The following is a 72,089-nucleotide window of genomic DNA, read 5'->3' on the forward strand; positions in this document are numbered from 1 at the left end:
ACCCAACCAGGATTACAACATCAGGCTTGCATTGCAGGACTATGGATTTCATTATACTTTTCCTACTACGTAAGATTGCTACTATTATAGGCAATACTTCTGGGTGTGGGGTTTTCTTTTTTCTTTTTTGGGCCACCACTCCAAATCAAGTCACCCTTTAACAGCAAAGGTGATGGCTTTAAGCCTAGCCCCACCCTGGTACAAATACCAAGCCTTTTGAGCTGAAGGACTGGATGGAAACAGCCCCAAGCAAGAATGGCACAGACTTTCACAGTTCTTACTTGAAATTCAGCAATGTTTTGTTTTTTCTTTCTTTCTTTTTCTTTTTTTAGTAATACATACTTTTCAATTTCTTGTTTGTCTCTGTTTGATTTCCATAGCCCTGAGAAAATAATTTTTTTTTTTAATATGTCAAGTTTTATACTTACTTTTAGAGGGACAGGATTTGCCAATCTTTTCACTTTGCCAGAATTGGAAAGCCTTGCTTAGGCCACCTGGCATCTCAGATACCTATCTGTTTTCATTTATTCAGTTTTTCCTTATATTTATTGCTAAATGTCCACACCCATACCAACAGAGTAATTTTTCACCAGAAAGAAATCTTTCTCTGTTTTATTTTTGGAGTCTTAACCTCCTGAGAACTTCTATTCTGCTTTTATCTAAAGTATAAATTAATTGCACCACTGTCTTAGGACATCATTTCCTAATTATCCTAGGAATTCTCTTCACCTAGGATCTCTTGATTTAGATTATCTGTCTTCTGAATCTCAAAACTGTCTCTTTTTTGTTTTTTTCCCTTATTTTGGTGGAGCACAGTCTGCAACAGAGTTTTTTTTTACTTTTTTCTTTTTTTTCATGTTAAAGATAGCACTCTTTCAGAGAGAATATCATGGCGGTCCTCCACATGCCTTCTTCTGTGGTCATACTGCTCTGATCTGTTTCCCTCAAAGTGTATGGCTGGGTGGAATTTATTTGTTTTTGAGATAGACAATGCAATTTGAAGTAAATAACATAACTGCTAGAGAAAATAGTTGAGGAAAGAGAAGTGCAATACCCAGAAATAGTCTTCTTTGTCAGTGATTTTAAAATTAGAGTTGCATTCTTTTGGATAGGACAAGTGGCTGTTTCTGGCCTCAGTATGGTTTCAAAACCAAAGCAAAGGGTACCCAAGGAAACACATCACATTCTCATTATAGAAACATGAGGATTACAAGTCTATGCAAAAGTTAACAACTGTCCATCCTAACACCCATCAGTACAGACCTTTGTCTAAAGAGGAGGTTCAATGTGCAAAGACTAAAATTTTAACAAAACTTGGATTGGTTCTAACACACAACCCTTGTCAGACGCATCCTCCACATTTGCTTATCTCAAATCCAATCAAGAGCAAAGAACATTGTCACAGCTGTGGAGACCATGGTAGAGCCCTGCACCCTGGTAATGATGGGACTGGTTGTATCTTGGAGAAGAGGAAAAAAATGAGGCAGTGCCTTTGGTAAATGATTTTATCCACTCCAGAATTGCCAACTTAATGTTTTGAAAAAGGATATGGATAAATTGACCATTATTCTCTTTATATTCAAGATGCAATTTTGTCCTGACATCTCTCTTCAGCCAGCTCCTGGTTTTTATCCAGTATATCCACACTGATGTCACCCAGGAAAATTTCCTAGTTTATGAACACTTCTTACAAACTCTAAAGTCTACCAGGACCTTTGAAATGGTAAAAAAATAAAAATAAAAAATAAAAAATTATTTGCTGAGCAAAACTAATTTAGCAAAATATCTGAGTACCTAAGTTACAGATGGACTGCCTGCAGTGAATAGCCACACATTTATTTTGGCTTCAATGGTGAAGATGGAAGCTGTATCCATAGTACTGAGGCTCATTATGTTCTCCCACTACCACCAAGGAGTTGTCCTACATCCTACATGAAGATTGTCCTCTGCAGCAAAACTTATATTATCAATGCCAGGGATAAATGTATTACCTTCCTAAGAAGTTTTATCAAGAACTGAAGGTATAATATTAAGTTCTTAATTATACTGAAGTTCATTCAATTTCAAAAAATCTTAAAATTCTTTTTTGAAGGCTAGAAAATTTCATTATTGTTGATGATAGAGTATGCATTTGCCTATGTTTACTTTAAAGCAAAGAACATTCTCAGAACCACTTAAAAGAGAGACTTATTTTGGCATGGCTCACTTGGAAGATGATTTGGGTCTGTATAAATGAAGTATATCATTCCCTTTAAGACAATAGTCAAGACTGTGCAACCATGAAGTCTTAGCTAACCTACCAAGTCAACCGGGCCCATAACTCCCAAATATTTACAAAGGACTGGGCCAAGCAACAAATGGACGATGAAGGGCCAAAGCCTGTCTGGCCTCCATGTTTAAGTCAACTTTTCACCTCTTATTCAACCTTACAATACTATGTACCTCTTCTTCATAATACTTTCTATGATTGTAACTGTATATTGTTAATAGTCTTTTTACTGTGTCAGCTGGCTACAATCCCCATTATTCATTCAAACACTAACCTAGGTGTTGCTATAAAGGTATTTTGTAGATATGAGTCACGTCCATAATCAGTTGAATTTAAATAAGGGAAATTATCCTAGATAATTTGGGTTGCACCTGATTCATTTAGCCGAAATGTGTTAGAAGCCAAGCTGACGTTTCTCTAAAGAAGAAATTTTTGTGTGTGGACATCAGCTTTATCCCATTCCTGAGAGATTCTAGCCTGCCCCTTCTGATAGCCTGCCCTACAAATTTCAGACTTGCCTAGCTAGCCAACGTAATTGAGTAAGCCAACTCCTGGCAGTAAGTTTCTTAATATGTATCTTCTACTGGTTCTACTTCTCTGGCTGAACCCTGACTTTTATAACACTGCTGTGTGATTTTTGGGTAAATACTAGTATGTTTTACTCTCACATAAACTTCACAAAGGCAGAGACTGTACCACTTTTATGTATGTATTTATTTAGATACATGGTATCTAGAGACATTATTTAAATACACCATGGTATCCTATAGTGTATCTAGTGCCTGGCTTACAAAACTCACTCAAAATATGCTTGCTGAATGAGTAATTAAAGATCTATAGATTTCTGTATTTCTAACTAAAACATAACACCTGAATAGAACTGTCTTGGCAAGTATGGAAGCATGGAAAAAGAAGTCAAAAAGGCTCCTTTCCACCTTGACAGTGGGTATACGTTTCATTATTCTTATACACAGGAATAGATTCTGGTCAAGTAAGGACAATAATTAGTATTTACCGAGAACTTGTTCTGTGCCAGACACCATGCTAAATGCTATACCCACATCATCTTTAATTCTTAAAACAACCTTGGGTGGTAAGGATTATTATTCCCACTTATAACCAGAAAATCGAGAGACATAGGAATTAGGAAATTTGTTCAAGATCACAAAGATGGTAAGTGATAAACTAGGATGTGAACCAGATGTGTACTGCAAAGCCAATGTTTGGCTACATCACCTCCTTCTTAAAACCCTTCTGCTGTGATGGTCGGATATATCCAAATGAATATATCCGAAGTTTTTATACATAGAAAAAAATGTCACTTATATACAAAGCAGCTATAATTGTTATTATTAAATGCATAAAATAGTCAAAATGTCAAGTTTTTTGTGTGTGTGGATTTCTGATACATTTTGGAAAAAAACAAACTTGAAATCAATTAACGCAGCAAAAGAGTTAAGTTTGGAAAGCCAGGGTCTTTGAGAGCCCATTAATAAAAACTTGGACGGCGTTCATTTGTTATATTCCCCATTAATCCATTAAATATATGTCTCCAGTATACACCTGTTTTCTGCTGAAAGTGTTAATGGCATTTCTTTTCACTACCAGAAGTGTTCTGATTTGGATGTTAAATGGTACGGTCCCATTACATATAGAAGACTGTGTTGTGTGTGTACGCAGGAACTGAGGCAAGCCTTGTCTCTGCCGTGATTCCATAAGGCCCAAGACAGCCGCAGTAGGAAACCAGCCTCTTCTCTGCTCTTCTCCACCCTTGTTAGATCGAGTCTGCACAACCATATCTCCAGGGCACTTACACATTCATATGCATGTGTAAAGGTGGAAAATGGAATTTTCCAAACACAATTCCAATAACTAGAATATGGGGCCTTGACCTCTGACCTCACTGAATTCCATTACGTAAACATCATCATCCTGAATGAATGATTCCTCCAGATCCGACTTCCTGTGAAGACCTAATCCTGACTGTCCTAGATGCATTTCAGATCAATTTGTCCAGGCCAAGCAGGAAAAGCATACGTTTTCTCTCCCACAAAACCAGCAGATGCCTGGAAAAGGGGCGGCCCCTCAAAATGACCAAGATTATCTAATGTTTTGGGGGTGTGAGGTGAAGTATGTTTACTTTACACTGATTTTCACAAGCCGGTACATGGTGTTCTAAGATTATTAAAATTAACTCAGAGAAGAAAAAGGACATGGAAATAAAAGAAAATTTGGAAAACATTCAGTAGTTGCACAGAAAAACTATTGGGGGGGAAGTTACCATATAAAAATAATGATGTTTTAATTGATTATTTGTAGGTTAGCTATTTATTCTTAAAGCATATGTAAATTAAAGGCCCTCTTCTTAGGAACGCATCAAGCGAAACCTAAGACTGAAAAGATGGAAACACAGATCACCTACTTTTAAATCTTGGTTATTGTATATCTTTCTCTGTAGATGAACAATGGCTTAAGAAAAATATTTATCACATATAGCAAATTTTTCACAACTTTCAATATGTTCTGAGTAGCCTTAATTAAATTCAGATCTTCAAATATAGTCCTGTTCTTTTGATAGCAATCAAAGAAGCAATCTGGAGGATATATAACAGTAATGTTTTTCGGTCTTTCCTACCAGGAAAACCACATTTTTTCTGGTCTTAAAATAAGCTTATGACTGGTTTTCTTATAAGGGTCAAAAAAAAATGTCCGCAAAAATATCAGCCTAAACAGAAAACACATTTCTCTCCCTGACATAGCCTGGAGCAATAAAACAGGGTCAGCGTGTGTGTGTGTGTGTGTGTGTGTGTGTGAGAGAGAGAGAGAGATATGTGTTATGCTGCTGCTTTTGCTAGATTTTTTTTGTTCTTCTCTAGCTACACTGTTTTAATTCTCTAAATATTAATAAAATTGGGGAACTAATCCTGAACATGTACCTTTAAGCATAAGGAATAGCTCATAATGATATTAAGTTGCAATCTAACAAGCAATTAGAGACTAAAGAATAACACAATGGTCAAGTCACAAAATAGATGTTGTAATAAAAAAATCTTAAACTTACCACTATGGCATATTACCTTTGTTCTTGTTGCTATTTATGTACTCATCTTGGGTTGGAATAAATACCAACATTTCTTTAGGAATATGGTCTTAATGAAAAATTAAGGATCATGATTATACTCTTGCCAAGTGGGGACTCCAGGGTTTACTTTTATGTCTTGGTATCCATAAGAGAAGAAAAACTATATATGAAGTTATTTGAAATCTTCCATTCTTATTAATAGCTTCTTTCTGAAGTATGTAAATATTTCTTTTTATTAATACTAGGATAATTTTTCATAGCTTTTCCTAAATCTTACCTCAAAATGCTTTGGAACATAAGGCAGAAGGGAATATAAAGCGACTTTAACAAACCACTGAAGAGTAAGCACTGATTGTAAACCTCCATAACAGCATTGCACCAAGAAGCCAGCATAGAACATGGGCCCTGCCATCGAGGGCCAGGGTGGAAAAATGACTGCCCATGGACCAAATGTAGCCTGCCGGGGGTCTGTTGTTATACAGCTCTCCACTTAAATGTGTTTTACACTTTTAAAGAGTAAACAAGGCAAAAGAGAATATGCAACAGAGACAGTTTGTGGCCTGCAAAGCCTAATATATTTACCATGTGGCCTTTTACAGAATTTTGCCAACCTCTGGTCTAGAAGGTCACAACATTGTCAGGAAAAGGTCGATGTGTGTATGACCAATGTTAATTAATGAGAGACACAGGACTATATAATCAAGGTCTAGCGTATATTGAATGGACTGAAGGTCAGGTAGGGTTTCAGAGAAAAGAGGCACTAATCATTGTGAGCCAAAATTATTAGGGGAAGTCCCTGTAGAGGATTGCCTCTGGAATGTTCCTGGGCTCACGAACGACCTGGGGATCTTGTAACCGTGCAGATTCCGATTCAGCACATCTAGGACAGGCTTCAGGTTCCGCATTTCTGACAAGCGCCCAGGCGATACCCAGGTTGTTCTTCCACACACAACATTTTGAGTAGCAAGGACTTAAAGGACAGGGAGGATTTCAAACTGTGACGAGTAGTAAAGGGGCTGCCCATTGATGCACTTAGAAGCCATGGTAACAGGCTTAGGAAAATAATTCAACAGCAGAATAAAGATACCTGTGTTTTTCATATATTTCTTGCCAATGAGATGACAACCCCCAGGGCCCAGTTTTCCCTAACACTGTTACCCAGATTATTGATACTAGACCAAAGCCAAAAGAGTTCTTTACCTTCAAATGAAATACACCAATCATTTTTTCCAATAGTCTGAAAGACAGGAAAAGCCCTGTTGAAAGGAAAATTTTCTTATGCAGGGAACTAAATTAATATGAGCAGAGTTAGTTTTATAATATAGATTTTATAATTTCTCCTATTCATTTTTTACATTCAAATTGATCAAAAATGTTATTTAAAACTTTAATATGTTTTAAATGCTGTAATTTCATCCCTAAACAATCAAAAGCCATTTTCAGCTCTGGCCAGAGTATTCTGTATAAATAACCACTCACCAAAAGAACCATTTGTCATCTAGGACAATGCAAGCGTCCTTCAGCATGCATTTGGCTAAGCTAACCTAAATACAATTAACAGCTGTAAAAATGTTAAGACTATTTTTACTGCAACATAAAGAAATTTGCGACAGCCTCAGATACAGTGGAGCAGTGTTTTAAGTTAAAATTGTGGTGACTAAGTAAATGATACGGATACTGCTGCTTGAAGAAGAATCAAGGGCAATCTTTAAAACCAGGCCGTCTTCCTGGTACTCAAAAAAGCAAAAACACATAGAGGATGACTAGATTCCATTACAGCCAGGAAAAACAAAGTTATTAACCCTGAATCAGACATTTTGGGGGTTGCTCAGAGTCTCCCCCCAAAGTTTCACTTAAAGTAGTAGAGAAAAATGTCTTTGCAAATTACTTCCATGACCCCCACAGCCATTATTCCTGACTAGATACTGGCCTGATGGGGGTTGATACATGAAATGATCAGAGGGGTTGAATTCAATTAGTGGTACTGCTGAGTGGTACCTGCAGAAAGCACAGTGTGCCAAAAAACACGCTCCACTTCAGAACTGAGTTAACCTGCTTTTCTCCCTTCTTACTACCAACATCTGCTCAAGTCATTTACAAGTAAGTGTGATTTTGACAAAATTTACAATAATCATCTTGTCCTTAAGAATGGCTTTGGCATCATGCATTGCAAACAGCATTTAAAATAAAAGCATTTTGCAGCTGACATTTCTCTGTTCCCAATTTGTGCCTTCCAATAAACACTAAGAAACAATTAGACGAAAACCATATATGGTGATGGAAGGAGAACTGATTTGGATGGTGAGCACACAACGTGATATATGGATGATGTATTACAGAAATGCACACTTGAAAACTATGTAATTTTACTAAAACCATTGTCACCCCAATACATTTAATTAAAAAGATATATAATCCTTGATCCCAAGCTTTGTTTTAGTTCAGCTTTTGTGGATATAAGGAATACAGACTAACCGGCATTAGCTAGCTCAAGGAAAGGAAGTTTACTGCAAAGGGTCTGTATTGAAAGAGAAAAGGAAATGACTGAAATTACAGTAGAATCTGGCCTTAGGGGCATGGAGCTGAATGGTTGCTCAGTTTCCAGGTGTGTGGAATCTATAGATGTTCATTCCAATGGCCCTGGCAATGTAACACTGCTGCTTCTTTCTATTCCACTATTAGCAGGCTTTCTTGTAATTTCTGGCCCCCCATGGTTTTGCACATAGCCCTCTAGCAAATTTTTCAGGTCTCCAAGAGGAAATATGATTGTCTGCATGTCTCTTTTTGTGAGTCAGCAGTAGAGAGCCAGCCTATAGAGTGGTTCCCAAAGTCAGCTGTTCACCTCTAGTCCATTCAGATTCATCTGCTTGGGGTCACCTGGTAGGACCAAAATCAGTCAGGCGGCAGAGGCTTTTGATAAAGTTCCCTTAGAAGAGGGATAGGCATGGTAGGTAATTTTAATTACAATTGCTAGTAGGTCAGGACAGAGGAAAAATGGGCCCAGTACTTAACTGAGTACATTTTGGGGTATATTTTAGAAACATAGTAACAAGATTGGAAAAAAGTGATCTACTCATTTTGTTGCCTGTTCAGGTACTACGAATTGTATCCTGATAGACTTGGAGCTGGGGCAGGGCTCTATACACATACTGTGGTGCATAATAACACATTATGATTTTTTTTTCATGAAACAAAAACTTCTCACAATTAGTCCAGCAAATAGTATCATTGTAATGTAAGTGACAAGGCAATAACCCCACAAAAAAGCTACTGAACAACAAACTCTCAATTTTTTGCTTAATAAACACTGTCAAGTTTATGGATAATTTCTGCAACTAAAAAAGTAAGAGTTTAGAGGAGATCCAAGATGGCAGAGTAGATAAACACTGTGCTTGCTTCATCCCATGAACACATCAAAATTACAACTAAATTATAAACCAATCAGCCTGAAGAACCATCTGAAGTCTAGCTGAACAGAAGCATTATAACTATGAAGAAGACACCTAAAGACTAGTAGCAGGGGCCGGGATGTGAAACGGGGCTGATCCCACACCTACATTTGGCGGTTCAAAATTGGAAGTGATATCCCACAGAGGTTCCCCACGAAGGAGTGAGGGACCCCAGACTGCCACACCATGCTCCCCAGCACAGATTACTGACAAAGGGAAGGGGAGCCCCCACAACAACTGGCTGTGAAAAACAGTGGGGATTCTGACCATCCGGATGGGATGAAAGGCAGTGGGAAACCCAGACACCCTCTTACCAGGCCCACGCAGGCACTCACCCTGGACTCTGGCAGAGGCACGGTGACTCTGGGGGCGTCGGAGACATGGAGAGAGAGACTGAGTTGTGTAACTTTGGGGCAAGGACTGGAAGGACAGTCCCCATTTTCCCTGAGTGGGGCCCTCCTCTCATACAATCGGCAGGCAGAAGCCATCTTTCCTGTGTTGAGCCCGCCCCCACAGGCCAAATCTGAATCTGATTGACCTGATGAGCTCTGCTGCTCCCTGCTGCTAACTCACTGAGATCCTGCCTCTCCAAATTTGCATACATCAATGAGGCCTTATCAGTGATTGAAACTTACTGGAGCCTGAAGGGGGCAGCAGGCCTCGGAGTGTCCTGGCTTTTTGCACAGCTACCCCAGGCCTGGTACTGGTGGCAGCCGTCCTCGATTCGCAGCATGGCCTCTCCCACATACCTCCAGGTACAGCACAGGCAGCAAACAACAGACAATTGCTTTGTAGCTCCTACCAGGTAGTCACAGGCACTGGATGACCTGGGCCTTCCCTGGAGCCCCTCCCAAGAGGCCCCAGAAACAACATACTTGGAGGTTGGCTTCAACCACAGCAGAGCACCACCCAATTAGCCCCACAAGCAGCACATTAAAAGGGTGGTACCAACAGATGGCAGAGGCTGGTAGGACGATTATCACTCAGTGCGGTAAGCCCCCTGGTACAGCAGCCTGTAAACTGTGGACATGGCCAAACCCCATAGCCAGTCAGCCCGAAGGTCAATACCAAGCACTGGCATGCCAACAGCAACCAAGGCTCAACTATACTGTGTTTCCCCGAAAATAAGACCTAGCTGGATCATCAGTTCTAATGTGTCTTTTGGAGCAAAAATTAATATAAGACCCAGTCTTATTTTACTGTAATATTAAGACTGGGTCTTATATAATTTATCATATAATACAATATAATGTAATATAATATAATACCTGGTCTTATTTTACTATAAGACTTATATCATATAAGACTGGGTCTTATATTACTTTTTGCTCCGAAAGATGCATTAGAGCTGATGGTCTGGCAAGGTCTTATTTTCGGGGAAACACAGTAACAGGAAGGCACACACAACCCACACAAGGGACATTTCTGGAGCACCTGGTGCAGGTGAACAGGGAGACTGTGCCACTGGGCCCCAAAGGACACCTACTACATAAGGCCACCAGGCCAAGACTGGGACACACAGCAGATCTACCTAATACATAGAAACAAAGAGAGAGGCAGCCAAAATGAGGAAACAAAGAAATACATCCCAAATGAAAGAATGGGAGAAAACGTCAGAAAAAGAACTAAAGAAAATGGAGGTAAGCAACCTACCAGAGACAGAGTTCAAACCACTGGTTATGAGGATGCTCAAGGAGCTTAGTGAGAACTTCAACAAAGAGATAGCACACATTAAAAAGGACATAGAAACCATAAAAAAGAACCAGTCAGAAGTGAAAAATACAATAACTGAAATGAAGAATGCACTAGAAGGAATCACCAGCATCCATATGTTCATTGCAGCATTATTTACAATGGCCAAGATATGGAGGCAGCCTGGGTATCCATCAATGGAAGAATGGATAAAGAGGAGGTGGTACATATATGCAATGGAATATTGCTTGGTCATGGAAGAGAATGGGTTCTGGCCATCTATGGAGGCATGGATGGACCTGGAGGGTATTGTGCTGAGTGAAATGACAGAGAAAGACAAATGCAATGTGATTTTGCTTATATGTGGAATCTGAAGAATAAAATTAACAAATGAAACAGAAATAGACTCAGACACAGAAAACATTTTGATGGTTGCCAGACTGGGGGGTGGGGGCAGTTGACAGGGTGGGTGAAAAAAGGGAAGGGATTAAGAAGCACAAATTGGTTGTTACAAAGTAGTCATGGAGATGTAGGGTATAGCATAAGGATTATAGTCAATATTGTAATAACTATGTATGGTGCCAGGTGGGTACTTAGACTAGTCACAAGGAATCACTTCTTAAATTATATAAATGTCTAACCATATACTGTACACCTGAAACTAATATAAAATATTTCAGTCAACTGTAACTGAAAAATTTAAAAAGGGGGCAGAAGTGATGGGCAATAAGTTGTCTAAATTCCCGGGTATAAAACTAGTAAGTCATGGGGCTGTAATGTACAGCATGGGAAATACAGTCAATAATATTGTGATAGCGTAGTACGGTGTCAGATGGTTGCTGGACTTACAATGGTGATCACTTCTTTAGGTATATAAATGTTGAATAACTATTATGTACACCTGAAACTAATATAATATTATATGCTAACTATAGTTTTAATAAAAATCTTTTTAAAAAGAAGAGTTTAACTTTGGTTTATTAAAAATAGTTCATTGTATTAAACCTTACTTAAGCGTATATATACATATTATTCAAATGCTAAGTTTTGGCATTTTTAATCATATTGCATTTAAATGTCTATAAGGCTTATCTTTTGTTTATTAAGAACATTTTATCAATGAGTTTTTTGTACTGTACTTATTCAGGAGTTATGTTCAGGAAGTACATTTAATTTGAATTACATTAGAACTGTAACAGATTGTTTGAATTAAGCAACATTTAAGCTAAAACTTATGACAGTTTCCTATCACATAATGATTAGAATTATAGCCATCCTGGATAGGCACTGGGTAAAAACACACGTCTGTTCTTTGGGCTCGAGTTATTCCTTTTTACAATGGTTACTTGGGTACTACAGATTATGTACAATTATGGGAAATTGTTCACTGTTATTTCACTTGCAGTATTAATATGATTTAAAGGATAACCACGTGGTTATTACTCCTATAGGAATTAGGAAATTCTTCAAACTTCAACTATTTTCTAAGTGAGAGTTGGGAATTTTTCAGAGTAAGTTACGTCTTTGAGACAACCATGATGCCATCTATTTAATAAAATGTTGTAGTGGACATTCGAGATTTTTTTTTTTCTGCCTCTGGTATTCTTGGTCAGTTGAGAGGTAGAAGAAATCCCCAAGAGAAATAACAGTATACCTATCAATTTATATTAATTAGGCAACTAGAAGTTCAAGTAGTTAGTTTGAATTTTAAGAGATGTAATTTCCCAAGCAGTCATATCTAGTTATAAATATATAAAACCAGAATAATGATTTAAAAATATGTAAAAGTAATCATGGCAAGGAAAATAGTAGAAAGTCAAGGACTGAGGAAAAAGGATGACATTATTTGGTCACGATGGTTGGCATAATTGTTAGAACTGAAACTCAAGTTTAGTTCTAGGATTCCTGGTAGCCAAACTGAAGAATAAAAACAGGAAATTACAAACAAGAAATATATGTCAGTTCCTCATGGAAATAAAGATTTTGCCTTACATTAAAATTTTAAAACATTTTTATTGATAAATATAACATATATACAGAAAAGTACACAAAACATGTTCAGCTCAATGAATTATCACAAAATCCAAAACTAAAACAAGACAATGAACAAAACCCACACATCCCCCCCTCTCCTTTTAATGATGGTCCATTCTCCCCTCCACAAAGTAATCATTATCCTGACTTTTATGGTAACCACTTCCTGGATAGTTCTTTATAATTTTATCACTTGAGCTTACATTCTTATACAATATAGTTTAATTTTGCCTGTTGAAATTTATATAAATGGAATTATATAGTATTCTGGGGGAGGAAGTGGTGGAGTCTGGCCTCTTTTGCTCAACTTTATGAGAGTTTTCCACATTGTTGTAAAGAGTTGTAGTTTTGCATTTTCATTACTATGTAGCATTTTGTTGAGCAAACATAGCTCAATATATTTACCCACTATACTGTTGAAGAGCCTTTGGTTTGCTTCCAGTTTGGGGTAATTTTGAATTTTACTGCTAAAAGCATTTTTATAAACTGTATCTTGATACATACGTACCTAGATTTTTCCATTGTTTATATTCCTAGGAGTGGGATTGCTAGATCCAAACAGTTTTCCAAAGTGGCTGTACCAAGTTATACTCTCACCAGCAGTATGTTACAGTTCCCATGGTTGGGTCCTCTGGTTATCCATCTCCCACAGGCTTCAGTCAAGGCTGGGCCTGTGCTCTCATGTCTGGTTTATTTCCTTGATACCGGTATTGTATCTTGTCAATTTTAGCCATTCTGCTGTGTGCAGAGGAATATCACATTGTGGTTTTAATTTTCATTCTTTTCATTACAAATGTGGTTGAGCACCTTTCTACAAGTTTGTTGATTATTCAGATTTTCTTTTGGAGAGCCTGCTACAGTATCTGACCCATTCTTCTTATTGGTGGTCAATCATTTTCTTAATAACTTATATCAATTCTTCATATATTTTACATATAGGACCTTAATTTTATCTCTTATAGATATCTTCTCCCAGTTTGTACTTCACTTTTCATTTATTTTCTTTAATGTTGTCTTTGGATAGACAGAAGATCTCAAATTATCAATTTAATGTAGTCAAATTTATAATTATTTTCTTTATAGTTGGTGACCTTTTTGGTCAATTTAAAATTCATTCTGTCATAAAGACAATTTACATCAACTTCTAGAATGTTAATTATTTTATCATTTACAATTAAATATATAATCAATTGGCACTTGATTTTGGGATACAGTATGAGGTATTGGTTAAGCTTCTTTCTGTGTGAATATAAAATTGACCATGCCCTATTTATTATCAAAAAGTCCTTTCCCATGGCTCAGGAAGGTTGTCTTTATCTTAAATCAAGTGTCCATTTACTTAAAGGTCCATTTCTAACCTTTTTGTTGTTTCTTTCATCTATTTGTCTATCCTTTCATCATTGTTACACTCTTAATTCTTTATAAGTCTTGATAACTGGTAGATATCCAACTTCATTATCCTTCAAAAGTTTCCTGGATATTTTTAGCCTTTTGCATTTCCATATACTTTTAAAATAAACTTGTCATAACACACACACACACACACACACACAGTCCTACTGCAATTTTGCATGGATTTCCACCGAATCTATAGATCAATTTGAGAATTGACATTGTAACAATACGGAGTCTTGCAACCTATGAATATTATTATCCTTTATTTATCTAGGTGTTCAATTTCTTTCAAAAATAGTTCATAATTCTCTCTGTAGGGGTACTGCAATTTTTGGTTAAATTTATACCTAGTTATTTGATATCTTGTATGCTACTATAAATTGTATTTCTTTAAGAAGTCAACATTGTTACAAATCAATTGAAACACAATTGATCTTTGAATATTAACTTTGTATCAGCTACTGTTAATTGATGAATTTAATAAGTTTTCCTACATTTTGTGGATTTTTCTATGCACATATCATCTATGAAAAAATATTTTGCTTTCTTCCTTATACTTTTATTTCCTTTTCTTTAAAATACTAAAACACACAGTAATCTGAACGAATAATGTGTAATTCTAGTTGTAAATGCAATAAAAAGATGCCAATGGATTCAATCTTCTTTTCACCTCTCCTGCTGTCACTCTCAGTTACTATGGACACACCTGTAATCCTTAAACTCCTTTCCAATGCTGATCAATCTGAGCAGAGCCCAGCAAGGTCGGAAGCAGGCTGCGGAAGCACGCTCCCCAAGCACGCTGACCGCTCCGCCCCCGGCCCGGACGCAGCCAATCAGCGGCCGCCTCTTACCAGCGCGCCATCGGCAAAAATGGCGGCGGCCGTTAACGCAGGGTCTCGTTTTTAACTCCATTGCTTTACTTCTCCCGTGCAAAATGTGAAAGGAGAAACGGCTGGTGGAGGGGGTCCTAGGCAATGAGTCGGCGAAGAAAACATGGGGACAGCCTTGGCCTGATGAACACGCCGCGCAAAGCGGCGGCGGCTGACGAATGCACCTCGATGGTGGAGCCAGGGAAGAGGCGGCTTAGGTCGGCCCGCAGATCGGGGCTCCGCGGGGTCGGAGACGGGTCTCCCCGGCCCATGCCGCAGCAAGAGCAGCCTCCAGCAGCCGCTTCGTGCAGTAGAAGTAACCCCGAGGGTGAGACGTGGGCAGCGCGGCCCTTCTGGGCTTCGGCGCTGCAGCCCCACAGCCGAACTTGCAGCTGGGAAATTTGGGGTGGGAGTGAGGGTGGAGTCTGAAGGATGTTTTCTTTCTCTGGGTTTCTCCCCTCGCGAGTCCAAAAGTAACCTGACACACTTCCCACGGCTTTAGTCCCCGAATTTGAGCACTGCCCTGTTAGGTTTGACCACTCACTTGCCGCCCCTGCCACAAGAATGGGCCGTGTGGGGTTTACCTGTTTTAAGGGAGGGCGGCTAATTGCTAGGCTGCTCTTCCAGTTAGCAGCAGAGGCAGAGCGAGGAGAAATGTGATAGACCTGTTGCCTTCAGCGTATTCTTAGGGGGATTATTCCCCTTAACCTTTTCGCCCTGACTTGCTTCAGCGAAGCGACCCTATGAAAAGCTATAGCTATTTATCCTCGAAGCCTCCGTGATGTCTCACTTCTTTATGAATAAACCGGAAGTTCCTATGTGTAGGGTCCCTCAAAGTAGGAAACTAAGGGCTCCGGAATATTTCATTCTGATCAATTTTTGGTGTTCCATTTGTAAAAGATTTCTAATAAATTCCAGTAGGAACTGAAACTCATTCTAAAGTTCTTTACTACAGCGTGTTCTTAAAATACGGCTTTTGTGACCTTAACTTGGCTTCACTTCACTTTCCCAAAGCAACACCGGAATAAACAAAAACAAATCTCTGGAAATGTAAAAATGATACTAGACAAAACTTTCTAAGAAATGGATAACTTAAGTTTTTTGACGTAATTGGTGTCAGATAAAGTTGGTAAAAGCGGACTGAACAGACTTTTACTGAAGTTTCTGTTGAGTGTATAAATTACAGGTGGTTTCCAAAGCCTCCAAGTTCCAGTGATAATGAATGGAGTGACTAGGGTGTATATATAGTATTATACATTCATAGAGCTACTAGAGTATCTTAAAATACTTGCTATTTACCATGTTAAATTTGTGAAGTATTACAGGGATTGTTATGTGAAACATTTCAGTTGTGGAAGTAATATCTCTGGGAGAAAAGTTTATAGTTGAACTATGAAAAGTAATTGTGTCTAAGCTATTATTTAATATTGAGGTATTATGAAGTGATACTTTAAAATGCAACAATTGTTATTTTAATCTTATGTAGAAAGGTATGAAACACCAAAGAGAGTGCTGAAAATGGATTTATTGTCATCTACCTTCAGTTCTCCTAATGATCCAGATGGACAGACTGATATCTTTTGGGATCAAAATTCTCCGATGACAAAACAGTTAGGTAAATTGTTACTTACATTTTTATCTGGATAACGGTTTCATAAATGATTAGGATTTAACTACAGAATTTCAGTCGGGTAACATCAGAATTTTTTACAATGGATGCTTTTTGAGAATCTTATGTGATTGTATTGCTGTGATAGGCATGTGATGTCAGAGAGCATAGTGCTCTTAGCCATGCTAATTGTTTTCTAAGAAGTGACCACTATTATTAAGAATCAAGTTTTTTATTTACAATTTATAGAAATGTCTTTGTTTCTTTAGGTAAAGGAAGAAGAAAACAGATTTATACCACAGATAGTGATGAGATCTCACATATTGTTAATCGAATTGCTCCTCAGGTAACTACCACTAGTTTTATAATTGATTTTAAAACTGAAAAATATGCCATTAAGTCCTTGTATAGTTCATTTATATGAAAAATGTTTTGTCTTGCAATTCTCTTTTCTGAAAATAGAGCAGCAAGGATTACCTTTACCTTTCCTACTACTGAGATTTATGTTTTGAAAAAAGAAACGATGTAAAATTGGTGATATATGTTTCCCTAAGCCTAATATTTTTACTTAATTTTTTAGAGTGATGATTTTTTATTAGAGCTTTGTGTTTGTTTTGTTTTTAACATTGTTTAACAATATATGGCATCATTTTTCAAGTTACTAAAATAATAGAATCAGATAATAAAAATTTAAACTTTTAAGTTTTTATAATTGGCATTGTTTACTTTTTATAGCATACCTTTTCCCCATCGAAACTGCTATGAATACTATTGACTTACAAGATCATCAAGAAAAATTATAAAAGCTGTACTAGGTGACCCTAAACAAGTCACTTAAGCTTTCGGAACTTCAGTTCATTCGGCCATAAACTAGAATTACTTGTCTTGCTCTCTTTATTGGATTATTATGAGGATTAAATTAGATAAAAATTCTTTGTAAACTATAGAGCACTATAAATGTAAGGTTATGTTAAAGTTAATTATGATAGTTAAATTATTTGCTGTAATAGAACCATCTGCAAAAGTTTTTCTTTATTTCATTTCTTGTACTGCTTAAGTAAAATCGAAATAATAAATTCAAGTCAACCTTTGTTCTGAACCTCTTTCCTCTCTATTTTCCATATTTAACAAGGTTTAAAGTCAGAAAACATCCAATTTTTGCTTAGTGTCTTTTCTATAGGAAGTAGAGTATTTTTCCTTGGCATGCCCATGGACAGTGACTATATCTATATATTGATGGTAAACAATAGATGGCACTGTCCCAAACTGTGGTTACAAGGAATCACCATAATCCAGGTGGAGGAGACAAGAAATAAGGTTTTTCTTAGTAGCTATAAAATATCCGAAATTACAACTAGCACAGTCAAAACAGCTCTGTTGCTACTAGCTCTACATTCCATGTTTCGCATGTCATAGAAATTCATTTTATATATGGTTCATTAGTTAAATAGCATTTATACCATAATACTGCTTACTTCATGAGTTAACAATAGACTTCATTAATTGTGGGTTTCACATGAAAGAAGCACAATAAAATATGTTTGGGCTGGCCAGCCTAAATAGTGATAAAAAGATAGTTGAGTAAATTATTGGACTCTTTACCTAAGTGGGCTGGAAATAATAGCTCACATGAAGAATTGTCAACAGTATGCAAGTGGTAACTTGTGTATAAGAAAAAAATACAGTGAAATTAGTTCCTTTTAAATGATACCCTTTTTAGCTGAGCACTTTTAAAACATAAATCTTCGATAGTAATCGGGGGTCTTTTTAAAAGCTTTTAAAAAGTGTTCTCAGAATGACATATTCATGTTTATTTTTAGGTATGTTATCAAATAATTATTTAAGTCACCTTGATATTTTCAGACATGGCATTTAAAAAAATATGCACTTTCATTTTAATTGGATAGTCATTTTACTTTCTTCAAGGATACTTTTTATATAATGTTGTTTATTTGAAGATGGTGTACGAGGTGTGACAATTAAGTTCGTGAACTCATCCTAGAAAAAGTGCTACATAGCTCATTGCTGAATATCACTAAGGTCACCTTCGAAGTACTCCCATTGAGAAGCGATGCACCAACGCCAGTGCCTAGTCCACCCCTCAAAGCAGTTTTGGAGCTCTTTTTCTAGAATGGCCATCAGAGCTGTGGTCATATTACCCTTGATGTTCTGAATATCATCAAAATGTCTTCCTTTCAATATTTCCTTTATCTTTGGGTAAAGAAAGAAGTCATTGGGGGCCAGATCAGGTGAGTAGAGACTGTGTTCCAATACAGTTATTTGTTTACTGGCTAAAAACTCCCTCACAGACAGTGCCTTTTGAGCAGGTGCACTGTCATGATGTAAGAGCCATGAATTGTTGGTGAAAAGTTCAGGTTGTCTAACCTTTTCATGCAGCCTTTTCAGCACTTCCAAATAGTAAACTTGGTTAACTGTTTGTCCAGTTGGCACAAATTTAAAATGATTAATCCCTCTGATAAACAAAAAAGGTTAGCAACATCATTGCAACAAGTTCGCGAACTTAATTGTCAGACCTCGTATATTTTTTCCATCATTTTTATAAAACTACACAGTATACTCGTAGGATTAAATGAAGTAATATATTTAGGTACCTTATAAAGCATCTGGATTGCATTGTGTTATTATCAATGAAGAAATTTTTAAAATATAACACAAATAGTATAAAAAACATACAAAAAACCCATGTCTATATAAAATTGGATATATAAAGTTGTCATATTTTTATTCTCTAAAAATCGAATACATTTAAAATTACTTGGTAAATGGACAAAATAATCCATAATTAAATCATCTTTAAGAGTGTCATTTTCCCCAACTTCAAGGTTGTTGAAATAAAAAGGGAAAAAATATAATGAAAGTGAAATTATTATTATTTTTTTTTAGTATTTTGCAAAGCTAAAATCTAAGTTCAGCTGGACATCTAAGGAAACTGCTTGTTGATCAATTAAGGACTCTAGTAAATAAACATGGACTGACATCTTTTTTTCATCATTTTGCTAGATGCTGAACTATCATAAGAATAGTCCTGGCCTTCAAGTAATTTTTAATCTAGTGATAAGATTATTTTTACCTTGTGTGATAATTATGTTCATTCTAGGTACTATAAAAATATACTAGAAAATGGTTAACCTATTTGATTTGTTGGTTTGCTTTGTAACTAATGCATAAATTCATTCTTCAATATTTTGTGTGATGAAGTGACTGAAAGGCATAACAAAAATATATAGGACTAAAACAGCTTTTCCCCTACCTTATTCTTAGCATCAGTTCTAACCTGGTACTCATCTCTAACTCAGTCCTTACTGTAATTCTATGTAAACGTTCTTAATTCAGGTGAGTATCGATTGTCCAACTTTTGGAGATTAAGATTATAATGGGGATAGGGAAAATTTGAAGACAGGTGATATAGAAAGAATTCCATATGTATCTCTCTTTATTATTAATTCTGTTGTTTTCTGCTATACGGTTTCTAATACTAATATTTATTTTTATGGATATCTTATAAGTTGATCGGTTTTCTTTTGATAAAAACATGCTTTTATTAAATATGCATTTGTTAAATAATCAAATTACTAAAACTACATTTTTTTGAAAATAAGGAATTCCCAATTCTGAATGTTTTCATTTCCTGAAACATAAATGTATCATTTCTTGCAACTTGTTATTACCATCTTCCAGCTTCTTATTGTTTTGGAGATTGATTAGTAACTATCACCTTACCAGAATTGATTACTTTAAGAAAGTAATTCAGTGTAGTTCAAAGTTTTTTTTCTTTTTCTTTTTTTCTTTTTCTTATTTTTGTACTTTACTTTTGCACCTCTTTTTTCCACCTTCTGCCAAGGTTGAAAAATCAACAACAGACTCCATGCTGGGTGTATGGATTGGTGCAACTGCTATTCCTTGTACTCCTAATGTAGCAAAGGGAAAATCAAGAGCAAAAAGCTACACAAAGTAAGTTCAAGCTTTATAGCTTTTCAAATATCCAGTGAAGCAAATATTTTTAGTAATATGCTGCTTTGGTGTTGTGAATATATCAAAAGAAAATTTTTTTTCCTTAGTTTTGACAAGTAAAATTTTGAACTTAAAATCATTATAACGTAGGTTTTAAATTTTTCAAGTTTTATCATATGTTAAATAACAATTGAATGTTATGATGACTCTTAGACTTTTTCTTAGTTACAATTTTTTAAATATTTGTTTAATAGGTTTAAAACACAAAATCGAGAGGAAGAACTTATGAAATTGGCTAAGCAATTTGATAAAAATATGGAAGAGCTAGATGTGACTCAAGAGCAAAACAAGAGAAATCATGATTTTATCTACATGATTTCAGAAGCAGAGACTTTAAATAATTATAAAGATAATGTGCAGGTGCAGTTATTACTTGACGTAGTTCCTGAAATAGATAATGCTAGAATTAAGAAGTCAATGAAAGAAAACACCACGGTATCTGTGGTAAACGATCAAAATAGCAGTCAGAAGTCATTTGACCAAAATATTGAAGTAGCCCTTAATGCCATTTTTGATGGTTCTACTCAGAAATGTAGTGGACAGTTAAGCCAAGATCTGTCAGATGCTTTTTGTAACACGATTAATACTACCTTTGGAAAGAGAAGCGCTTTAAAAGAGGAGAAAATCATTACTAATGAAACTCTGGTCACTGAAAAACTGCCAAATAAACCTCCAGCATCACTTTCTCGTCAAGGTGATAACTCTGGAATGACAAAATCATATGTGACTTCCTGTACTAAGGAGCCAGAAGCTTTTAGTAAGCACATAGATGCATTTACTACTGGTGATTTTGAGGATGATTGGGAAAACTTACTAAGTAATGAACCTTTTGTTATGCAAAATGTAGAAATGTCTGAACCTCTCCCTGTTCCTAAAACAGCCCAGATGACTGATCAAAAGGGAATTTGTACCTTTAACAGTAAAAACGATAAAAGTAACTCAAGAACAAATATAAGTCTAGATGTTAGGTTAAGAGATTCAAGAATTTTACAAGATCTTTCTTCAAAGACACATAACAGTGAATTAATAGATGCTGGAAAATACAGATTTTCACCAAATTCAAATGGTAAACCAAACAAATTACCATCTGTTGGAAATAAAATGAAATTTGAGAACTCTTTCAGTAAATTCATTCAAGACAAAACTCAAGATTGTGCCGTTGCATCTAATCTGACAAAAGTAAAGGAAGACATTCATACTGAATTTATTTTTAATATAAATGCTTCTGAAAAAAAGTCTACTTTGAACACAGGATATTCTAATGAACAAAAAAATAAATCTATTTTTAATCAGCCTTTTAAAACGTCTGCTAATACAGTTTCTTTTGGCTCTGCTGCTTTGGACAATGCAAATCAGACTAATGCATCAAAGTTAGATTCTTTCTCTGATGATTGGAATGACCCATCATTTGCCAGTGAAATTGTTAAAGCGTGTCATCAATTAGAGAATACCTGGGAAGCGGATGATGTAGATGATGATTTATTATACCAAGCATGTGATGATGTTGAAAGACTAACTCAGCATCAAGACATTAGAAAGGACAGCAAGACATCAGAAAGTATACTTGAGATTAATAATAATTCCAAACATGGAGCCAAAAACAAGTTTACTAAATCTGAACAAAGAAATCAGTTGGTGCAATCAACACATTTGAATCTGAGCAATATTTCAGCACAAACATCTTCGTTGACAAATAGCTCACAAATAAATGAACCAGTGAAGATGCAGAAAGGGGAAATTTATGGAAATTCTCCAAGTTTTTTAGGTGCTACAACAAATTTGACTATATACTCTAAGAACTCGAATCGTCTGATCAATAATATGCCTTTCCCTTGGAATAACACTCATGTTCCAATACAAGTGAACAGTTCCAAATCAATTCTTACAAGAAGTTCAAGTTTGGATTCAGATTATATGAGTACAGAAATTGCTACTTATAAGAAGAAATTGACTGCTCAGCCTCTGTCCCATACGACCATAAAAGATGAAGCTCAGAGTAACCTTAACAGAACAGTTAGATTTTCTAAGTATACGTTTACAAAGATGAGAAATTCTCAGATTCTTTCCCAGTTCAATCAAAATTGTGTAACAGGAAGTATCTCTGATACCAAAATTACACAGGGTTTGGAGAAAAACAAAACTCATGTCAACTCATGTGGAAAGACTGTTGAACAGCAATCTTTGGTGAAACTTTCTGAATCTTTGAAACAGCTTTCAAAAGGTATGTATGAAATTGTTTTCTTTGAAAGGTAGCATCTTGGAAAGTAGCCAAACTAGCTTTTTTTTTGCATTGAATTTGCATACCATGTAAGGTAAAAACTATGAAATTTAACTAGAAGTTATAAAGTGATTTTTATAAATAATTATGTTGTAATATACAAAGAGTGGGTGATTTGTTTTTAGAGACTGCATTGAATGCTTTCCCAACATGTAATACAGTGACTAGCATATAGTAGGCACTCATTACATTTCTTTTGAATATTTTCTGAATTATTTTCCAGAAAATCGTACCTTAGATATATATATATGACTATGTGAGATTGTGTATGTTTAGTAAATAACTCATGGTTTTAAAACTTGAATAATCTTACTCCAGTTTAGGAGACACTGAGGTGAATAATATTTGAAAATTTAGAGCATTCTAATTAAACATGTTTGCTGGTATAATATCTGATGTAAAACTCGTTGTGATAGTTAGAATTATAATTTACTTACTTAGTACAACCTGTCATCTTTCATTCTTCCAATTCTTCTTTACCAAAATTCTTTCCATCAACAAATTACATTGTTTCTACCTGAAAAATCTCAAAACTGTCCATTTTCCTCACTGTCTATTGCTATCACCATTTTCCAAGCAACATTTATTGACTGGACTACTGTAGTTCTTCTACCTGTCTGTCCCCTTTCAAGTATGATCTCCAAACAGAATACTCTTTTACAAACAAATCGGCAAACACGGCATTCCTATGCTTAATCTCAGCCTTCAGTGGCTGCCCAGCTATTTCAAATAAAGTCCAAACTACACTGTGATCTACAAGGCCTTGGATTCTCTCTCCTTAACCTGCCCGTCCTCTTCTCCCTTACCTGCTAAGCTTCACTTGTACCAGCTGTCTTTCAGTTCCTCAAATGAAATAGGTTCTTTCCCAGTTCAGAAGCTTTGACTATGCTATTCCCAACGAAAACTCCTTCCCAACATCGACATCCCCTACTCCCACCCTTTGCTTCGTACTTTTTTATCCTTAGGTCTCAGTTGAGTGTCACTCTCTCACAGAGGCCTTCCTTGAACACTGTATAAGTAAGCCTTTTCCTTGTTAATTTTCCATCATCGCTTATTTCCTTCACTTTTATCACAATTTGTAATTAAATAATTGATTACCGTCTGTCTTATCAGTGAGCACCTAGGCCTACCACAGCATCTGCCACTTAGAAGATGTTTAATATTTGAATGAACATCATGCAGTATAATGTTAAAAAATCTGTTATTCACTGATAACGTAATATTTTTTCAAAGGGAGTATGTCTGTCATGACTACTAGTGCTTCTTAATAACCAGTACTTTCTCACAGACTCATGTCTTTGCAGATGCCATTTCCCTCACATGCAGATACCAGATCTGCCAGCCTGTTTTCCATTTGTCCTGTGAAACACAATGTGTCTCTGACCACCCAGAGTGATTTACATTCACTTTCTCTGGGTTTCTCCAATACTCAGTGCCAACTACTGTTACGGCATTTACTATACGAGCTTGTAATTACAGATTTTCTTAATTAGTCTCCCTCACTTGGGGCTGACATTAGTATTCTTATCTGTTATATAGATCAGTGCTAATGCAAGAAAGATTTTAGTTTCTTTTAACATTAAATCATTGTTCTCTGTTTCGATTCTAGATGATGCATTTGTTGGTATTAGTGCTCCAACTTTCCTATTTAAGTGATACCTCCTCTTTTTAAAAACAAATTGTAACAGTAATATGCTGGTTTAAAAAGAAAGAAAGAACAGTGTAATTTGAAGTAAAAAGTTAAGTCCTCCACTTTGGAATGCATCATGTAACAGTTCTTTGTGTGTATAAAAACGTGTGTGTATACCTATAGATTTCCTTTAGTAGATGGAATTACATAGTATATACCCACTATTTAGCAACTTGATTTTGCCTTCACTTAATGTATTATTCTATCTTTTCCTGTTAGTGCATATAGATTTGCTTCAGTCCTTTTAATGACAACATCTTATGTCATTATATGAATGTACCATAATTTATTTAACTGTGTCTCTACTAATGAAAGGTTAGTTTGGTTGCAGTTTTTTGCATTACAAACAATCCTCCAGTGAGGATCATTTCCTTCTAACAAATTTCTTCATGCTCTTGTGATTGTATGTTAATTACTGAAAAATTGTTGTAGGAGAATGTTTTGAAGTTTGATGGATATCACCACATCTTCCCAAAAAGTTACATCAGTTTATATTCTCATCAACACTGACAGTGAATATATCTCTATATTATAGCCCAAACTAGATATTTTGAAACTTTAAGGATAATCAATCTATAATAATTTTAAATGTTTATATTCAAATAAGTGTTATGAATTGGTGCATATTCTCAACATGAATATATTTACATATAATTCCATTAGAGACTAAATCTCTGGAATATTTGCGTTTTCCCAAAACTTCTATGTCCTATCCTATCTGCATTTTTTGTGGATGAATAATCTGCCTTTCAGTTTACCTTATCAATTCTTCCTTTAAATTTATTTGTAGTATCTAATCTTCTAGTCATTATTAACCTTGTTGATATTTTCTATTGTTTCCACACCTTTCTACTTTGATATGTAGCAGACTGCTATCCAGGGAATATCTTTGAAACAAAACCCATTTAATTACCTCATTGCTTTGAGGCAGGGTTTGGGAAAGCATGGCCTGTCCAAATCCAGCCTGTATGGCCTGTTTTTTGTACAGCCAGCATGCTAAGAAGATTTTCACATTTTAAATGTTACAAAAATCAAGACTATTTCATGACTTTTGAAAATTATATGGAATTCCAATTTCATTATCTATACACAAAGTTTTATTGGAACATACTCGTAGCCACATCATTAGTTTATGTATTGTCCATGGCTGTTTTCATGCTACAGTGACAGAGTTGAGCAGTTGCAACAAGAGACCATATGACTCTCAAGGGTTAACATATTTACTTTCTGGCCAGTTACAGGAAAAAAAAAAAAATCCTGACCCTTGCTTTAAGTTAAAGATTAAGAACTAAGAACCACTCTTGCTTTGTACCCTGCAATAGTTTGAGACTTTGCTATGTATTTGTATTACAGACTGAGTTAAAGGAAGGGCTGATGGATGACTAAGTCAAATTTTCATGGTGTGACTTTATTATCTCCTTTGACATTATTTTCCAGAATATCACCAAGCCAATTGTAAGGCCACTTTTAGGGAGCTATATTTTTTTCTGCTGTCATGGATTATTTACCTGTTTTTCTTCCAAACTTCTGGTCAATTGAATGTTAACTGTGTGTGTGTGTGTATTCTGAGTTTCTTGTATTTCTCAGTTTTGAAACTGAAATATTAGATAATTAGTTAAGCTAATTTTGAAGTATCTTGTATCTTTCTGTAAGGAAAAATAACTACAGTCTGAGATTATTAGTTTAGGAAATAAAAGGCATCAGAATTAGGGAGTTTATTCAAAATACGCATCTCTTACCCTGAAGGCCCACTCCCATTTAGATTATACTAAGAAAGAGAAGACAGGTGATGTAGTTTGGGCAAATATTTTCCTTAGTTAACAAGAGAAATGTCTTACAACAAATAAATCTAGAGCCCTTGTTTAGATGTCAGTGTAAATAATATTTCTCTGCTGATTGTACTACAGATTCTTATTTACTCTGAAAGGAAGATTTTACATGAACAGTTTTACCAGTATAATACAAGATCACTTAAATATGTATTAAGGTGATGGTCTTAATTTTAAAACATCATTTAAATAAGAAAATATGTTTGCTATTTAAAGTTTGCTTCTTACTACTATTAATATAATCTAATACTTTAGCTCAAAGTGACTTAACTATCAAATTCAATTCATTTTATTAGAACTCAGTATTTTGGCAGAGGTAGAATTGGATCTTTTGTTAAAATAGAACTTTCTTATTTTCATGTATTTAATTTAAAACACATTGTTTATTTTATAGTACGTCTAAAGTATACACTAAAATATGCCGCATAAGAATATATCAAAATGCTTCCCATTTTTATATTAAAAAGACATTGGAATTGAAGATTTTATTCAGATATTCTGCTTTTTGAAATAATTTTCTAATGTTTATATAAAATGTATCCTCCAAATAAAAAGATAGTATCTGACAGTGAGTTACATGTTTATGGACATGCTGGATTTCACTCTTATCACTCAAACATTTTTTACTGAATGGCTGAAATGAAAATCTTGGAGTTCTATAGAGAAAAAGAGTGGGTGTGAATATGAACATAGCTCATAGTGAAAATAAACTAAGGTATTGGTATCTAATTCATGATATTTTGACTACATTTAAAATCTCAGGGTTTTCGTTTTATTAGTTTCAGGTGTATAGAACAATGTAATGATTACACATTTACACCCCTCACAATGACAACCCCAAGTCTACTCCCCGTCTGATACCATACACAGCTATTACAGCGCCACTGATTATATTCCTCCTGCTGTACTTTACATCCCATGACTAGATATAGATATGGATATAGATATGTATAGATATAGATATAATTATAGTTGACATTCAGTATTATTTTATATTAGTTTCAGGTGTACAACGCAGTGGTTAGGCATTTGTATAATCTGTGAAGTGATCCCCCCTGTAAGTCCAATAGCATCTGATACCCTACATAGTTTTTACAGCTTTATTGATTATATTCCCCATACTGTATTTCACATCCCCATGACTATTTTGTGACTACCAATTTGTGCTTCCTTATCCTTTCACCTTTCTCATCCATCCCCCCACCCCCCTCCCATCTAGTAACCATCAGTTTGTTCTCTGCACCTATGAGTCTGTTTCTGTTTTGTTGGCTCATTTATTCTGTTCTTTAGATTCCACATATAAGTGAGATCATGCGTTATTTGTCTTTCTCCGTCTGACTTATTTCACTTAGCGTAATATCCTCTAGGTCCATCCATGTTGTTGCCAATGGTAAGATTTCATTTTTTTTTCTTATGGCAGAGTAATACTCCATTGTAGAAATGTATTACAGTTTCTTAATTCAATTGTCTATTGATGGACATTTTGGTTGTTTTCATGTTTGACTATTGTGAATAGCGCTGCAGTAAACATAGGGGCACATATGTTTGTTTGAATTAATGTTTTGGATTTCTTTGGATAAATACCCAGGAGTGGAATTGCTGGGTCATAAGGTAGTTATATTTTGAATTTTTGAGGAACCTCCATACAGTTTTCTAAAGTGGCTGCACCAATTTATAATCCCACTAACAGTGGATGAGGGTTCCCTTTTGTCCATATCCTCACCATTTGTTGTCTGTTGCTTTATAGATGATAGCCATTCTGACAGAAATAAGGTGGTATCTTATTGTGGTTTTAATCTGCATTTTTCTGATGATTAGTGATGCTGAGCATCTTTTCATATGTCTATTGACCATCTGTATGTCCTTTTTGGAAAAATGTCTATTCAGACCCTCTGCCCATTTTTAAATAGGATTGTGTGTTTTTTTTGGTGTGCAGTTGTATGAGTTTTTATAAACCTTGGATATTAACCCCTTATCAGATGTATCATTGGCAAATTTCTTCTCCCATTCAGTAGGATGTCTTTTTGTTTTGTTGATGATTAAAAATCCCAGTTTGTTTTTAAAATGTATTCATTTGTTGGTTATATAAATTATATGTCACTGTTCACAAGAATTGTTTTCTGGGTAATCAAAATGTGCCATTTTTAATCAAATGAATTGTATCACACTGTGAAAAGAGTGCATGAAATAGGGACAAATAGATCAGTGCTTGATTTTGGCCTAGAGCATTATGTCTGTACCTGGAATCTTATATTTAGTAGTTTCGTGTGATTTAATAGCCAAACCTGTATGGCAAATCTGAGTAATAAAAGATTAAAAATTAAAACTCATTCAGAATGACTTTATAGTCTATAAAACTAATATCTGTATTTTGTGTAATTTTTAGAGGAAGAAGAGAAAAATAGAAAGTATTCTCCTGAAGAAATTCAGAGAAAAAGACAAGAAGCACTAGTTCGAAGAATGGCCAGAGCACAGGCATCGTCTGTAAAGGCAGCTCCCACTTAACCTGGATTTTTTAAGTGAAATATTAGTTGGAAGGCTTAACAAAGACAGTTGATAACTATCTATGATAGAAAATACTGTTTCTTGATTTCTCTGTGAGAAATTTAACAGTTATAAAGCATGGACTTCTACTTTATTTAATAAATCAGTGTTGGCAGTGGTCAGTGAAACCTTTCCTTGGATATGTATGTGAAAGTAATTGCATGTAAGTTTAGGAAATTCAGAAAAGCTAACAATTATGTAGTAAAATTAAATAGAGAAAATTTGTTGTTTTTTTTAAGTACTGTGATTGCAGAGGATCATCAAAAAATAGGTTACTTACTTCATTTTTTTTATTATAATATGTCTTTTCCTAATACAAAGCTTCAACATTCTAAGTTTATAGAGACTATTTTTTTTAATCGTTTTTACTTTTGGTTACTGTTCCTTAAGGTCTATACATTTCTGAATTTGAATTAATACTTTCATATTCTTAGGAGCGTGGTTGGTAGGAAATAAAGGATTTCATTTTTTTTGGTAAGGAAATCACTGTCTTCAATTCCTAGTCTGAAGTAGATTTGAATTTTAAAATGTGATGTATTTTGGAAACTTGACACCATTTTTAGGGAAAATGCTGATTTAAGAAGTTTAAAAGAAAGAAAGTGGATTAGCTGTACAAGAAATGTAGCATCATTAACATTTAGAACTGTCAGAAGCTTTAGATATCATCTGATCCAGCTTCTTTATTGTGTAGGTGAGAATTGAATACTGTTTTTCTGAAAGTCACAAGGCAGATTAAAGCTGTATTGGGATTAGAATGATTTCTTTCATTCTAATGGCTACCTAGACAATCGTACCATTTCTTTCTCTGAGTATTAATACATAAAATAACTTGTTTGTTGTGGTATTATAGTATAAAACTTAAAAAAAAGTAACTAAAAGTACATTAAGGACTGTTTAAATATGATACTCATTGTTCTTGTATTAAAGAATTAATCATTCCAACATATAAAAATGAGTCTTTCTCTTTTCTGTTTTCTTGTAACTGTGTAATTTTCCCTTGATTAATTTACTTACTTTACTAATTTGTTTTTCTCTAGTACTCTTTTTTTTTTTCTTTCCTTTTTCTTGTTTGGAATTTGCTAAGCCAGAAGTAAAATCCAAGTAGAGAACCTAATGGCATTAAGGGTGCTTTATTCATCTCAAATACCTTTAGGAGACCTGAGGAAAGTTATAGATGTGAAATACCTGTTAGGTCGATCACTATTCAGGTGTCTTAGAGCTATGATAATATCAAAATAATTAAATGCATTTTAAGGTATTGCTATGTAGAGATATATCATTTTGAAAGTTTTGTTTTCATACATATATACAGTAGAGTAACACATTCTAGGTAACTTTTATTATTTGTCTAAGCAAATATAATAAAGAACCTAAATAAATACAGTCACGCTCCACTTAACAACAGGATATGTTCTGGAGAAATGTGTCATTAAGTGGTTTTTGTCATTGTGTAAACATCATAGAATGTAATTGACACAGACATAGATGGTATAGCCTACTCCATACCTAAGCTATATGGTATAGCCTATTGCTCTGTAGGGAGGAAAAATAATTTTCCTCTTGCCCTTCTGGGTTCTTGGCTGAGACATCTCCGTAGATAAATACAGGTTAACAGGAGAAAAACACATTAAATAACACGTGGACCTTCTGTATATGTAGGAGAGACCCCAGAAAACTGAGTAACTTACCAAAATGGTTGAAGCCACCATCTTAAATACCATCTTCAGCTGAAGACAAAAAAAGGTTGGGGGTGGAAGAGTCATTTATGGGAGGCTATATGGTATTTCTGCATTGATTAGAGTTTCTGGAGATCAGGTTATCCCCTTCTTCCTGGTACAGGAAAGGAGACACCCTTACAAAATGGAGATTTGCCTTACAAGTGTGTCTTTTAAAAGGGGTCAATTTTACTTGGTTTTTAGTGCTTCTCCCCATGTCTGCTGTTTCTTAAAATTAGCCTTAAAGAATCCTTATGCCAAAGAGACATATTTTAGGGTGTCAAATTCTGTTCCCCTGCAGCTCCTGGGCTGCTAACCTGTACATCATGTTACTGTACTGAATAGTGTTGGCAATTGTAACACAATGGTAAGCATTTGTGTGAAGTGTTGCACTCCATATAGTATAGGGTAGTAAGAGCACTAAGCTATAGGAATTTTTCAGCTCCTTTATGATCTTATGGGGCCACCATCATACAGGTAAAATAAAGAACTGAGAATCTGTCTTTTTTAGAGAGTGGTTTCACTGTGTTCTTCCTATGCTTTGGATATCTCTACCTTTGCTTAAGTTCTTCCCTGCCTACCACTTGTTTTCTCTCGAGTGCCTTTAGCTTAATTTTACACAAACAATTCCAGAGAATTGAAGGGAATGGACTATTTTCCAACTCATTCTATGAGGTGAGCATTATCCAGATACTAAAACCTGAAAAAGATTAAAAGAAAACTAAAGGCCAATATCCCTCATGAACAAAATGCAAAAATTCTAAACAAAATTTTAGCAGAGCAAATCCAACATTACATAAGAAGAATGGTGCACAATGACCAATGACGTTTATCCCAAGAATGCAGGGTTGATTTTTAACATTTGAAAGTCAATGAAATTCACTATAAAATCAACTCTAAAAGAAAAGTCATATGATTAATAGATTGGAAGGAAAGTTCCTCAACCTGATTAAAGACTTAATACAAAAAAAAAAAGATAACATGATAATGGTGGAACTGTTTCCTCCTTAAGACTGGGAAAAAGACAAAGTTGTCTGCTTTCACCATGTCTATTCAATATTGTACTGGAGGTTCAGTAAGGCAAGAATAAAATGAAAGTCATCCTGATAGAAAAGAAAATATACAGCTTTATGTACAGACAACACGATCATCTATTTAGAAAATGTAATCTATAAAATAATTGTACTAGAATACGTTTACCAAAGTTACAGGATACAACATCCATATACAAAAGTAAATTACATTTCTATATACTAGCAACAAATGAAATTTAAAAATATCACTTACAAAGGCTTTTAAAAATACAAAGTACTTAGGGATAAAGCTAACAAGATGTGGAAGACCTGTACACTGAAAACTAAAACATTGCTGAAAGACAAATGGAGAGAGATACCATGATCATAATTCAGAAGACAATATTGTTAAGATAACAGTTATCCCCAAATCTATAGATTCGACACAATCCCAATTATATCAAGTCATTTTTTTTTTATAGAAATGGACAAACTAGTTTTAAAATTCATATGGAAATGTAAAGGACCTAAAACACTAATATTACCTGATTTCAAGACTGGTAAATAAAGCTATAGAAATCAAGACTGGTAGTGAAATATAGATAGACAAATAGATCAGTGAAACAGAATATGCAATTTATAAATAGATTGACACACAAAAGGACAATTGAGTTTTGACAGTTACAAAGGCAAGTCAGAGAAAATATTTTCAATAAATTTTTTTTGTACAGTTGAACACCATATGCAAAAAAAGTCTGTACCTCATGCTATACCAAAATTTAAAAATGTATCATAGACCTAAATACAAAACTTAAACTGTAAACCTATGAGAAGATAAAAGAAACTGACTTTGCATTACCCAAATTTGCTTTAAATATGATACCAAAAGCACAATCCATAAAAGAACCAGTTGACGAATAGGAATTCATCAAAAGACATTGTTAAGATATTCAGTGAGGGTGCCAAGACACTCCAATGGGGGAATAGTTTTTTCCACAAATGGTGCTAGGACAACTGAATATTGACATGTAAAAGAATTAAGTTCAATTCCTAGCTCACACCATATAAAAACTTACAAAAAATGGATTGTCAGCCTAAATATAAGAGCTAAACTCATAAAACGCCTTGGAAGAAAACAGGAGTAAATCTTTAGGCAAGCTTCTTAGATACAACACAAAAGTCAGGACAAAAAAAATGAATTTTATTGCAATTAAAAACTTGCGCTTCAAAGGATACCATCAAAAAAGGAAGAAAAAAAAAACAAGTAGAAAAGTCTTTGCAAATCACATATTCACTAAGGATCAGCCTCTAGAAAGTATAAATAACTCTCAAAACTCAACTTTAAGACATAAAACAACCCAATAAGAAAAGGCAGAGAGCAAAAGATTTGAACAGCCAGTTCATCAAAAGATATATAGATGGCATATAAGCACATGTAAAGTTTATCATCATTAGTCATTGGGGAAATTAAAATTAAAACTACAATGAGATCACTACACATTAGAATGACTCAAATTAACGAGACTGTCAAGTATTGGTAATATTTGGAGGGACTGGAACTCTCATATGCTGCTGATAGCAATATAAAATGGTAAAAAAAAAACTTTTAGAAAACAGTTTTATGATTTATATAAACTAGATAATGCAAACTAATGTTTTATGGCAGAAAGATCAGTGCCTGGGGATGAGAGGAGCAGGGAAGGATGGATGGGAGGGATTACAAAGCAGAGAATTTTGTGGTGGGGGTGTGTGTGGGATATATTTACTATTTGATTTTGGTGTTTTCATGGCTGTATGTATCAAAACTTACAGAATTGTACACTTGATGTGCAATTTATGGTATGTCAAATATACCTCAAAACCTTATTAAAAATAAAGGTAATTGTATTTGAACACTCACATTCATAATAGCATTGTTCATAATAGCTAAAACATGGAAGCAACCAGACATCCATTGATTGCTGAATGGGGAAGCAAAATGTGTTATGTACAGAGAGGGCCAAAAAAAATGTATACACATTCTACGAAAGGAAAAAACTATTAAATTACGCTGATGGTAACCACTATGAGCACCTCTTGTAATTGCAGGAGTCAAATGTGACTTGTATTCATCTTTTGTTATTGGTATATAGAGTATTACAATTTTAATACAGTTTTTTCCTTAAAATGTATATACATATTTTTGGCATCCTCTGTACATAATGGAATATTATTTAACGTCAAAAAAGGAAGGACATTCAGACATATGCTACAACATGAATGAACCTCGAGGATATTATGCTAAATTAAACCAGCCAGTCACAAAAAGACATACTATGTGATTCCACTTATGTGAACTACTTAAAACAGTCAAAATCATAGAGACAGAAAACAGAACAGTGGTTGCCAAGATGTAGGCGGAAAGAGGGAATGGAGAGTACTGTTTAATGGGTTTAGAGTTGCAGTTTACAAGCTGAAGAGTCCTGGAGGTGGATGGTGGTTGTGAAGAGAAAGCCGCTATTTCGAGTTGCTGCCTAGGCATTATCTTATGACAACCCTGCTCACACCCAGAGTCTGGACATTTAGATAGGACCCGAGCTTAAGATTCCTGCCATAAGTTCCCATGTTGTTTTTTGGGGTGTTGTTTTTGGGGGCACACCGTTTTTAAAATTTTTATTGGGGAATATTGGGGAACAGTGTGTTTTTCCAGGACCCATCAGTCATTGTCCTTTAATCTAGTTGTGGAGGGCGCAGCTCAGCTCCAAGTCCAGTTGCCATTTTCAATCTTAGTTGCAGGGGGGCACAGCTCGCTGGCCCATGTGGGAATCGAACCTGCAACCCTATTGTTAAGAGCTCGTGCTCTAACCAACTGAGCCATCCAGCCACCCTGGGAGGCACACCTTTTAAAATAACCATTTAAAGAGTTGAGCCCACAAAGAGTTACTGATCTCTACCCCAATCACCTGATAGTAATCCGTGCTTGCTACCCTACTCTCTATCTTGTTGGCTTGACCTGGGATGGAGAACTGCCCTTCTCCCTGCCCAATGTGTCTTGGCCTCCCCCTACCTCCTTCATATCTGGGGTCTGTAAGTAATGAATCTTGTGACTTGACTTCTTCTGTGTGAGTATATTGAAACGGCACCTTCAATCAAAACTACTCTGGGGTTTTCTTCACTTTCCCAATGCGGGAGCTCAGAGGCTGAGGAAGCTACCTGCTGATCCCTTGCGGGTGGCTTGTGCCTCCTCATCCTGTAGGTCATAGTCTGCCTATTACTGAGTTAATATACCAGCTATGAGCACCCCCAACACAGTGGTGATGGCTTCACAACATAATGACTGTATTTAATACCACTGAACTTATCACTTAAAATGGTTAAGTTGATAAATTTTGTTATGTGTAATTTACCACAAAAAAAATTGAAATAAAATAAATATAGAATCTGGAATCAACTGAATTTTTTCTGCTCTGTTATATTAAAATCAATTGGTCTATTCTGTACTTTGAATAGATCATTTATACATGTGTAAAATATCATTTAATGGTCATTTGGAAAATATTGGTTCACTGAGTTACACGGATCTTCCCAATGCTGGTACATCATTATATGATCAACTTTCTTAACTAGTATCACCACTAATCTCAAGAACTGTCTTCCATGCATTAAAAAGCTATCAAGTTCATGGTAGCTTATATAAGCTTTCCCAAATTCTAAGTTTTGCTTGAAAGTTTGAGTTTTTCCATTGATAAAAAGCAATGTTCGTTGTTTTCCTCAAAGTAACAGGCTAACTTTTTTTTTTTTTTTTGAGATAATGCATGGCAAATACCTAAGTGTGAATAACCATACTTTGTCTCTCTTTCAAAGAAATGCTATTCCATGTAAAAAAGCAACTAATTAAACTCGCACCATTAGTTGAGGCAATGTTACACGTTGATACGCAGCGGAAGGGCTTTTTGTGTACTTACATTTGATCTCACAGAATATTAAAAAGACCTATACTCAGGAGTTGAAATTTGATACAATTAATAATTATTATTGCTTTATCAGAGGCATTAAGTGAAATGTCTTCTTGTTTTGTTTTGTTTTTTAAACTGCAAGTGTGTGGCGATGATGAATGCCATGACTACTAGTACACATTGTTGCTACTCACTTGGTTTGTACCACAGCGCTAGTAGTTCTGCCCACCATTGCTAGTGAACCGCTAGTTTCAACGCGGTAAAAAAGGAAATAATGTCTTAGTACTATTATGAAAACAATGTTGACTTCACAGACTCTCTGAACAGGTCTCTTGAGGATGGTGGACACTGCACTTTGAGAACCATTGCTATGGAGTGTACTCTGAAACCATTAGTAGCAACAGTTCAGAATTACATTTGGCAATATAGGCATTAAGGGTTTGTAGGAGGTGGGGAGGGCAGATAAAGATCTCTTATATGATACTATAAGGGTACATTCAAAATATATGCACATAATATGTTTTAAAAAGAACTGTTGAAGGATGTTACATCAAACACATTAAAATGGTGATACGGGGTTGAGAAACTGTTTCTTTTCAACAAAGGCAATTGCTAGGTCAATTGTTATGTTTTTTAACATAGCAAGTCAATTCTAGGTTTTTGCATTCCTGTCTAAGGAGTATTGAAATAATTGTAGTGGTTCCTAAATATTGATGCAAATCTGGCAATGGAAAAGAACACTCAAAAACAAAAAGAAAAGTCAAGAAGAAGTACAAAATGAGTCATGGGAATATGAGTCAAAATGCAAAATTCTTACTGCATACTTATTTTCTTACACTTTTCTTGAGTACCAATAATGAAATCTAAAGATTTTTATCCTTTTTGTTTGTTTTTGTTACTGTTTTCAAATGTGTGAGAGACCTTTAAGCTCTATTCATTCATTTTGAGTACAGCCCTTGAGTCTATTGCTCTACAGCACCCACCCAAACTTCCTTTCTGGGGACAGCTTTGTCTAGTGCCAGCTTATCTGAACTGTCATTCTTTATCACCTACTGGGAATCTGAGTGGGAGAACTCAAGAATGTCTCTCCTTATTTGATACCATAGTGCATATTTGGGCCAAACTGTCCTGATCCATGGTGTGTGAAAGGTTAGTTCTTTTCCTCATTACTGTCTTCAGTCTGCATTTAGAGAAAAAGGACACTCGAGATCCTGGAGATTCCTAACAGCTAATATGAAGCTTTCAAAGAATATGCCCTTTATAGCTGTCTAATGATTGAATAAATCCTTACCTCTAATCCTTTCTTTAGTAAGAAGTCTTACCCCATAATTTTTTTCATCTATAGCTGGTTCCATTTTCTAATACATTTACATCTTTTTGACTTCCCTGAACCCTCTTGCAATGGTAAGTCTTTCCAGATGGAGCACCCAGGTGGAGCTGGCATCAATCATAAATATTTGTATACTAAGTACAGTAGGCAGACTTTTACATTGGCAAGAACAGGGTACATTTTAGTAACTGCTGTCACATACTTTTGCTATGTGCTTTGCAAACTTAATGTCACTTTATTGTCACAAGTGCCCAGTGACATTATTCTCAAGTCAGAGATGAGGAGATGGGCTCAGTTTTACTATCCTGAGCTATACTCAGTTTTAATACCAGTACAGGTTAACTCCAAATCTCATGCTCTTTCCACAGTAATTATTTTCTACTTCGTATATTCCACAGTCACTGTGATTATTCTTTTTAAATTCATTATTTTGCTATGATTAGTTTATGGTATTGTACGGACCTTTTTTTTTTTTTTTTCAGTACAACTGGACTGCCATAATCAAAAGATGAGAATTCTAAATGTTTAATAGAAAACATTTACTTCTTTGATATGAAGAATTTAGTAGTATCTTCTAAATGCAAATAGAGACAACATTGTTTAAGTACCAAAGATATCCTGGGTCATTTATTATATCTCCAAGTCTGGGAGTACTCTTTGTAAGGCAGAGTGAAACAGATGCAGAAAACTTCGTGACGTTATTTAGTAACTTCAGATGTCTTTATGGTTTCGTGCAATTTCAACTGTGCAGTCTCCCAAAAGACATAGAAATAGAAAATGCTAAGGGAAATGAGCTTTAAAATAAGGGATATTTTCATATGACAAGACATTTTAAGAATATTTTAAAATAAAATTTAGCCTTAAAAACACCAACTAATTACTCACCTGCTGCCTAGCATTGTAATTGTTTGTTTGTTTTAATTTTATCAAGCAGTATTTAAAATAAAAGGAAAGGAAAGGAAACAAGGGACCTAGTAAAATAGGTGAAATGCTTGAGTAAAGTATGAGGTTGAACAATTAAGTTCACGAACTCATCCTAGAAAAAGTGCTACACACCTCATTGCTGAATATCACCATGGTCACCTTCGAAGTACTCCCTTGGGAAGCTGTGCACTGATACCAGAGCCTAGTCCACCCTTCAAAGCAATTTTGGAACTTTTTCTGGAATGGCCATCAGAGCTGTTGTCATATTACCCCTGATGTCCTAAATCACATCAAAATGTCTTCCTTTCAATATTTCCTTTATCTTCAGGTAAAGAAAGAAGTCATTGGGGGCCAGATCAGATGAGTAAGGAAGGTGTCCCAATACACTTATTTGTTTATTGGCTAAAAACTCCCTCACAGACAGTGCGGTGTGAGCTGGTGTGTTGTTGTGACGCAAGAGCCAAGAATTGTTGGCGAAAAGTTCAGGTTGTCTAACTTTTTCATGCATCATTTTCAGCACTTCCAAATAGTAAACTTGGTTAACTGTTTGTACAGTTGGTACAAATTCATAATGAATAATCCTTCTGATATCAAAAAAGATTAGCAACATTGTTGCAACAAGTTCACGAACTTAATTGTCACACAGTGTATATTACATTAACATTTTACTACTGTGCATTTTATAGCTTTAAGATATGAAACACACAAATCATTGTCTCTAGATCCTAATACACAGAGAGGGAAATTTAAGCCATGGGGACACTAGTGCTTTAAACTCCGGGGAAGAAAAACTCCCCATCTCTAAGCTGTAATTATTGCCCAGACTATTGAAATGGCATTTCTGGAATTTGGCAATGCTTACTCAAAAAGAGAACCACAGGTCTAGGCTTTCTATACAGTCTCAGCACTTGTGAATATGTCCGTTACTGATAAGCTAGTTCAAATAATTCATCAAGCTTTAGATTTCACTTGACAATGGTATTTTTCCACATGTGTGGTTGTACATTTAAAGACTATAAGATTTATATTAATAACCTACATCTTTTAGTTGGTTATACCTTTGCACTTTTTATGATGTTGAAAGTTTTATCAGTGATTTTAAAAACAGCATATTTTTGACATGTAGGGGTTGAGGAAGTATAGCTTACTTTCATTTATAACAAAATGTTTGTAGAGGAAAAGATTACCAGGTAGAGGCACTTAATTAGTTATTTGAATACTTCTAAATATTTTAACAGCAAAGATAGAGATGATAGGTAGATTGATGATTGATAGATAGGTAGATAGATAAAATTATTAATTGATGGTTTAATGTCTTAATTTTCTTTTTGTGAATTGTCAATTACCAGTACACATAAAACAAAATCTGGTTTGTTATTATTTCTGCTTTCATTACAGACTTACTCTCTTTTCTTAGGCATACCTTTAATATTTTCCTGCCTTAGGATTCTAATATGCACAAATGGAATTATATTTTTTATCCATTTAATTAGTACTTTCCTTTGTACCTCACATTTCAGGGTCATTTTAAAAAATAGCTTATTGTTAACACTTATTAGGCGCTGGCCTAAGCATTTTACATGCATTATTTCATTTAATTCAATACTTCTGTGAATAGGGTATCACCCCATTTGGTAGATTGGAAAATACATAAACATAAACATAAGGAAACATAAGGGGGTTAACTTATTCAAGATTACATAGCTAATAAATGATACAGCCAGAATTCAAACCAATCTGGCACAAATACTCTCCTAATGATTACTTTATTATTTACCATGGAAATGGGATATCTACATCTTATAGATGAAGACATTGAGACTCAAATGAGACTAAGTGACGCAATCAAGGCTGTAAGGCTAGAACCAGTACTAGAAGCCAGACATTCCCAATCTCATCGGACTTAATTTTGCACTAGGTCATGCTGTAGATTTGACCTTCTTTTCTGTGTAGAGTTAGGAAATTTAAAAATTGCTTATCTATCTATAAGGTTCCTGAATTTTCACCTGCTAAAAAGTCTATTTTTAAATATATTTGATTAAAATATGTAATAAATAAGATAAATTAATATCAACTAATATTTATAGTACATAATGGATGGCTCATTTATAGGAATGGTTTGGATCACTTTTGTTAAAATAATGTAACTTTTGTGTACACATATATTCCCACAAAAGACTGATTATAAGTCTGTGCTTTATGTTAGAAATAATATTACAATTTATTGCCAAGATTTGAGGTAGTAATAACCTATAAGCTTTGTTGGACAGGATTATAGGTTTTTGCCAGTAGATAATTTTCATTGACTAAAGTACCCATATCATTTAAATTAATATGTATAAAAAAGAACTTAAGAATTTCAAAGCTTAACATTTTTAGTTGTTTACTCAGCTACAAAGAAGTTATACAGACATTGCTAATCATTTAAAATACATTCTAAATTAAATTATGACTTGTTTCATTATTGCTTAATTTATTACTATTTGCTTATGCCCTCATTTCCAATTCTATGCTGATGTTACAATTCTTGATATGAGCAGAGTAGTAATTGATTTATTTCAATGTAATATAATTCTTTATACAAATTCAGTCCATTTCAATATGTAGATTTTGAATTATCTTGCAGTGGAAGCTTTTCATTTTATTCTTGTAGCTCTCAACTACTCCAATATGTTATCAAATACGGCTTCTTAAAAAAATGAGTAAATAAAAAATCTTTTTGTTGTCAAGATACTTGTAGCAGGGTATGGTTGCTGTTAAAAAAATTTTTTATGAGTGTTTTTGTAATTGATTTGTTTTATATAATCTTGTTTGAGTTGTATACATTGTCTTAATACCACGTATGATTAGTCCCTTAATATATTTCTCATGAAGTATCTAGGAAACATATGTGAAAGTTAAAGTTCTAAACATTTAACAGTCAACTTTAAAAGGTTTTGTTTCCAAACTTTAAAATTATGTAAACCCACTAATATTAGCAGATTCGTTATTTAGTTTTTTACTCAATTTTGTAAAATATGGGTAAAATATATTGAAATATTCAAATAACTGCACAAACACTACTGTATAAGAATGGAAATGCTAACAAAACAACTGTAGGCTTTCATGAGGTGCATAAGTGTAATTCTAATGCATGGCATGCAAAAAGAGATACAAAGACTATTGATGTGTGGTACTTAAAATTTTAGGTTGAACACTACATGTATATCCTGCAAAGAGGTTTATTTCCAAAATAGTTAAAAATAGTTTTATCAAACATTTTACCCTATTATTTTATTTTTAAAAAACTGTAAGCCATGTTTTAGGTATAGCTTGATCCAAGTGCTCAAATGATACCTTGGGGTCCATCTTCCTCTCTCTCTCTCTGTGTCCCTGTCCGTTGGCTTCATCTTCAGCCATGCTCACTCCACACAGTGAGAAAAAATGGGTCCTACCATTTTAAAAGTGGGAACACTTTTACATGGTTTTTAATATCAACCTCTACATGGAAACAGGCCCCTCTCTCTCCTAGTTTCCATCTCAGTCACTGAACAAGAGCTCTTATTTTCCCTGCTTGCTCACATGCAAACTTTGGGGTAGGGAAGTAGCCCTTAACTGACAACTCTACCAGAATCTTGTGACATACAAGAGAGGCAGTTTCCAAAAGGAAGTGTGGGGCAGATAAAAAAGTAACATTTTTATTTTCTTGAGTCGGACCTTGTCCCCACCATTAAAAAAAAAAAAAGAAAAAAGAAAGAAAGAAAAGATTATCATTATTCTAGAATTACTTTGTTTTCAGAGATAGCAAGAAAAAACATAGTTCCTTTCAACACCAGGCAACTGTATAAATTGCCTCTTTTTAAACTGTTGGAAGTAGTCTTTATATTTGAGAGAAGACAGAATACTGCTGATGAAAGGGGCGGATTACCTTAGGAAAGTATTATTGAAATCTCACATAACTCTCCTATTTTTGGTTCCAAGTTGAATATATTCCACATCAAAGTGAGCCAAATACTTTAAGCAAATTACGGGATAAAACATAGGAACAGTTTTATGTGTCTGGAAAAAAGCTCTAAAATTGATGAATTAAGCCTGAAATAACAACAAATAATCAATTCAAATGGTGTCATGCGACAGTCAGAAAATATATAAATGTGCCCAGAAACTTCCCAGTGAAGGTTCATATACAGAACATCAACATTTCAACTGCCATGTCAACTTTGGTTATCCATCTATATTTTCATTTGTCTGATGCTGGGCTCTTGACCAAGCTCCTGCTTCTGCACTGTGTCTGGAACTATAAATGCATGAGTCACACACAGTATTACTTGGTGAACCAAGTTGAAAAGTCAGTCTAAAAACTTAACCACAGAAATCTTGGGTTTGAAACATATCCATCACTTAGTTAAAAGATTACTTGGGAAACTAAGTATTGTCCTACTTTTCTTCTTTAGGCAACCATGTTAAAGAGGGAACATGTGAGCAAGAATCTCCAAAGACCTACAGATAAAATTTACCCAGTATTGAAAATATTTTTCCAAGTAGTTAAACATTATCTAATATTAGGATCTTATATTAGAATTACTTATTAATTAAGTGACAAAATATAAACTTTTAATTACTCTAGAGAGTACAAAACTGCCTAATTAACCCATGTAATCATGATAGATAGTAAAAGTTGTTACTTCAAGTCCATAATTTTTAGGTGTGGGTTGTACTCGTAAAACCTAGAAAAACATCTAAAAATAAAAACAGCAAAAACTAAGAAGCCAATAGCAAAGGTAGTTTAACATCATGAAAATATTCAATTAATTCACATGAAGGCCGATTAAAAAAAAAAAGCAGATGACACAAATAGAGCACAATTAGCAAGATGTTTTCTTACTTGCTTTTATGGAAGCCACCTCTTCCTCCCATTCTCTACCAAATGTAAAACAGTTTGTGTATTCTGTCTCTCCTTAGCAGAACTTGTCAGTTTTTCAAAATTCAGTTCAGTAGGGTGCCCCATAACCTCAGCTTTCTGATAGGTTAAAGAAAAATGTTTTATTTATTTTTTATTTTCTTTATTTTTTTAGATTATCCAGCTGTATCTCATTTTTAGGATCGGGGAAACTTTCTCTTGTGACTTCCTACATATATCATGAAGAGAAGTGGAATTCTTCATCAATAGCTTCTGTCTTTGGAATAGTGTACCCAAGTTATTCGGCATACAAATTCATAACTACTGTATTTTCATTTAAAATTTTACCATCTGATTTTATAAAGTAAACTCTCTCATTTAGTGATTTGGAGCCTGAATTCACTCTTGCCTGAAATTAAGATGGTGGTGACCCTCTCTTTTTTTGACTTGTATATGCCTGGTAAATTTTGCTTATCCTTCTATTTTCCCTTGTGAATCACTTTGTTTCATGTATGTCTTCCTTATACAGTATGGAGTTAGATTTCAACTTCTCTTAATGTATGAGTTAACTTATTGATAGTTATGATAATAAATATATTTAGTCTTAGTTGTCATTTTGTGTTTTGCTTTTTGTTTTTTACACGTGTTAAAAAACGTCAAATTTAGATTTCTACTCTCCCATATGTATGTGCATGTTTACTCGTTTCTTCTGATAATTGGGAAGTTTATATTTTTGTTCTAATAAATACCTTTATAACAAGAACATCATACGCGTATAATGTCTTAAACCTCTATTTCCCCATTTCTTTAAACATACCTAAGTTGTTTAATAGCAATGATACATTAACTGTATTTTCTTTTTCCTTCTCCATTACTTCTCCTCTATCATTTTATTTTTGTTGATGACATTATCTTTCATGTTCTTAGCCTCTATATATGTAATTATATCTCTACTAATGGTTTGTTAGCTTTTAGTGATGTGCTTTGATCAACAGCTATTAAATATGAGGGAACTGGAAAACTTACAGCACTTCTTACTTTCTTTCTCCCTGTCCTATTCATTTTTTGTTGGTTGTATTATTTCTGCACTTCTGGCAATGTGACATTTATATTCTTTGGTAACTCTAATCCTACATTTTTTAAAAAAACTTTTCGATGTTAATAGAAACAACGGTCAACATCATCTTTTCTATAGTTTTCTTATTCTAGTAGATTACTTAGGGAAGACCCATTCATTCTTACAGTTTTAGTATTAGACTGGTGCAAAAGTATTTTCGGTTTTTACAATTATTTTCTACCTTTTAAATCGTAATTACTTTTGCACCAACCTAATATTTCCTGAGTTCTTGTGTATTGCTTTGTTTTGAATTTTTAAAATTTTTTATACTTTTGATTAATTAAATACTTCTATTTATTCCAATTGCTGCTGAAATGTCTTCTTAAATGTATTTGATTAATACAAATTAATAATGGTAATAAATTAATTAAGGAATATATCAAAAAATAAGTTCACACAAAATTATAAAAAATACTATTCTCGAGTCTTCCCAGACCTCCAGTAAGACCAACTCTTCAAAGGTGTCACTGAAGACTACTAAAGGGTGTGGTATCTTCTGAAGTGAAACGAGGTGGGGCTCACTACTGACCTGCGATATCGTGTAGATTGGGTAGTCCTATGGTGTGGCACAACACAGGATTCAACTGTTTTTTCAACTTAGGTGCAGGCCAGAGGACATGGCTCTGTCTGTAAGTCAAGGTATCTGAGACCTAACATTCAGAGACCTAACATGAAGTCAAGGTCTCTAACATCCAGAGACCTAGCATTCCAGCCTTGTTTGTTATTAAAAGTGAGAGGGGATGAGTGACGTCATAGGAATGGCTGCAGCGGGGCACACTTTTTTATTTCTCCTCCGGATCTTATCACAAACGGGACATCTATAACCCATCAAAGGACTCTCTGCTCATCACGCAGAACAGCTAAGAGACTCGTGCAAGGATTACTTGAAGGTGGGCAAATTGGGCGAGCAGGGGAAGAGGGAAGGGAGCAGAGTGGAGATGCGGCCTGCGTCTGTGGCGATGGAAATGTGGCCGGCATCCACAGCTGCAGAGGCGCAGGGGATCCCAGGACAGAACAGAGAATACAAAAGCCAGGAGGTGGGCTATTTCCCTGCATCCCACAGCTGATGTCTCCTGCTGAGGGGCAGCATATCTAGCATTTGAGGCAATAACCTCAGCTGAGACCTCCAGCTGGGCCCTAGATCCTACAAAGGACACAAACTCCATACCTGGGCCCCTGCCCCCACTCTCCCAGTCCTACCCCCACCCTTCCAGAAACTTAAACTGGCCCCTGAACTGAAAAGTAGTGTCAGATTACAGAGGAGCCTTAGTGCTCAGGCTCTGGGAAGATCGGCATGCAGCTCTGACCCAGGGAAGAGGCTGGGAAGAGTGATTTTTACTGGGCTAGGAGAGAAGAGACTCCTCCATCCCCAGCCACCACCTTTTCTGGCCTGGGGGAAGAGTGTGACACGGCTAGGCTGGGAGAGAGAAGACCCCTGCATCCCCAGCCCCCACCCTTTCTGGCCTGCCCAGGGCGGGGCAATTACAACTGCGGAGGCACTCCCAGGGATCAGCAGTAAGCGGCAGACGCAGCTCTGGGCTTTCAGCAGCTCAGAAATCTTCCTCCCGCCACACACACACACACACACACACACACACACACACACACACACACACACGGAAGAAGTGACATAAAACTCCGGAGAACTGGGCACAGGGCTGGTGGTGCTACTCTCAGTGCGCATATGTGCAGGCAAGGGCAGAAACTGCACTGACTTTGTAGAAACTACCATCCAGACCCCTCAGCCCCTCATCTAAATCTGCAGTCCCAACGTCACTCTGGGCACCAGGTGACTGGTTCTGCCTGCACAATACACAGAGGACTCTTTGGTACAACAGAGGACTACCTGGAGATCACTTGGTGGGCTTAAGCCAAGACTGGTGCTGCTTGCTTTTTTTTGTTTTGTTTTGTTTTGTCTTTATATCTTTGATATCTTTGCCTGTGTTGAGTGTGGGTTGTCGGTTGTTTTTACATGTGAATGTATTTGATTTTTTTCTTTGTTGTTGTTGTTGTTGTGCTTGGTGATTTGCTTTGTTCTGAAATTGCCCTGCCAGGGCCCAGCTTAAGAGGCACAAGATTCAACACACCCAGAGGCCAACTCCAGACCAAACCAGAATACTACCAGATTTGACCTACAAGTGACACACACAGAGGGAATTCTCTACAGGCACAAGAGCCCATAGAGGCCAAACCACATTTAAGCTGTCAACCCTCATGCAGCAGAACACCCAGCAGTGGGCAGAACCAAGTCTCACAACTAGTCAGCTTAGGAGTTAACCCCACCTACTCACAAGCAAAAAGCAATTAAAGATCTTCTGTAACAGGACAATATACACAACACAAGAGTCACCTTTGGAGCACACGCAGAGGAGAAGAAGAAAGTAGTGCAAGTCAAATATAAAGGACCCATACTACATACGATAACCCAGCAAGAACTAAGAACTCTAATACATTGAAGCAAACAAAGAGAGTCAGCCAGAATGGGGAAACAAAGAAACATGTCCCAAATAAAAGAACAGAAGAAACCTCCAGAAATGGAACCAAATGAAACAGAGGTAACCAACCTATCAGAGACAGAGTTCAGAGCACTGATGATAAGAATGTTTAAGGAGCTTAGAGACGACATAAAGAAGTATATAGAAATCATAATGAACAACCAGTTAGAACTAAAGAACATAATTACTGAAATAAAGAACTCGCTTGAAGGAATTAACAGCAGGTTAGATGAAGCAGAGGATTGAATCAGCGACTTAGAAGACAAGTTAGCAGAAATCACCCAAACAGAACAACAGAAAAAAAAAGAATAAAAGACGATGAAGATGGTTTAAGAAACCTCTGGGATAACATCAAGCTCAACAACATGCACATCATAGGAATACCAGAAGGTGAAGAGAGGAAGCAAGGGATTGAGAACATATTTGAAGTAATAATGTCTGAAAACTTCCCTAACCTGATGAAGGAAACCAACATACAAGCCCAGGAAGTGCAGAGAGTTCCAACGAGTATAAACCCAAACAGGTCCACACCAAGACACATTATAGTTAAAATGGCAAAGGTTAAAGACAAAGAGAGAAAAGCAGCAAGAGAAAGACAGAGGATTACATACAAGCGAACTCCCGTAAGACTATCAAATGACTTTTCTAAAGAAACATAGAAGGCCAGGAGGGAGTGGCAGGAGATACTCCAAGTGATGGAAAACAAAGGCCTACAACCTAGATTGTTTTATCCAGCAAGGCTATCATTTAAAGTTGATGGACAGATAAAGAGCTTCCCAGAAAAGAATAAGCTAAAGGAATTTATTACCACCAAGCCAGCATTGCAAGAAATACTAAAAGGACTTCTGTAAATAGAAGAAAGATGAAAACAATCTAACTACAAATTTTAAAATGGCAATAACTATGTACCTATCAATAATCACTTTAAATGTAAATGGATTAAATGTTCCAATCAAGAGACATAGGGTGGCTGAGTGGATAAGAAAGCAAGACCCTTGTATATGCTGTATACAAGAGACTCACCTCAGATCAAAAGACACACACAGGCTGAAAGTGAAGGGTTGGAGTAAGATATTTCATGCAAATGGAAATGAGAAAAAGTTGAAGTAGCAATACTTATATCAGACAACATAGACTTTAAAATGAAGAACATATTAAAAGACAAAGATGGGCACTATATAATAATAAAGGGATCAATCCAACAAGAGGACATAACCCTAGTAAACATCTATGCACCCAACATAGGAGCACCTAAATATATAAAACAGATATTGACTGACATAAAGACAGAGATCAACAATAACACTATCATAGTAGGGGACTTCAACACACCTCTGACAACAAGGGACAAGTCTCCTAGACAGAAAATCAATATGGAAACAACGGCCTTAAATGACACATTGGACCACTTGGATTTAATCGATATTTTCAGAGCACTTCACCCCAAAGCTGCAGAATACACGTTCTTCTCAAGCGCACATGGAACATTTTCCAAGATAGACCATATGTTAGGCCACAAAACAAGTCTTGCTAAATTTAAGAAAATTGAAATCATACCAATTGTCTTCTCTGACCACAGTGCTATGAAATTAGAAATGAACTACAGGAAAAAAACTGGAAGACACTCCAATTCATGGAGGCTTAATAACATGTTACTAAATAATGAATGAGTCAACCAGGAGATCAAGGAAGAAATCAAAAGATATCTCGAGACAAACAAATATGAAAACACGATGACCCAAAATCTATGGGATGCAGCGGAAGCAGTCCTAAGAGGGAAATTCATAGCATTGCAGGCCTACCTAAAGAAACAAGAAACATCACTAATCAACAGTTTATCTTCACACTTAGGGGATCTGGAAAAAGAACAGCAAAGAAGCCCAAAGGGAGTACAAGGAAGGAGATAATAAAGATCAGAGTGGAAATAAATGAAATAGAAACCAGAAAAACAATACAAAAGATCAATGAATCCAAGAGTTGGTTCTTAGAGAAAATAAACAAAATTGACAAACCTTTAGCCAGACTCATTAAAAAAAAGAGAGAGAGGACCTAAATTAATAAAATCAGAAATGAAAGAGGAGAAATGAAAACAGACACCATAGAAATATAAAAAATTTTAAGAAATTATCATGAGCAACTATATGCCAACAAATTTGACATTCTGGAAGAAATGGACAATTTTCTAGAGGAATACAACTTTCCAAGGCTAACTGAAGAAGAAACAGAAAACCTGAATAGACTGATTACCACCAGGGAAATTGAATCAGTAATCAACAATCTCCCAACAAACAAAAGGCCTGGACCAGATGGCTCTGCAGGTGAATTTTACAAAACATTCAAAAAAGAATTATCACCTATTCTCCTCAAGCTCTTCCAAAAAATCCAGAAGGAAGGAAGGCTCCCAAACACTTTTTATGAAGCCACTATCACCCTCATCCCAAAATCAGACAAAGACACCTCAAAAAAAGAAAACTACAGGCCGATATCTCTAATAAACATAGATGCAAAAATCCTCAACAAAATATTAGCAAACAGAATTCAACAATACATTAAAAAGATCATACACCATGATCAAGTGGGATTCATCCCTGGCATGCAAGGGTGGTTCAACATCCGCAAATCAATTAATGTGATACACCACATTAACAAAATGAAAAATAAAAATCACATGATCATATCAATAGATGCAGAAAAAGCATTTGATGAAATCCAGCAGCCATTTATGATAAAAACCTTTAAGAAAATGGGAATAGACGGATCATATCTCAACATAATAAAGGCCATATATGATAAACCCACAGCTAACATCATACTCAATGGGGAAAAGCTAAAACCATTCCCCTTAAGATCAGGAACAAGGCAAGGTTGCCCACTTTCTCTGCTTCTAGTCAACATAGTGGTGGAAGTTCTAGCCACAGCAATCAGACAAGAAAAAGAAATAAAAGGCATCCAAATCGGTAAGGAGGAAGTAAAATTGTCATTATATGCAGATAACATGATACTATAGAGAGAGAACCCTAAAGACTCCATCAAGAAACTATTAGAGATGATAGATGAATTTAGTAAAGTAGCAGGATACAAAATTAATATTCAGAAACCAGTTGCATTTGTATATACCAATAATAAAACATCAGAAGGAGAAATTAAAAAAACAATTCCATTTACACATGCTTCAAAGACTATAAAATACCTGGGAATAAATTTAACCAAAGAAGTAAAAGATCTGTACTCAGGAAATTATAAGACACTGAAGAAAGAAATAAAAGAAGATACCAATAGATGGAAATACATACCATGTTCGTGGATAGGAAGAATTAATATAGTTAAAATGTCCATATTGCCTAAGGCAATATAAATATTCAACGCAATTCCTATCAAACTACCAACAACGTTTTTCACAGAAATAGAACATATAATCCTAAAATTTATATGGGACCATAAAAGACCCCAGATAGCCTCAGCAATCTTGAGAAATAAGAATAAAGTGGGAGATATAACAATACCTGACATTAAATTATACTACAAGGCTACAGTAATCAAAACAGCACGGTACTGGCATAAAAACAGACACATAGATCAATGGAACAGAATAGAGAGTCCAGAAATAAATCCATGCCTATATGGCCATTTAATCTATGACAATGGAAGCAAGAATGTACAGTGGGGTAAAGACAGTCTATTCAATAAATGGTGCTGGGAAACCTGGACAGACCATGCAAAAAAATGAAGCTGGACCACCTCCTTACACCATATACAAAAATAAATTAAAAATGGCTTAAAGACTTAAATGTAAGATCTGAAACCATAAAATTCCTAGAAGAAAATATAGGAAGAAACTTCACAGACATTACCTGGAGTAAGATTTTTACTGATATATCCCCTCGCATAAGGGAAGTAAGAGAAAAAAATAAACATGTGGGATTACATCAAACTAAAAAGTTTTTTCACAGCAAAGGAAACCATCAATAAAACAAAAAGGGATCCTACTGAATGGGAAAAGATATTTGCCAATGATATATCTGATAAGGGGTTAATATCACAAATTTATAAAAAACTCACTCAACTCAACTCCAAAAAAAACAAACAACCCAATTAAAAAATGGGCAGAAGAAATGAAGAGACATTTTTCTAAAAAGGACATACAGATGGCCAACAGACATATGAAGAAATGCTCAACCTCACTAACCATCAGAGAAATGCAAATAAAAACCACAATGAGATACCACCTCTCCCCTGTCAAAATGGCTATCATCAATAAATCAACAAATAACAAGTGCTTGTGTGGATGTGGAGAAAAGGGAACCCTTGTGCACTGTTGGTGGGATTGCAGATTGGTGCAGCCACTATGGAAAACTGTATGGAGGCATCCCAGAAATCTGAAAATGGAACTACCTTATGATCCAGCAATTCCACTACTAGGTATCTATCTGGAGAAATCCAAAACTCTAATTCAAAAAAAATTTATGCATTCCTATGTTTATTGCAGCACTATTCACAATAGCCAAGACCTGGAAACCACCAAAATGCCCATCAGTAGACGACTGGATTAAGAAACTGTGGTACATTTATATAATGGAGTATTATGCAGCCATAAAGAAGAAAGAAATCTTACCATTTGCAACAACATGGATGGACCTAGAGAACATTATGTTAAGTGAAATAAGTCAGACAGAGAAAGACAAATACCATATGATCTCACTTATATGTGGAATCTAAAGAAAAGAATAAGTGAAGGAACTAATCAGAAACAGTTTTGGAGACATAGAGGAAAAACTGAGGGTTGCTAGATGGGTGTGGGGGGGTGGGGATAAGGGGAAGGTGAGGGGATTAGAAAACAGTCAGTGACCACAAGATGGTCACGGGGTTTTTGAAAATTAATTTGGGGAATGTAATCAATAATAGTGTAAAGATTTTGTAGGGTATCCAATGGACACTTGTCCCATTAGGGAGACCACCTCAGGGATGATATAGATGTCTGATCACTGCATTGTGCACCTGAAGCTGAAGCTGAACAATAATGAATGTCAACTACAAGTTTGTGTGTGTGTGTGTGTGTGTGTGTGTGTGTGTGTGTGTATGTATATGTATATACTTACAAGAAGTGGAGTACAGCATTAGGAATAGAGACAGTGGAAATGTAATGGCTCTGTGCAATGTCAGAGGAATAGTGGATGGGGGAAGGGGGGTTCACACAGTGTGAGGGATATAAATGATAAACGTCTAAGTATTACTTTGTCTTGTGCACGTGAAACTAATAATAATAAAAAAATACTATTCTCACACATCTTCAAGGGATACCTTGTAATTTATCCTAATAACCTCTAAATTCTTGATTAATTGCTTCTGCTCCATCAGTTGTGTGACCTTAGAATAATTAAAGTTTAAAGAATTTAGGAACTTTTCCTACCTAAGCTAATATTTTCATAAGACTCCCAAGTTCTAGAACCTTCTTTATCAGATCAACTTTCTCCCTTAAATTGAATTCTTCCCAAATTGGCATTCTTTCCTTAAAAACAATTTTATGAAGTATTGCTTTATTTTTTAAATCATAGTTTGGCTAAGTATAAAATTCTTAGTATTTCCCCCCCTGCCCCTATCGCCCCCTTTCTTTTCTTGAGGATGTAGGATTTCTCTATAATCTCTAGTTTTGAATTTTTCTGTGGAAAAGTCTGAGACCAGCTTCATCCCTCCTACCCACACCTCACACCTTAAAAGTAACTTTATCTTTTTGCCTTGTTACCCAAATACTTGTTCCTTTTTCACTGAAATCCTATAAATTTGCTACGATATGTTTTATTGTTTATTATTTTGAATACATATTTCTTTGACTATGTGAATCTAAATCTTTCATTTCAGTGAAATATATTTGGACTATATTGTAAATTATTTGTTCTGCTTTCATTTTCTTTCTCCTGGGACTCTATGCAAATCTTGAGTCAATTTGCCTCTATTCCATTTTACCTCTTTATTTCAATTTTTTTTTTTTTTACTTCTCTTATATGCGTCTTCTATGTATTTTATGGAGTTATCTGCATTTTTTCTCTGTTGCGCTTCTTCCTATTTTCCTCTACTTTTGTGATAATTTTATTACTTTTCTCCCACTTTATAGTTGAATTTACATTTTATCTCTTCCTATTGACTCACGATCTCTTTTCTGATCTCTTAAATACCTTTTTCATGCTCTTTCTTCAAAAAGGGTATTGTTTGGTTGAGCTTTTAGCATTTCTGGTGAAAAATTTATCTGCTATATCAGACCATTTTTCTGCTTGATAGTCTTTGTAAGATATTCTTATTTGTTTCCTCTCGTTTGTTTACTTCTTTTCCTCGTGGTATATTTTTTGTGACCTTGGTGATCATTTCCTTTTTTTCATTGCTCATTTTAAAGCAGATGAGTTTCTCCAGAATCAGTTCTTTTCAGGAATTTTGTGTTTAGGAGAGTTCACAGCTGTATTTGGGTTAGCTGAGACTATCTTGAGGACCCAGAATTTTGTATGAGTGTGCCTCATCTTCAGTGTTCCTCCAGTCAGTGAGGAGAGGCGCAATAGAGATTTTTCACAATGCCAAAGCTCTGATCTCACTTTCTGTAAGGAAGACTTCTTCCTGCAAACATAGCTTATCTGCACAGATTCCTTGTTTGTGCCATCCTTTTAATGCTCAGAAGTAAACCAGGTCCAGAGGAATTCCTGCCTCCAGCACATATATTTCCATTGTTACGCACAAGGCGATTGGATTTTTCGTCTCAGAGAATGTCTTTTATTTTTAAGAAGTGTGTTTTGCTTCTGAGATCTGAAGTTACAATGTTCTTGCCCCTGGTCCTGTGCATGCATCTCTGCTTAAACTCCACTCTTACGGGAACCCAACACTTATTTTATAGTTTGTTTTAGTACCTGTTTTGCAACAAAAGAGTTTGTGTTATTATATCTCCTCCTCTGTGTTGCTTTGGTGATTTCAAGGAAAAACATGGGAGAAATACTGACTGTATATAGCATCACTTTCATTTTTGACGCCAGCTCATTTGAGACATTATATTCAACACTACAGAGGTTCTCTCCAGGGGCTTCTATTTCTATTTATAGAAATGATTAAAGCGTAGTTCAGGAAATACAATTTTCAAACAACTCCGTTTGAGTTTCTGTTTGTTTGTTTTTGCCTGTTTAAATAACTCTCAGTTATATCTCTGACTTCTCACTATTTAAGTCACAGTTGTTTCTGCTTAGTTTTCTTAACCAGTCAAATGATTAGACGTAAAACATGTAATAAATGAATTCAGGTACCATGGTAGCTATGTTTAATTGTAGCAAGTTATAGTTCAACTATTACGGGAAATCCTCTCAGCAGTGCGCCGACTTAAAGACTATGCTTTCATATATTTAATATCAATACTCCTGGAATTCTATTGCCCGACAGATTTTCATTCATCAGTTGAATGGACAATTAAAGCACTTGCTTTCTGGACCTGTTTGCAGGCTGTAGTTTTATTTTGACAGCATTGACATGCTGTGCAGCAATGTTTGAACAATTATGTAAACAATTTATTGCATTTTGTTCTAGTTTATAAAATTCAGTGGGAAAAAAAGAATGAAATTGCTAAACTATGATCTTAGAGGAAGTATATTAAGTCCCTTTTTAAAAATTAAGCTCTATAATTTGCAACCAAAAGAATCTGGCCTAATATGAGGAAAAAAAGAGACAGTTTGACATGAAGCCAGGAATAAGGTTAGGATGAAAAATGTATGATGTTAAATCCTGTTCATTTCCAGCCATGGGGTGGAAATTTGACTTTTAAGCTTTTTAGCATCGGGTGAGGGGGGAGGGCAGGGGGGGGGTACATGCTGGGTTTCTTTATTATGCGGTGGTAAGGGAGAAGGTTGTGGGTTAGTACTGTTTTAGTCTACTAATAAGCATTATAAGCCTTGTATAATTCTGCATTATTTCATCAATTAATCGAGAACACCAGTGACAACCAGAATTTCTATTCTGTCTTCAAATGTTTCAATTTTACCTTTCCTCAGTTACTTTTAACAGCCATGTACTTTTTATCTGTTAGTCTGATCCCGTTTATGCTGGACATGGAGAATGATTTAAGAATTACCTTTGAGTACCAAGATGTTGAGCAAAACTTACTTCTATCTTGATTTCTTTCAGTGCCCAGATGCAATTTTATGTTACAAGATGCTGATTAGGTCTGATTTAGATCCCAGATAAAACTTTACAAAAAAATGTACAGGATATGCACTGCATTTGAGAATCATTGTCCTAAACTTTAGCCTCTGACTTGAATTAGTTAACATTTTCAAAAGCACCTCTGCTAGCACAGAGGCATCTTATTCTTAAGAGATAAATGAGCTCACTACTTATTTCTTCAAATTAGAGGCTGGGAATTAGCGTCACAAAAGAACTAAGGCTAACACCATTAAATAAGCAATTGAAAATAGCTGATTTTTCTAACCAGGCAGCAAAGAATCTCTTTTTCTTGTGACATTTTAAGCCACGGAAGCCATGTCTTTGAAAAACTTTTTTTGTGTGCCAGAAGGGCCCTTTTTACTTTATCTTTTTCAGGATTGTGGATTGCAGTTGGCGGGGAGTGGGGGGTGGGGGAGGGCGGCGGAGGAAGGGTAGTGAGGAAACTTTGGAAGCAGAACTGGTATGGAATTTTAAAACCTCATGGACAATGTAAAAGAGGGGAAGAGATGTAAGGACTTCAAGTGAAATAGACACTTCCTCTCCTGACAGATCTTAGAAAGCTGGATTGAAAGCAATCTTCAAATTATAAATTTTAAGTCTATGGAAAATAACTTTATGACCTTCTGTTGTAGCCATTTTCAGTTGATTGTGATAATTCTTGGCCAATTTTTTATTAGTTATATTTAGTGATTTAATTTTTCTTTTAGATGACATGGTAAGTACACATTTTGGAAACGTAATTATGCACATTTTTATTCCTGACAGAATATGAAGTAAAAACTATATATGTGAATAAAACTGGATTCACTAATGGGGTGATGGGTATTTAATCAGTGTTTCAATTCTTTTAATTAAGAGAACTGTATCAAAAATAGCAAATGTTCGGTGGAATTCTAAGATAATGAATGAAAAACCATAATTCAAAATAGGTTCCTCTTAATCTTATGACAGAGGCAGGAAGTATTCTAAGCCATTGACTGCCCAATGGAATCACCTGGACAGCATTTAAATGAATACCAGTGTCCATCTGGGGCTATCACCTGAGCACTGCTATTTTTTAAAAGCATCTCAAAGGATTTCAATTGGCATCCGGTGTTCAGAACCACTGAACTAGGTTATCATCAAGTAGACTCACCTCAAATATTTACTAAGCCCAATATTGCTAAAAATTGAGATTGAGGAATTATGAAATACAATGTCTTAGTCATTGCATTTAAGGATCTTACATTACACAGGAAAGGATTGTTTAAAATAAAACAAATCAAAAACTTTAATAAATGGCAATATTAAGAGTCAAGTATAGTAAAGAACTTATTCTAAAGGTGTTCTGAGAAGGAATAAATTGTGGAGAAGTGTGATTAAAGAAAGCTTCTAAGAGCAGCTGGGACTCAGTGTGGGCTTCTGTGTGGTGGCCCTGGTAGCTGGCCTCCTAGGTGACTCCTGGTAATTCCCACTGCTGGTATTCACATTCTAGTGGCTGTCATCCTGTTTCCCCTTTGTCTCTTTAACACCCCTGGAGAAAGCCAGTTGTGAGGACACTCAGGCAGCTTAGGGAGAGGCCCATGTGGGGAGTAATGGAGGCCTTCGCTAAGAGACAAAAACCATGCGAGTGAGCTTTTAAGTGGATTCTTTAATGCCAGTCAAGTCGTGAGGCAACTGCAGCATCAGTGGACAGCTTGTATCCCCTTGTGAGGATACCCCCTTGTGAAAGACCTTGAGCCAGAACAATTCAGGCCAAGCACAGAAGACAAGACATGGGAAGAACATAATGAGCAAAGGAATGGAGAGGGACTGAAATGTTATGTTGTGGTATTTGGCTGGACACAAGAGTATGTTGTCTAAGATGTGTGTGTGTGTGTGTGTGTGTGTGTGTGTGTGTGTGTTGGGGAAAACAGATGATTAAGGATATTGAAAGATTTACTAAGTACTTAATGTGAGAGGGAATAAGGAGCCATTGGGATTTTTTTTTATTTCTCGTCTCAAAATTTTGAAAATTTATTTTTTAAAAAACATACTAATTCAAATGTAGAGGGGAAGATATTTTGTTATTTATAAATTAGCAAGAGGAAAATGAGATCATTGTTCTGGAAAAAGATGAGTATCACTCCTGTAAAAAAATGTTTAAATGAACAAAGGGTTTGAGAAGACTAGAAGATTTGTTATGTGAGTTGAAATTTATCAATCATTAGTAAACAATAAATTTATGTACCATAGACCAATAGCCTGGTCTTTAATGCAAAGACATCTAAGTATGTGTTGGAGAGACAACAAAACCCCCTTTTTTACTAAGATTTGATTTCTAAATTGGACCAAACTGACCCCAAATATATTTAGCAAAACTTATATTAACAAACATTGAGTATCTTATACATTTTTCACACAGTCACTTATTTCCTACAAAGCATATAAATACTAAATTGAAAATCCAAGGGCATCAGTTTTTAATTTTTTCATGATGTTGTAATAAGAGCAGGAAAGAATTTTATGAATGAAAATTCACCTAGTTTAAATACAAGCTCACAACCTTCTTTTAGCTGTTGGAATGTTTTCCTAAAGAATTTTGCCGTAGGCAAGTCTCTGCTTTTAGAATAAATCAGATCAAGTTCAATTTTATCAGTGTTTTACTTTTGGCTTACTGTTTATTTTGCAAGTAAAACTCAAAATCAACAGTTGGGTTTAGGGTGAACATTAAGGAAATTGTGCCCACACTGCAGGGTCTGCAATAAACCTCCTTTGGGGAGATATTTGCTATTTTCCATATTTCTTCAGAACAGCAGATAAAGTATCTTGCTTCCTAAATTAAAACATTTTTTCCATTAAAAAAAAGCACATTTATGATACAAATTTCTGAAAAGCAGAAAAACAAAAGGATTGTTTTTAACTGTATATTGTAACGTCACCAAGCAGAACTATACGACTATTACGTTTTTCTTTCTTCTGACACCTTTTTCTTTGTATAAATATATTTGGATGGTGTTATAAAATTATGATTGTTCAGTATCCACAATTTTTATCCTGTTTCTTCCTCCACTCGGGACTCATCATTTCATTCATTCAACAAATATTCATCAAGCAATATAGCATATGCTCTCATTTTATTTTAATTTTATACATATAATTTTTAATGGCTGCATAAAATCCCATAAAGTACATTCATCATCGTTCTGTTAACCAATTTTCTATTATTGGATAGTTTTCTATTACTTTTTGATCTGTGAAGTTTTTTCCGTTTAATTCTTAGTTTCTTTTAATTTGAAAAGTGATACATACACATCATAAATCCAAACAGTAGAATGGGGTTATATGAAAAATTTCCCCCATCCCAGAGTTCCAGATTCCTAGTCTTCCCCTTATTATATTTCACATCTCCTTCTTTTGAAACTGTATCTACAAATTTCCTTTCTTCCTATAGGAATAGAAGCATCTAATATACAATGTTTTCAATGCTCTATGCAGCCCGTCCTTGAATGTAGTTTTATTATAACGATAAAGCGGGAAAAAAAATTTGCTTCCCAGCTGGGACCACTAACTGTGTGGAGTTCGCGCATTCTCCCCAAGTCTGCGTGGGTTTTGTCTGAAGACTGGTCTCCTCCAACATCCCCAAGATGTGTACGTGAGGTGAACTTGCATGTCTACATTGTTCCACTCTGAGTGAGTCTGAGTGTGAGTGGCCCTGTGACGGAGGGGCGTCCTGTCCAGGGCTGTTTCACGCCTTTCTCCCTGAGCTGCCGGGATAGGTTCTGGCTGCTATCCTGAACTGGAATAAACGGGTTGGAAAATAATTATCTTGTTTCTAATCATCTTTCTTAAATGTATTAATATGTATAGCTCACATTTATTTCAATGTTTAATATTAGAAGTGTTTTGTGTCTTTATTTAAATGTTTGGTGGTGCTTTTGTGATCAGAAATATGTTGTAGGAACTTAACTCTTGTTTATATCAATTAGTCTATGGCAAAATTGGTTTTATTATACGTTATATATTGTTTTACTTAATGTCACAGTTTCCAAGAACCTACTGATGATGATAAGTGAGGACTTACTGTACCTTGCTTTCACTTTTATCTTTACAATATGGAATTAGTTCCTTACCTGTGGATGCCTCTTGGTACTCTTTTATATGCGTGTTCTATCATGTACTACATCAGTTCTGTATTGACATTTACCTAGGTTATTTATGATTATTTGCTAGTTCTCTAGCTCATTGCATTGGCTAGTTAGTACAGTTTGAATAATGTTAAATAGGATGTATCTAGTTATCCAATATTAAGCAAGATCCTGATTTTTGGCTTTATATAGAAAATAATGTTAAGGAAGTATCCATTTATTTTATGTTAATGAGATAAAAATCAAGAATGGATATTGTATTTTTAGTATCTATGGAAATAAATGCATTTTCTCTTTTGATCTATTAATTGGTGGAAATATATTAACAAGTTTCTTTGAATCAAGTCATTTCTGTAGTCCTAGGATGAATTTAGATAATGCAGAGTTCTAATCATACTGTGTATACAATTTGTATCCTTTATTGTCATCTTAAACAACATAAAATCTTTTATCATTTTATTTTATATCCTTTGTAAATATTATTTTATTGACTACATATTTTCTATCTAACAGATGCGTTGTTTGTTTCTTAATCATCATTCTATTGTTGGTATCTATTTCCATTTCAAGCTATTTTGAACAATGGGGAACAGATAAAACAATTTTTTGATGGATGCAATATAACTCAAATGTATGCCTTAATATTCTAACCTTAAGGGTTTTAACGCTTAAATTCTAATAATTTGAGTCTCCACCTCACTATGGTGTAAAATCTAATGTGTATCTTTGACGATCCTTTGGGACTTTTCCTATAGTTATATCTAGTTCAGACTTTTGTCTTCTGCTGAAATTTGATTTCATTTATCTCTGACCTCTTGTGGAAGCTCCCTTTTCTTTCTTTCACTCAACAGAGATCAGACCTCCTTTTAAATTCTCCAAAAAACAATACAAACAAGGCAGTTATGAAAGATAGATATGTCTAATAGACTTATATTGTTGATTTGGTGAGTAGTTACACTGAGTTATAGCGCAACAGATAAGATTAATATGAGACATTCATGTTCTTAAAAGTCCTTTGGCTATTTGTGCTATTGAGAATTTCTTGTTTTGTGACTTTTCGTTGAACGCTATCTTCCTCCCCCTTTCATCTCTGGACCTCCCTCACTCATGGCTGTCACTGAAAATTAAAAATTCTTCCCATTTTATTACGCAGAGCAACTCAATGCTCTATTTATTTATTCTTATCTCCCAACTGGCCATGTCCTAAGGCCTGTCTTTCCACAACTGAAATAACCCTTCAGATTTTTCTGTTTCTAATCAAAAGACACTTCTCTCCTAAGAAGAATCACTCTGGTAGATTTTAACCTACTGCCCCCACCGCCATCCCAACTCTCTAATGGTGTGCTGATCACTGTGTAGTCCTAAGTCTTTGACAAGATGAGTCAGATAATGCAGTACCAGTACTTGTGTGGCCTTCCCTCCTGTAGTTTTTAAGCCTTCTGATAATGTGGTAATTACCTGCCTTTTCTGTTGATGGAATAATTAGATTGTTGGGATCCTAACATGATCTACCTGTCAGCAGCATTGATTCATCATCACTGAATGCCAAGGTTCTCTCTGATTTGAAAAACAGGAGGATTAATTGATCAGCGTCTTTCACCTCCTCCCTCTCGCCCTGTTTTTGATTCCCTCTGTATTCTTGCCTTATGTTTCTATTGCACTTTTTATTCTCTCAGAGAGACATCGTGGTATAGAGGGTGGAAGAGTGGAGAGTTGGACACACTGTAAAGAATATGTTCATCTTCTCCTTTAGGCACTAATCTAACCTCTATTTTGTTTAGAAATCTCCTGGACAGTGTGGAGTGGGTTAGGATTTCTTTCCCTGCTTTCGTTTTATAAACCTCCCAGCCAAGCTTGCCTCTGTGGCTTCCACTGGCCTCCCAGGACTGTCTCTGGTTAGATTATGTTTGCCCTCTTTATATCCATGGAATGGGACTTATATTTAGAGTGTTAGATATAGGGACGTGGTCCCTGTGTAATGTGTATTCAATTATAAATTGATCAGAGCACAGTGAATGCCCTCTATCTACAAACAGTTCAGTGCTCAGAATCTGACTGGTGATTTGTCTCTAAGCTCATGAATAGTGCAGATAAGACATCATCATCATCATCATCATCATCATCATCATCATCGTCATTCTTCTCCTCATCTCTCACCACTCTCCTCTCTTGCCTTTCCAGAGTGCACCCTTCCTACTCTCTCCCTCTTGCCTAGAGCCAGTGGACAAGAAATGCTGCACTGAGCTCGGAGAGAGGTCAAGGGCAGACAGGGTGTCAAGACTGGCCAGGTGGTGAGAATTGAAGTCACAGAAGCAGATGATATCAGGAGTGAGTGTGAAGAAAAGAGGGTTATGAGTCACGGATATGTGCATTGGTGAATGGGGAGGGGGGACAGTCTTAGAAGTATCAAAAGAGGAACAATCCAATTAAGTAGGAGTAAGATCATATTTAATAATATGCTCTGATTCGTGCCAACAGTGTGCTTCCAACACTAATTAGCAATGGGGGAAAAACCATGAGTACCCAGCACACTCATCTCTGAAATCATTCATTTGATGTAAATACAACTTATATATAGCTAAAGCTCTCATTTATATTAATGAGAGACAGAGATGTATGAAATTCAGACATAATTCTCAAACTTCATTTTCATTTATAATTCCAGTCCACCTGTACTATGTTTTTTTCTGGCATAAATAGAAAAATAAATTGTCAGTACTTCTCTTTTCTTCCCTGCCTTGGATGAAGATAAAAGTTGCAGTGACCTGATCACCATTTGAGTCAACTTGTGGACAAAAGAGAAGCTAGTAATAAGGATCTTGGCAATTCACATGTGGAGTGATATGTTCCTGAGGTACAATTATGCAATGTCTAGTGGAGGTGGCTCTGGGTTCAGAGTTCGTGCATTTAAATTCTGGTTCCACCCCTTACATACGAGTCCTTGGAACAGAGGAAACTGACCTCACTGAGCCTTACTTTCCTCATCTCTAAGACAAGGATGACGATTGGACCTACCTGACAGAGATGTTGTAAAGAATAAATGCTATAATACATAGGAAGCACATGCTTGATACACAGGAAGCAGTACTGATGAATATAAGCCACGATTGTGACACAGATGGTGATTAAATAAAGACTAGCTACCACAATATTCTCAGATGCTCAAGCGAAGGACCTGACACACATCCTTAACCTACACTACCTCATCACCTCATTATATTCTTCACCATGTCCTGTCTTTTTACTCTCAGTATAAGTCACAAATCCATGCTTTTCTCCCCATCCCCACTGTGACCACTGGTGCCCAAACCACCATCATGTCTCTCCTGGCCGACTGCATCTGCCTCTTCACGGGTCTTTTGCTTCCACCCTTGTCTTCTCCAGTCAATTCCCCAAATTGTAGCCAGAGTGGACTTAGAAAACTACAAATCCTATCAGTGTGGGCACTTATAAACTATGTATTATTTCTCTCCGTTCTTAGAATAAATCCAAACTTGGCCCTATGACCCACGGTGCCTGACTTAATTTCTTAGCTTCACCCTATGATCACAGTTGTGTTCCCTTGTCTACTCAAGCCCTTTCTCCAGGCACTTGGTCTTCTCTTAGCCTGCACTGTTTTTTTCTCCCTTTCTCTGAATGGTTGGCTCATTATTATTGTTCAGGCTTCAGTTCAAATGTTGCCTTGCAGAGAAGCCTTCTCCTCCTGTCCTCTGCAAGGTGGCTGTTATCTCATCACCTGGCTTATTTTCTCCATGGCATTCATCACCACCTGGAATTATAAGCTGCATTTTTTTGTTTTCTATGGAGTCTCTGTACCTCCCACTAGAATGTCAGCCTCATAGGACCGAGATGACTCCTTTCTTTGTTGTATCTCCAGAGCTTGGCACTTGGTAGATTATCAATAAGTATTTGTTAAAGTACTGAATAAATAAATGAGCTGAGTTCTAGGGACAAAGTACATGTGTACATACTGTACCCCTTAGAATGTGAGTGTGTGTGTACATGAGAGTATGTGTGTGTGAGCATGTGTGTGTTTGTATGATTGTGAAGGCAAACTAATGCATCTGCTATGCATATGAGTGTGTGAATGTGCATATGCAAGTGTGTGAGTGTGTGCTTGTGAATAAGTATATGAGTGAGGGTATGTTACTGTCTGTGTATGTATGTGAGAAGGGATCAGTGTGAGAGTCTGAACATGTGTGTATTTGTGTATCTGAAGAACATTAGAGAAACCTGATTTCTCTGATTTAATTTGAATCACATGCTTCGATTAAATACATAACAATTACTGTGTTTCCCTGAAAATAAGACATAGCCAATCAGCTCTAATGCATCTTTTGGAGCAAAAATTAATGTAAGACCCGGTCTTATTTTACTATAATATAAGACCCGGTCTTAAATAACATAAGACCGGGTCTTATATTCATTTTTGCTCCAAAAGATGCATTAAAGCTGATTATCTGGCTAGGTCTTATTTTCAGGGAAACGCGGTAAGGTTTAATCAAGTACTTTAATTAAAATAATCCCATGATGACAAACTTTGTTATAACAAAGGAATATTTTATAGTCCTCTGTCTTAAGAGATTGACCTCATGAAGCTAATCACAAATATGAGATATGGTGAGTAAGAACTTGTAGGATTTTTGTTAAATCCCCTGGGAACTCTGTGCTTTCTCTATTACCTCTTTAAGGAGACAACCCAGGGATCTGCAGGGATTTCCTGGATAAACGCATACCTTTCCTGCCTAACACCCATGCCATTCCTGTTGCCTGACATGTTCTTGTCCCGCCTGTTTACTTGACTGAGGTTAAGTCTTCTCTCAGGTCTGAATTTAAATTTTGGATCTCAGGGACTCTTTCCCCAGTCACTCCCTTAACCCCACACTAGGAGAGATTTCCAATTATTTGTTCTCAGAGAAACTGGTACTTCTCCTTGGTTGCATGCACACAATTAGTTACTCTTGTGATGTTTAGGGATTCTTGTGATGTCTCCTCTTCTAAGTTCCAGGATGGCAGAGACTTCCCCTTTCGTGTTTATAGCCACATTCCACCATCTAACATAACATCTAGCATAAGTAAACACTCCATAAATGCCCATGGAGTAAGTAAAAAGGAAAGCTATTTCTTTTTCAGATATATTTTAAAATATATTTTAAAATATTTACCACATATGCACATCTAAGAAATGATGACCTTTTCCAAAGGCAACCCTTGCTTGGTGTGTGACACACATAGATGCTCAATAAACAGGTGTCAATCAGTTGAACTTTGAACTCATACTGTGCTATAGCTATGAACAATGACATTCTGAAGTCAGATCACCTGATTGTAATCCAAGTTCTGTCACTTACTAGCTATATGACCTTACGAAGTTTACATGGATGCTCTGAGGCTCAGTTTCCTGGTGTTCAACCATCTTTTTTTATTCAGGAAAAATTCTATGTAACCATCACTTTAGCCATTGAAGTCTTCACAGTATTCTATTTGATAACTCTACCATACTTTATTTAACCAACCTTTGCTGATAAACATTAAGGTCATTTTTAATCTTTCTGTATGACTTCATTATCATAAAATTCCTACATATGTACACACACTCTTTGTGTACTTGTCCAATTGTTTCATGAGAATGTATTCCTAGGAGTGGAATTGCTGAAGCGAAATATATACATGTAATATTTTTATTTACCTTATTAAATTACCCTCTAGAAATGTACCATTTAAAAATCTCATCTCTCATCTAATAGAGTTCATCCTTTCCCCCATACCCTGCTCAGTTCAGATTACTAACTATTTATTTATTTATTTATTTATTTATTTATTTATTTATTTATTTATTATTTAAGGTGGGTGCAGCTCACAGTGGCCCATGCGGGGATCCAACCGGCAACCTTGGTGTTATCAGCACCACGCTTTAACCAACTGAGCTAACCGGCCACCCCCTAACAATTTATGTTTATGAGAGGCAAAACATATTATTTCACTATTTCATTTTGCATTGTTTTGATTATTAGTAGTTGAACATCTGTTGAATATCTATCATTTGTCCATTTTCTCCACAATTATCAGTCTTTTCTTTTTGATTTACAAGAGCTTCTCTATAGTAAGATAGTAGTTTTTTATATTAAGATAACATTTTATGTATAAGTTTAAACTATATTTTAGCATTTTGTCATTTTTCTCTCAACTGGTAATATTGCCTTTAGTTATACAGAAGTTTAAAAATTTTAGGAAATAAATTATATATTACTTCCATTAAGGTTTCTGGGTATAATACTGTTAAAAAAAAATAAAAGCCTTCCTAACTCCAAGAATATTGGTCATTACCGTTAATGTGACCTTACTTGCAATTACAGAGCTGTAAGGCTTAAGGGCATTCAAGTTTCATTTAGTTATTTTCTAGGTAAAGTCTGGGCTTTCTAGAGGGTTCTTTTTAATAGAATCCAAATCTGCCTCTTTAATCCCAAGGCTAGTGTAGAAATATTCTGAAGAGATGTTCTGATCAATATTTTATGTCAAATGTGTATTTACTTTAGCTATTGTTCATCTTTATTTTGGGTTTATAAAGTTTGAGCTCTTCTTAGCTGTCTATTCTCTTTAACCAAATGCTGAAATCACCGTGATCCAAATTCAAATGACTTAAATGACAGAAGGAGCAGACACTTGAGGAAACTCACACACGTCTAATCTCCAAGGATATTTTGGGGCAAATTCTGAGAGTCATAAATTGTGGCATGTAATGGCTGAAATGTGGTGTCTGAATAGCAGTAATAACAAACTATTGAGGTTTTGTCATTTCTTGTAATATTTTAATCTCAAACATAAACAAAGGAAAACAAATCCTTGTCTGATATTAAAACTTACTTGGAGATAAAGTCTACTTAAAGCCTGAATTCACATTACCGGTTCCAGACAATATATGAAGCGTGATCAAACAATACAGTGAATGTTTAAATTAAAAAAAAAAGTATTACAGTAAAAGACACATTGCCATTAATTCCCCTCAAAATACTCCCCCTCACTTCAAACACATTTATCCCATCATTCTTGCCACTTTCTGAAGCAGTTCTGGAAGTCCTCTTTCGTGAGTGTCTTTAATTGTGCTGTCGTGACTGCCTTGATGTCCTGAATCAATTCAAAACGTTTACCTTTCATGGTCATTTTGACTTGGGGGAAGAGCCAGAAGTGGCACAGTACCAGATCCAGTGAATAAGGTGGATGAGGACACACTATAATGTTTTTATTTGACATAAATTGCCATATACCAGAAATGATGCGTGACACAAAGTGTTGTCATGATGAAGGATGATTTACAGCCCATTTTAAAACAAACCTTCTCTCAACCGTAGCTCACACCTGACTGACTGCACCGAACAAGGTGAAACTTGTCCCACACTGTTACTAATGTTATGTGCCACTTCCCATATCAAAGATCCCTGCCTTTCCAACAATGGAAAGGCTCCGTGTCACACATCACTTCTGGTATGGCAATTTCTGTCAAATAAGAAAATTATGGTGTGTCCTCATCCACCTTATTCACCAGATGTGGCACTCTGCAACTTCTGGATCTTTCCCAAAGTCAAAATGATTCAGGACATCAAGGCAGCCAGGACAGCGCAACTCATGGCACTCACAAAGGAGGACTTCCACAACTGCTTCAGAAAGTGGCAAGAAATATGTCATAAGAGTGTTTGAAACAAGGGGGAGTATTTTGATGGGGAGTCATGGCAATGTGTCTTTTGCTGTCATACATTTTTTAAAATTTAAACATTCATCATATTTTGTGATCACACCTTGTAGAATTATCTTTTTTTCTTCTTAAGTAAAGTGCTCATTCAGGGTCAGCAAAAATCCAGATAAAGCAAAAATTGTAAAGATGTACCTTCGTGATAGTTTACTTTTCTCCCTCTGAATTCTTAAGCAAGTCTATTATTTGGATGGGTGCATTCATCTTAATCACTTTTCAGAACCCTTTCTTCCCAACAGTAACTAATATCAGAGGATGGATGAAGGATATCAATTAAATTTTACTTATACTTGCCTCTTTTGGGGATTTCATGCTTCCCTTTTTAGTTGTTATAAAAATGCAGATCCCTTCTGAGTATCCACCCTTGAACACCTGTCATCCTTGCTTCCCTCAATGAGGTCATCTGAGGCACACCTCGTTTTGGAGCTTTTTCTCTATAATTTCCTTGAGTCACCAAATAACTTTACCTACCTTCTGCTACAAACTTCTCATTCTCTCTGATATCCTTATTTGCAATAAGTCAATCAGAATTGAGCACAACATGGCTTTTCCCTTCAATGGTGTTGAAATAATTCCTTTTGACTCATGCTCGGTGCCCTGACGGTAATCGAGGCAGTTTGTGATTGATTGTTTAAGCACATGTACATTCGATTATTTAACTGCTGGTTTAACTGTACCTCACTGAGAGTTCTACTCTCCATTAAACTTTTTATCATTTGAGCATTCTTCACTAAATACATCTTTATCTTAATCTAAGTGACTTAAGTCAAATATTTACTTTATTTCCTTGATTTTAAAATGAGCTACTCCGGCACACATTTTCACATTTTTGCAAACAGAATATGTCCTAGATTCATCATGCACATGTAATGTAGTGTTTCCCTCAAAAAGACAGTTACTAAATTGTTCCTTTGTCTTACAATGAATGGCTTCTTAGAATCCTAGCGATATGCTGAGTGAAAGGTACACTAAATTTTGTTATGAGTTTGACACATTAATGAATTACTTTACCTCCTTTTTGAGTTTACTCCTCAGATATCAAGGTTCTTTTGGGGGAAAAAGAAGATTTTGCCTTTTGTGGGTTTAGGTCTGAGCTCTTGTAGTTTGGTATTTTTGACTCTTTCCTCTTTGCCATTCCTTTTTACTGAGTCAGTATTAGAAAGAAAGTAATCCTGGAGACTCTCTCTGCCTCTTTCTTTCACCTCCTTTCCACTTACACGGACATGCTGTCTTTTAAACTCCTGGCCATTTGGGTTTTTTTCTTACATTCTTTGCCCTTGAGTCTATGACTACTCTTATGTATTGCACTTTATCAAGAGCTTTGTTGAGGTCAAGGATAGATTATGCAGAAACACTATTTTCTTTGTCTTGGCTCTTCCTCATACATTTTCATGGAATTTTAACTGCTGGATCCCTTTACCTCCAAAAGAGAGTGGGTAAGATACCAGGTTTGAAAACTAAGGTTCTCTGTTTGCTCAACTTTCAAAAATATAAAGCCATCTTTATTAGCTATAATTAAAAAAAATTTTTTTTTATCAAAACATATACTGGATGCAAACATATTTCCAGATAGAAAATGGAAGTATGATAGATAGATTGAAAAATAAGTATAAGTATACATTTTTATCTATAAAGATGTGTGAGCACTTTTGCTTAGAATCTGAATAATTACCAGTATATTAATTTCTATAGGCATATACACAATTGGATATGTGATTACTCGTATGTTTATAAACATGTGTAAATTTAGGCATATGTTTATAAACAAACATAATTCATTTAGTGGGTTGTAATAGAAATGGGATTCAAATTCTAGTTCTGCCATTTTCTTACTTTATGAAACTAAGTCATTTAAATATTCTGACCCTCAGTTTCCACATCTATAAAATGAATATAAAACAATAATGCCTGCCTTACATGCCACAGAGGGCTATAGAGAGAATCATTCAAAAAACTTTTTTAAAACTACAAAATACTTTATAAATATTGATAATATTTGATGATATTTATATAAACACTCCTTTCCTTACTCACAAAAAATCCCATCTTCTTCAAATAATATATTTTGTCAATCATTTAGCATTGTTTCATTTACATCCAATATGTAACACAAAATAATTGAAACTTTCTTTTTTAAAAATCAACAAATTATTTTTAGATATATTATATGTCAATATATTATATATATGCATATATATATAATTCATTGTATATATTTATTGTATTGTATATAGTTATATATGGTTATAGAGACCATAAATATATAGTATATATTTATAACCTCTGTCAACTTATTTTTAATACTTTAGTCCAGAAAACCCACAAGAAAAGATAAAATCTAGTTTTAAAAGTTTTATTTATTTTCCAGTTTCTAAGGTTTAGCAAACTCAAAATATGATTTGTTGAAAAATGGCAGATATAAGTAAATGTAGGAAATGGAATAATAAGGAGAAATCCCATACAAATATCTGTGGCTAAAATTAAATTGAATAATCATATAACTGCAAAGACCTGAAATATCTGATGGACTTTTGTAAAATTAATCTATAATCAGCATGGTCACTAAAACATTGTTATACTCGAGTTTTTGGACACCAACCACCCTAGAAATGTCCCAGCAGAAGGCCCTGGGTGTCACTGAGTCAAATATTTAGAACAAATCCCTATAACACACTCTTGCTGAGACTTGCATTTATATTGTCTTTGTTATGGCTTTTAAACGTAAAGATTCACAGCAGCCATGCCCTAGAATCTTTAGGGACTTAACCTCAAAATCAACTAGGTGGAGTCAACTTGGATGAACTCTTTATCCCACAGGCTTCAGTCTCTTGTTAAAATATATATATATATATATATATATATATATATATATATATATATATATTTTTTTTTTTTTTTTTTTTTTTTTTTTTTTTTCCCTTGTAGGGTAAAGACCCTTGTAGTGGGTGTCAGCTGCTCTCAGGTAGAATGAGTAGACAGGGACAACCAAGACCCAATGAAGTACAACTAGGTTTACATTTCCCAGGGACATATTAGAAAGCATATAACTGCATGTCTTTTCTTCCTACTCCCACACTCACAAATGTGCCTGTACCCATCTCCTAAATTTACCACTCCTCCAGCAAGCACTGGAATATAATTCCCCTCTCCTTGAATCTAGGAAGGCTTCAGAAATGGTTTGTAACCAATAGAATGTGTCAGAAGTGATACTGCATGACTTCTGAGGCTAGATAATGAAAGGAGACTTAGCTTATACCGTGGGCACTGGGACACCATCCTCCAGGGCTCTGAGCTACCATGGAAGAAATTCAATGATTCTGTCATGCTCTGAGAAAGCCTAGTCCACCTGGGAAGCCACATGCTAAGTGGTCCAGCCAACAGCTCCAGCTGCCGTCTTAGTTGACAACCAACATCACTGTCAAGCATAAGTAAAGATGCCTCCAGATGATTCCAGCCCCCTAGCCTTTGCATCGTAACAACTGAGGCTTCAGACATCATGGAGCAGAGGCAAGCCAACCCTACAGTGCCCTGTCTGAATTCCTGACCCAAAGAAACTGTAAGGATAACAAAATGATTATTCAATGTCACTAAATTTGGGGACAATTTGTTTCACAGCAATTGTAACTGGAACACTTCCCGTTTGAATTTAGCTGGCCTCTTGACTTGCTTTAGTCAATGAAGACAAAGTGAAAGTGTGCCAGTTCTGAAGTTAGGGCTCAAGGGGACTTACTTGCCTGTTTCCATTTATGTGTTGTGCCTCAGCCATTATGATGAGAACATACCTAGACTAGACTGCTGGAGGATGAGAGACATATGGAACATACTTGAGTCATCCCAGCTGAGGCCAGCCTACATCAGCCAACAGCCAGCCAAAATCCAGACATGATGCAAAGCCACCTATCTAACCACTCCAGACAGACGAACAAAAAATGTGTTGTCGAATGCCACTAAGGTTTTATGGTTGTTTGTTAAGCAGCGTTATTGTGACAGGAGATAACCAATACACCACTTTAAAAAGCAAAGACAAAATAATGTACCCTCCTTTGATGTCATATTCCTCTTGATTAACTGTCTTATATCAATACTTTTCTTTGCAGCAAAACTTCTCAAATTAGTTGCCTACTATTAATAACTCTATTTCCACTTCCTCACCTCCTAGTCTCTCCTCAACCTAATCATTCTGATTGCTGCCCCCACCACTACACTGAAACTGCTCCTTTCAAAGTCAGCAATTACTCTCATGATGCCAAATCTGGTGTGAGTGTTGCTTTGTCATCTTTCTGGACCCTTCCGCAGCATTCAACACATTTCACCACACTGCATTTTTAAACAGTTTTCTTTTAGCTCTGAGATACTGCCAGGTTTTCCTCTTACTTCTTTGGCTGCTCCCTCTTATTTCCTTTGTTGGTTCACTCATTCATTCATTCATTCATTCATTCATTCAAAAACATCTATTGAGTACTTGCCACGTGCCAAGCATTTTGGGGCGAGTGTATTGGTCACAGCAATGAAACAAAACAAAATTGTTGCCTTTGTACTAGGGCTTGTGTTCTAGAGAGAAGAGACACAAAATAAGCAAATAAACAAGTATATACATATATATATATATATATATATATATATATATATATATATAGAGAGAGAGAGAGAGAGAGAGAGAGAGATAGATATAGATACATAGATATATAGATATATAGATATATACATACATGAGGTTGGTGCAAAACTAATTGCGGTTTCTGCAATTATTTTTAAGCTTTTAAATCGCAATTACTTTTGCACCAACCGAATATATCTCACATGGTGATAAGTTCTATGGAGAACCATAAGGTACCAGAAAGGGGATAATGATAGGGATGTGACTGGAGTTACTATTTTAAATAAGGTGGTCAGTGAAGTCCTCACTGAATGGATGACGTTTGCTTGGACAGTAGAAGCACATGAGGCCATGTCCCAGACCAATGGAACAACTGCAAATGTCCTGATTCAGGAGTGTGGTTAGCATGTCGCTTGGCCTCCTTTTTTGTTTGTTTGTTTCCATCCTTTTGTTGTATTCATTGTCAAATCAATCACTTAGCTTTTCATATTGAAAGTTTAATTTAAAAAAAAAAGAACAATGAAGCAATCCTTTGAAAAAAAAATTCTCAGTTTGGCACAGTTTATTCGGGTGTAAGGAAAGAAATGCCTTTCACATCTTATCTTGTATCATTTGGTCAAGTCATCTGGAACTTGGTCTCTGACCCCTGCACAAAGGCTTCTACTTACTGTCTATATTTAAATGTTGATTCTGTAGGGTTCAATTTCAGTCCTTCTTTTCTCTACATACTCATGCCTTGGATAAGCTCATCCATTCCCATCACTTTAAATGCCCTCTGTATGCTGACAATGCTCAAGTTGACATGTTTAATCAAGACCTTACTTCTGAGCTTCAGATCCAAATATTCAACTGTACCCTTGACGTCTCCACTTGAGCATCTCAACTTACCATGTCCAAAGAGAACTCTTCATTATATGAACACCCCACCCCCAACTCAACCCCATCTCCCACATATTTTTCATCTTTGGAAATAAACATCTGCTCAATTTCTCAAACTATAAGTCTAGTATCCTCCTTGAATCCTCCACTTTACATATATCTCAAGTTCAACTCATTAATCTTTTTGACTTCACCCCTTGAACATCTCGCAAATCCCCCCCACCTTTTTCTATTTGTACTTCCCCCAAGCGGTGCCAAGGCACCAGCATTGACTACCATTTTCATGGCATCCATGACAGTCATAGCAGCTCCACAATGTGAGAGAGTAGAGCTGGATCTACACTATACTATCATACAAGCCTATAACTGAATTTAGTTTAAAATAAAGCAAACCTC

General features: G+C 35.6%; 1 protein-coding gene across 4 annotated transcripts; it reads left to right on the top strand.

The window, feature by feature from the left end:
* The first annotated feature begins 14,596 nt into the window (after positions 1-14,596).
* Positions 14,597-43,175, top strand: ETAA1 (ETAA1 activator of ATR kinase). 4 transcript variants are annotated; one of them, XM_019718170.2, is made up of 6 exons: positions 14,597-15,118; positions 16,277-16,405; positions 16,669-16,745; positions 20,262-20,371; positions 20,626-22,652; positions 42,744-43,175. In XM_019718170.2, exons 1-6 carry the CDS (start codon positions 14,896-14,898, stop codon positions 42,767-42,769), a joined length of 2,592 nt encoding a protein of 863 aa, XP_019573729.2. In that variant the 5' UTR covers positions 14,597-14,895; the 3' UTR covers positions 42,770-43,175. The 4 variants fall into 4 exon arrangements, with proteins under 4 accessions (XP_019573729.2, XP_019573720.2, XP_019573737.2 ...); XM_019718161.2 differs by lacking the exon at positions 42,744-43,175 and adding an exon at positions 28,615-29,724 and having other exon boundaries at positions 14,600-15,118; XM_019718178.2 differs by lacking the exon at positions 42,744-43,175 and adding an exon at positions 28,615-29,724 and having other exon boundaries at positions 15,057-15,118; positions 16,335-16,405.
* Positions 43,176-72,089: the final 28,914 nt, after the last annotated feature.

Source organism: Rhinolophus sinicus, linkage group LG05, assembly GCF_036562045.2.
Source record: "Rhinolophus sinicus isolate RSC01 linkage group LG05, ASM3656204v1, whole genome shotgun sequence".
In the NCBI taxonomy this organism is placed as follows: Eukaryota; Metazoa; Chordata; class Mammalia; order Chiroptera; family Rhinolophidae; genus Rhinolophus; species Rhinolophus sinicus.

Excerpts from the sequence above, each read along its gene's own strand:
- ETAA1 (XM_019718161.2), top strand. The coding sequence starts at position 14,896 with ATGAGTCGGCGAAGAAAACATGGGGACAGCCTTGGCCTGATGAACACG. Across the intron at positions 16,406-16,668 it reads TCCGATGACAAAACAGTTAG|GTAAAGGAAGAAGAAAACAG; the intron begins GTAAATTGTTAC and ends TTGTTTCTTTAG. Across the intron at positions 20,372-20,625 it reads AGAGCAAAAAGCTACACAAA|GTTTAAAACACAAAATCGAG; the intron begins GTAAGTTCAAGC and ends TTTGTTTAATAG.